Source organism: Semicossyphus pulcher, unplaced genomic scaffold (assembly GCF_022749685.1).
Source record: "Semicossyphus pulcher isolate SPU_LCO1_2020_fin unplaced genomic scaffold, fSemPul1.0.p SCAF_19, whole genome shotgun sequence".
Classification (NCBI taxonomy): Eukaryota; Metazoa; Chordata; class Actinopteri; order Labriformes; family Labridae; genus Semicossyphus; species Semicossyphus pulcher.
In genome coordinates this window covers 16,260,151-16,313,613 of record NW_027211692.1, presented here as the reverse complement: position 1 = coordinate 16,313,613, position 53,463 = coordinate 16,260,151, and the positions used below count along the sequence as shown (strand labels likewise).

Genomic DNA, 53,463 nt, shown 5'->3' with positions numbered 1-53,463 from the left:
AACTTCCGATCAGTTCTGAATATGGAATGTGTTTCTACTGTACTGAACTGTACTGTGTGTGTGTGTGTGTGTGTGTGTGTGTGTGTGTCTGTGAAGCTTGCGTGGGTGTATGTCTGTATACACAATGTACTACAAGTGGCCCTTTTTTCCGTCTCCCTGTTGGATCCACACGGCTGAGCCTCAGTGGACACAGCTTTTTCCCTGGCTTTCATCCCATTGTCTTCAAGGAGGGGGCTTGTTGCACATCCTCAACCAGCTGGGTGTCTCCAAAGTGTGTTGACAGCATGGGAGTAACAAGAAGGGTGGGGGGCATGGGGCTCGTGACAGTGTATTACTCACTGGTGGAGTGAATCTGTGAATGAATGAGCGTGAACTGGTGGTTGGCCAGTAGTGCAGGATGGGAAGTCTGGGTGAGGGCAGGGCACCAGATCCAGACTGAAACCAACACAACATAAACAAATACTGTCCCAATCACTCTTCCTCTACTCATCAGTCACTCCATCTTTTGCTCATCTCACCTTTCTCTCCTTGATAAACTGGGCATGCATCCACCCTGTCCTCAAACCCAGTTTTTGTTAGGCACATATTACCCAAAACATCTTCTACAGTGTTGTGTCGAAAGTGATGTGCTGGCTACCATATCAAGAGTTTAGTTAAAAAAGAAACAAACATTTTTAGACAACGTTCCTGCTTTAAGAGGAGGTTCGTTATTTCACTCCGGGTCCTCCTCTTTTTCCCCTGAAGTCTCTGATTCCGGAAGGATTTCCTCTTCCTCTATAGCCGGCACCTCTTCCCTTTCATCAAGGCCGTCGGGCGACTCCTCCTCTTTGCTAGCTTGGTCCTCCTCTTCCTCGTGGATGGCTGTGATTGGATCAGTGGTGATGCTGATGCAGTTCGGGTTCTCCTCTTTCTGGGCCTCCTCCTGGGTTTCTGCAGTAATGACTCTTTTCCACATCTCGTGGTTCTCCAGAAGATGCTGCGTGATCTGGCAAAACATTTTTCTCCTGCTCACCTTTTTGGTTTCTTGCCGCTCTATAAGAGACACAGCCAACAGTTAGACAAGCCCCTCACTAAGTTAGACCTCACCTTCTGTTCATGCTAATAGCTAAATGTAAGGATTGATACAACTCTGTGCATTAAATATAAAGCTGCAATCAGGACAAAAACATAATTGACTAATATAGTTTTTTGATCAGAAATAAACTCCTGGGAATTCTCTCCAGCTCACAAACAAGTTAGATGTATACTAAGCAGCTGGAAAATAAAGCCAACATGGAAGTGCCAAAAACTGCAGTTCCTTTAGTGGCCACTTGAGGCTGGCTCCCAAAGTGAGTCAATTCCCATGAGAGCCTATGTAAAAACGACAATTAAACATGTTTACAGCTGGTACAAAATAACAGTTTCAGTCTCTAAAGACAAATGTACTGGGGTGTTAATTGGTATATAAATTATCTGTTCAAAAATATATAGAGGCTAATGTTACGTTTATTTAGGGGCAGCAGGTACATGCTGCTAGCTACCTGCTAGTTGTCACCTCAGCTAATTCTAGTCGGTAAACCTGACGCCACAGCCATGTTTGTGTTGCTGGTGCCTTTTAGATATTTTTTTCATTGAAATATCTTACAAATGACTAGCTCTAATTATACTATCAGGCTGTCATTGAAGTCTGTGACTAAGCTTTTTTTGATGGATGAAAATCTAGTATTTTAAGTTAGCGCTAATTAGGAGGTTTTGTACCAAAATCAGTCTTGGCTTGGCTTGTGACTTGCTGAATAACCAGACTAAAAGTGTTTGTATTGTTTAAATAAATTAGATAAATGTGTATCAATAAGCTAAAGAGGTGCTGTTGGGCAATTTATATTAAAGCAATATCACATGAGAGGGAGGGATGTACTGAATATTATCAGGGCTCTGATTCGGTCGCAGATAATCACAGCCGTGAGATCAGATCGGCTACTTTCTATGATGTCTGAAGGTTTTAATTTAACATCAACCAGTGAAATAAGAGTCTGCTGTGTGATTCAGAGGTACCAGCTTGAGTAATGTAAACATACGCGGTCTGCTGTAACGTTAATTAACAGTATTCAGAACACCTGGCTGAGGCGGAGTGATACACTGAGTAAAAAGTCCCAGTGATGTTGTAATTTATGTCACCATTCATGGCATGCCTTTTATCCAATCAGATTACTTGGTTGCAACTAACTGTCCCAGAAAGAGACGACAACTTATATAGTATCAAGACAAAGACAACGCCATATCAGTGAAATATTTTCTGCAACTGCAACATAACAAGAGGTTGACGTACGTGAGGTTTCAGAACTTGTTGATGCGTCCTCATCTGCCATATCCTCCTCCTCTTCCTCGATATCTTGTACTTCCTTCACCTCCTCTGGCTCCGTCTCCCCCTCAGGTGGGTCGACCCAGCGTCCCGGCATTAGAGCAGCAGAGTCGTAGGACGAGCACAGAGGTCCTACAATGTGAGTGATGAACGACTCCTGTAGTTTAGCGAGCTGCGGAGCGGACCGGTCCATGAAGGGGCTGATGGGGAGGCCCAGGCTTGCTTCTTCGTCACCCTAAGGGTACAAACATGGGAAGTAATGTCAGATGCACAGAATTGATTAAAAAAAGTTAATGGTGGGATTTCATTGCTTCATATTTTTATAGCTGCAGGACAAGAGATGTTACTGGCCAAAAAATCATCCTGTAGCCTCTTCAATCTAACATCTGTTCTTTAGAAGTGAAAAAATATTTTAATTCAAACAGTCCTTAAAGGAGGTGTATTATGCTAATGTCACTCTCTGATACCCGTGTAGTAGCTTAGCACAATTTACAGTTAAAAAAACTCTTAATTTTTGTCACACTGGTGCTCTGTGCAGGCCCTCATACAGCCTCTGCCTGAAACGACTCAGTCAGCTCTGTCTCTTTAAGAAACCCCGCCCCTACAAGCCTGCTTTCTTCTGATTGGCCAGCTCTCTGAAGCCTGCTGAGGCTGCACTTTGTGACGTCACCAAGAGCAGTGTGTAGAAATAACAGTGTGAAACCTGGCGTTCACAGCAGCCTGATCTGAGAAGCCTGGGGATAACTCCAACATACTTTTACCTACAGATTTGAAACTTCACCCACATTTAGTCTGGACATCCAACATTGTAACATTATATATATATGTCTTAAAATGTGAAACAGCACAATACCCCCTCTTTAAAATTGTAAAAAACAGAAAGAGGGATTTTTTTGGCTTCTGTTTCTGTCCCTGTCAACAACCAAGATCATACATTGCCACAATTTTATCCTTGTTATTATTTAGATTTCAATTATATCATGATATTTAAGACTTTTCATGTATATGTAGTAGGGGATAAATGATAGAAAACAGGAGATTTACCACTTGCAAACTAGATAATGCATTAAGAAAACAGTACAAAAGATAGGTCAGTCCTCTGTTTGCTTTGACTGCATATTCAATGTACTATTTTACAAAACATAAGGCACAATTACCTGGCAAAATGCATAAAACATAATGGCACAGTAAGTCCAAGATACCCTACCTCTGTGTACAACGTCCTGAAAGTGGGTCAGTTGGACTACAAATGAAAAAAACATCAATACAATCGGGCTGATCCGTAGGTATCAATCATATAAATGAGACTGTGAGCGGAGATTTGTCTCAGTAATGGTGACTATAATTTGGGTATTTGTTACACACAAGGTCAACACTAACGTCAAATTACACAGAAAACGTATAGACAACCAAGTCTGAGTGCCCAGAATATATTAGGTGTTTGTGATTTATTTGTTGAAGGTGCCATTTGTATACCAATCATCTACTGTAAATGGAGCCAAACAGGACCCGAGCTGCTCTTCCTTTGGATATTTGTCATTGAATGCAGCGACAGCTATGATAAACACGTTTCTTCGAAAGCCAAGATGATTGTCATCTTTGGATTTATCCTGCTTAGATGGTGTAAAGAGGAATCAGCTCTGAATGAACTGCAGGAAAAGAGACTAGGTGAATGGAACCAGATCGTCCTGTAGGGTCGATGTCAGCTTTTCTAAGTTGCAGTGGTCTGTTAACAGATTCAGCCGGTGGTTTATTGAAGTTCTGTCTTTCCAGTTGAGTAAAATACTTTCTTAGCCACCGTTAATGCTATCAGGATGAAAGTTTGTAGATGTTGTGGGATTGTGAGTGAGGAAAGATCGCCATAAGAGAGAGATTGAGGGGGAGAGGGGGATGCTGAGGCTGAGGATCTCGGACAGCTCTCCCGTGACCTCCGACCAAAACCTGTTAACTGGTGAGCAGAGCCAGAATGCATGGAATGCATATTGTTTAGGTGTTGCTGTCTGTGAGGCCCACATAGTGCATTTTGTGAGCGGTGATGTGTACTCTGTGAAGGACAGTTTTGAGTTGTATGACATGGAGAATGTATTGTTGCATATGGTTTGCCAATTGATGTCTGTGTCATCTATATTCAGATCGGATGACCATTTGTGTGTTAATATTGAGATAGTACTGTCATGGTTAGAGAAGAGTTTGTATATTTGTGATAGTAATTTTTTGGGTTTGAATGAACATAGTTTTATTAGTAATGGAAGAGTGGAAATTATGGATATCAATTTTCTTTTTTATTGCCGCTTTCAACTGTATGTAGTGGTACTGACAGTGTGGAGGTAAGTTACATGTTTCTTTGAGAAGGTCGAAGGAAATGAGAGAGTGTTGAGTTGATGGGTTCCTTATTGATTCTGAACATGTGGTTATGCTATGGATTTATGCTGCTGATTGCTTTCCTGGTGTCATCTTTCATTTTCACACATGCTAAGGTGATAATGACTGTAAACTTCTCTTCACAGCCTGTACAAGAAAAACACACATTTCCTGGTAGAAGGTGGTAGAGAAATGTAATTAAGAAACCTTTTTATTTGCACTATTTTTCATTATTTGTTGATAATAAAGGTGGCTTTCGTTAGCTTTGTATGTCTGCAGTCCGATGAGACAAAGCTTGTCTCGTACTTTCACATACTGTGACAGAAACATATTGTGCTTTTCTGTTTGTTTTCCAATCTCAGGTCTTTAAAATCAATTCAGTAGGAGGACAAAGGTGGCAAGGGCTCCCATTTCTATGGCAACCAGGAACCTGGATGGCGTCAGAGCACTGCATTAGTGGCTTGTGCGAGAGGTATGTGTGTGTGTATCGAGTGTGTATAGTGACAGCATGAGAGGGCAGGGAGAATTAGTTGCATATCTGTGTGCGCGTCTGGACCGACTCTGCTGCCGCTGAGAGCCTCGCTGTCATCCCTGTGATCCTCCTCTGAGTGACAGTGAGTGAGGCTGTCAAGGATGACCCATTTAGGTCACCCATCTCCCCCTCTGAGTGGAAAAACATACACACAATCGCTGTTTTTCTCTCCAAACCAGCTCTTAAAGGTGTCAGGAGAATTGAGGAGAAGGTTTTAGTGGAATAGCAGAAGCATCAAGTTTCTTCACATCGTTCTTTTATCTTGGTACGCAGGTTTATTGAATTTAAAATAAACAAAATAAATGCTGCTACTGAGTTTCTTGAAAAAAAGCTCCAATTATGCCTTTGAAGTCTCAAATTACTGCTGTAACTCTAACAACAGGTCATTGCTAGGCATAAGTAATCATATCTCTCTGGCTAATCAGGTTTCATCTTCATGCTCGGCACCGACCGAGCCGACCAATGAGAAGCCTTGTTTATAAGAACAGGATTTGTTGCCAGGCATCAGTGTAGAGTTATCTTTAATAAATTCATGAGCTAGTAGATAAAAGGTTTTGATAAAACCCGGTGGAAGGGTCCTTAAGCAGGAAACTAAACCGCTATCATCTGCAGAGGTGCTGTTACACAGTCGACCCTGACATGACCTCAAAGAGGAGGAAGAAGTTAACTCTTTGTGGTACGTTACACTTTCACCCGTAATAACTGCTTTAAAGAGGGGCTATTATTCTGTTTCACATTTTAAGACATATATATAATTACATATAGTTACAGTGTTGGATGTCCAGACTAAACGTGGATGAAGTTTCAAATCTGTAGGTAAAAGTATGTTGGAGTAATCCCCAGGCTTCTAAGCTGAGAATGCCAGGTTTTGTGATGTCACAAAGTGCAGCCACGGCAGGCTTTGGAGAGCTGGCCAATCAGAAGAAAGTGGGCTTGTGTGGGTGGGGTTTCTTAAAGGGACAGACCTGACTGAGTCGTTTCAGGCAGAGGCTGTATGAGGAAAAATGACAAAATGACTTTTAACTGTAACTTATGCTAAGCTACTCCACAGGTATCACAGAGTGAAATATGAAGCTTGAAATTAGCCCAACACCCCCCATTTAAGTGACTGCTGCTCAACAAGAGTTCATAAGACTTTTTATTTCTAGAGACCAGCCAAAGACCTTCTGCCCCTGTATGAGTGCAGAGATTTGTAAGCGTACTTGTTCGTAGAACTCGTTGACGATCCCCTCGGTCCACTGCAGGTGCAGCTCTTTACTCTTCAGCGGTCCATTGACATCAGCCAGCTTGATGCACATTTGACACACCAGCATTCGATCGTTTTCGTTGCTCCAATCAATACCTGACATTCCTTCATCACCCACCTGGGGAAATGTGCACAGGAAGAAAAAAAGGAGTTATGGATTGTAAAGAACTCCCTTCTGATTCTTGTCAGCTTCAGTTTGGGGTAAATCTGGAAGAAAGGGCGATTTCTATTACACAAACAGGACAAATATAAACGAGAGCTGTGAGGAGATGACCGTTGTTTACCTTTGCATTAAACTCTGCGAGGAAGTCAAAGTGCTTTTTGAGGTCGGTGGCCAGGATGGCTTCGATGACGAGGAAGCGGAAGCGCTTGAACTCCACGTGCTCAAGGTTAACCAGGAAGTTGTACTCAGGCCGAGACATGAAGAGGTTCCACGCTGAAGCTGCATGATGGTTCTCCAAGACTGATCGATCATTGTATAGGAGAGCCTAGAAGTATATGAGCAAGAGCAGAAATCAATATTTAATTTTGTTGTTCAATGTGATACATTTAGGGGCTTAAAAGGCCTTATTTGTTAGGATTGTGATGTGGGCGTAAAGGATAACTTAAGTATTTTTAAACCTGGGCCCTATTTTTACAAATTTGGGGGTTGAAATGACTCATAGGAACAAACACATTTGGAATTGGTCCAGTAGATGGCCTCTGCCAGCAGCTGGTTCACCCTCCTCTGCCTGTTGCCCCCCTCTCTCTCCTCACTCTTCGTCCGTATACTCTGGCTCAAATAAATAGGGACGGCCATTGACTTCAAATGCCTCATCTTCATCATCGAAATCATACAAATATTCAGCCATGGCTTTTGAAATATATTCTTGCTGGCAGTCCTCTACGTAAACAAATCCTCTATCCAACTAAAACTCACGCGGGATTTCAGCACGAGACTTCTCCTTGAGCGAGATTTCTGCTTCTGGTTACACTAAAAGGATCTTACTCTTTAACAAAAGGACGATCTTTGTAGGGATCATTTCCGTAATGTTGTTGGACAGCTGGAGTAACAATCTGTCAGTGGAAAAAACAAGCACTTTAAGTGGACGTACTTTGATTAAGCGCAATGGACTGATTCCAAAAGTCATTTCGACCCCCAAATTTGTAAAAAAAAAAATAGGGTCAAGGTTTAAAAATAGCGGAGTTATCCTTTAAGATGTTAGAAAATATAATTAAGATGAAAATTTTAGGTCGCTCCTGCACGTGTGAATATGGGGGATTTCATTCTGTGCAGTGTTTTAGAATAACATTTTCATAGTCGTCGACCTTATTCGTCACTTGGTTGTCGGTTGCAAAATGCAGTGTGACAGCTGTGGTGAAATATGAATATGATGTTTTGTGGCGTGTTTCCCCTTTAGTTTATTGTATTGTGTTGAAGCATGCCAATTAACGCACTTCATATTCCATCTTAACATGACTATTGTGTTGCACTGTGATATATTTGCATTTTGACTTTACTGTAATATTGCCTTCATGGCAGTCAGGTTTTTTAACACACATACAATAGGTGTCACATTTACATTCAACGCTGCATAATTAATCCTCTATAGTTATGGAACGTTCCCACAGAGCAGGTGATTCATGAATACATAGATTTGGAGTTGTCTGCATTAGCATAGCATTAGCAGTAAAAGGTTCAATCAGCTAAATGGATAAAAAATACTTCATTACAAGAAGCTGGGTGGGGTCTGCTCCCTTGTTATAATGAAATCAACAGTAATGGCCTACACTTACTTACCTGTGGTGCACTGGTAGCTACAAGAAAGGCGTTGGTTCTTCCTGGATGGTCATAGTCGTGCATGGCAGCAGCTACATACAGGGCCATGAGCTCCAGGCCGGGGATGAGGCCGGCCAGGGAGCCATAGCCTTCTGTCAGCACGGAGTTCATCTTGGACACCAGAAAGCCTGTGGCACCAGGCGTGATGCCGTTCTCTGAGTCTACAGGCAAAGAAAGCACAGCATGTGCCCGAGTTACTGATGGTGGTCTCTGCTTAGACGCTGCAACTTAATAATCTTTGGTAAAGCTGCTTTGTTGTCTTGAAATGAGTCTTAAGTGACAAAAAATATCAGTTAACAACTTGAGATGCAACTGAATGAATACAGTATGAACATATGGGAGTGGGAGTATAATTAGATGTGTGATGTATGCTATCACACTAAATTTGAGACATTGTAAGTGAACATAAACAACAGTGAAGAAAGAAGAAGTATTCACTGATGCTGCTGGCAAATTGAGAAAACAACATGCAACCCTACGACGGAGAATAAGGGCCACATTGAGAGAAAAAAAATTTGCTAAGATTTCGAGAATTAAGTCATAATTTTAGGCTATGGTTAGCCTGTATCTTATTTTGAAAGGTATTATCAGTAGAGAAGCCAGTCGCCTAAAATGACCAATAAAATCACTTTTCAGAGTCCTGATGACCAAGTGGTGCTGATGTTCCAAAAGAGTAAGTATTTTGTATTTGTGAAACCTATACTAATGTGTTGATATATAGCAGTTTAGTGTGCTTGTGCATTACTAGGCAGGAGATCTCACATGTTCTCACGTGGTACATGTATGCTATGCTTCCATGCTATCGGATGTGTTCAATTAATACAGCTCCGGCTCAAGTTGTGTTAGGCCTCCTGTGCAATCATTTACAAGCATGTTCACTGTGAAGTTATACTGCAAACGCTCCTCATTTAAGTGCAGGCGGCTGGCTGCTCTTCTGATATTTATCATATTTAGGCTAACAATTAGACTTTATTCTAATAAATAACGACTTTATTTTTGTAACATAACTGTATTCTCGTAAAATTCTCGTAAACTTTTTTTCTCGTCGTTTTTCTCTTAATCACTTTTTTATTTTCTTTAATGTGGCCTTAATACTCCGTCGTACAACCCTGATCTATTCTTCTGATAGTGAAATCAAGTTTGTCGTTATTATACGTAACACCATTTAAAAATGTACACAAAAATAATCTATATAGTGATTAGGAAATTAGTTGGCCGAAGAAAAATCAGATGTCGTGATGTATTATGATATGATTGTCTAGCAAAATATCAATTATCGCAGAATCGCGATATTATCGGTATCGTGGGGCACGTATTGCGTATCCTAACATGAGTAATCCTGCGATTCCCACCCATAGTACTTACTGATGCTAATGAAAATGCCTTTTTTGTTGGAAACTCTCTCATTTCTGCCTTACTCACAATTTTTATTGCGTGCTTACTTTTCCTGTTTGTGTATGAACTCCTACCTGTTTGTCTGTGTGTTAACATGAATTCTTGCCATTCACAATGCTGCTACTAGAAACTCGGACTGGAAATTTAAAAAGTACTCCTGCATGTATTTAAAGTTATCACCAGTGTGTATCCCATTCTCAGTCAGCAGGGTGGGCAGGTCGGGCACAGGCTGGGTGGTGAGGTACCAAACAGCATGTAGCACATCAGTGGCATGGATCCGGTTGTGATCTGAGGAGAGGGAAATCACATGGTAACTGGAAACAGTGGGGGGGGGGGCAGCAAGAGTGCTGCGATGAAATCCAAGCTGGAGCTGTTTGAAACATGTTAGCACTTTTAAACTGGAAAAATAAACACTAAAGCCACTTTCAGACAAATATCTGTACAATGGCTGAGGTAATGCAGTTCTACCTTTTAATATAGGTCTTTTTTATGTGAAAGCTCCATGCTGGCCCATGTTTAAATGTGATAGAAGGTAGTAATTTTACTTTTACTTATGTTTTAAATGAAGTAAAGTAATTTGCTACATTTTCATCTACTTTTTTTTATTTTTTTTATTGCATTGAAAACAGGCCAATCAGTTTAAAGTGTCATGCATCGCGTCAAACAGAGGTGCCGGTGTTTTTTTTTTTAACCAGAAACAGCTGTTAGATCGCTTCCTTTCAAACCCACCAGACTCCATTAACAAAATCAGTAATTTTACCTCGCAGAACTCGGGGCTAGTCTACCGCTGCCTGGTTACACGTCATAACACATGTTGTTCAGAACAGAATTAACCCTTATTAACATACTAATATATAAATAATATAATATATATATTATAAACAAACTAACCGATCAAGGCAGCGGTAGACCATCAGCAACTCCCTTGTTCTGTGAGGTAAAATTACTGTTTTTGTCAATGGAGTCTGGTGGCTATGAAGAGAGCTATATAACTGCTGTTTCTGGTTAAACAATAAGCGTTCATAACCTCAAACTCAAACACCTGTTACTTTAACTAGGCTACATACATTGTCTCAACTGTGCAACCATTTCCTCTCTTCCTTTTCAGTTCGTTGCATAGAATGCATGTTTAAGGTCACCTCAGATACATTAGTTTATTAGAACTTCTACTTTTACTTGAGTACAATTTCAGTCAAGTAACAGTACTTTACTTGAGTAGAATATTCCAGTACTCTTTACAAGTCTGGATAGATCACAAAATAGATAAAGACAATGCTCCAATACTATTGGACATGTAACACTGTGCTAGGCAGAGTAAAGAGCAGAGGTCATGTAAAGGCTGTTCTGACTGAGGGAGGGCACTCTGGCTTCAAACTAATGTCAAGACATATTTTACAACAGTAAAGTCTCCATCGGCAAATCACCTGAAGGTGCCACAGCGCCAGCTCTCAGGGATTTTCCAAGATGTAGAAGATTAAATAGAATTTTTAGTACGCTTTAATTTAGGTATGCTGACTGTGCCTTAGGCTCATATTTTTTTTCAAGGGCACACTAAAAAAGGGTGCTATTTGTTTTACTGAGAACATGCACATAAAAATGATGTGCTTAAGTTAGAGTGCTGTCTTAAAAATCTTAGTTTATCAGATGTCCTTTTCCAAAACAAGATATTTCTGCAAACTGTGAACAAAATGAGAAAGCAAACAACTGCAAGCCTGTTAGTGCTGCTTTTTTTTCCTCTGACAACACAATACCCCCTTCTTGTGGCAGATAGAGGTACTGCTGGACATCAATAATTCACTCAGACAAATTGATAAACAGGGACATCTACTCACAAGGGATGACCCTGTACCCGTTCTCCAAAGCCTGGAAGTAGTTCATGAACTCTTGCACGGGGATTCTGAAGGTCTCGAACAGACCCGTGTCCTCAAAGAGCCGATAGGAAACCTGGGACACAAGAGGAAAACATACTGTTAATGGCATCTCTTATAGAACATATCTGTAGAACAATGCAAACTTGATATTACCCCTTTTTTTTGCAAGCTTAAGATGCAAATGTTCCCTTCCCTGTTAATATCACTCCTACAAGCAGCTGCTAGTTAGAACAAATCCATCAATATGACTCATATTTCCGTCACTATGAGCTCCTTTTGAATCAGTATTGATATCATATAAATAAATTTGCTCATTAATTACTGTTTACCTGACTGAGGATGCATCCCGTCTTGCCGTGTGTTTTCTCCACCAGACTGAAAATGGGAAAGTTCCAACTGTTGATCTGACTCATGAGCGGCTCCAGACCCGGCATCACCAGAGGCTCCAGGGCCAGGATCGGCTTGTCCTGTCAGGCAAAAGGTCAGGGATCAGAGGAGAGGATCAGACAGACACAGAAAAGAAAACTTGCAGGTATTTGCTCTTATTGTGAAAGAAATAATCAATTTCTTGGTGTCCTTTAAGGGATTTGACACCTGAGACTCTCGACTTGTTACCAAATCCAGCCTGTGTGATTGCCTACCTCTGGTGACGGCAGGAGTGGGTGAAGAACGATCCCCTCTGCAAGATACTCCCTGCATCCTTCCCTCGCTTCAGGCGGCTTCTTGCCTCCTTCTCCCTCCTCGTCATTCTGTGCAAAGTCGCTGCTGTCACTGTGGTTGGTCTCGTAAGTGCTGTCGTAGGTGCTGTCATAGTCTGAGGAAGCTACAGCACGCTCATCTGGGGAGACAGTACACACGGTAGACATTTAGAGTTACAGAGAGGGCAGTTGTGGAGACAGTCAGTATGAATGGATCAAATTATCAAGCTAGGATATTAGGAGGAATTGTCTATTTTTCTGAATGACATTAAAGCATTGAAAGTTTTTCATTTATTTAGAGTCACAGATCATTCTTTCACACCAGAAACCTCTACTCAGTGATTCCCAAAGTATGGGGCATGGCCTACTGGTGGGCCTCCTTGGTAGGCCGTATTCTTAAGTTTGGGAATGGCTGCTCTACTTTATTTCTAATGGAAATACTGTTTATGAATAGGGCTGTGACGGTAGTGACTTTTTCTAACTGTAGTGAAACACTACACCTTGCGGTCCAGCGGTTAACCGCTGCCCCAGCTTGCTGTTGCATCGCGTGCTGTGGTTCCACGCACATCTATTAGTGCTGATCTTTAACCTTCCTCCTCCCGCCACTTACTCAGACATCGGTTTACTTTTTCTCTTGGCGTCAACGGAGAAGTGTCTCACTGCTACATCTCCTGATTTTTGTTCTGCAAACTTTAAACCTGGCAGAATTCAGGTCCTACTGTGCCGCTGCAGCGTTCTGGCATTTGAGTGGAAGAAAAAAAACGATACTTCAATGCTAATATAAGACCTTTTATTTTTAATTTTTAAAATTTATTTCAGTTTCAGTTAATGGAATTAACCTGGGAACTTAAGTAGGCAAGCCGTGATGACGGTCACAGGATCCACCACCGCGGTTGGCGTCACATAAAAGCGGTATTGCGGATATGTGGTAACTGTCACAGCCCAATATATGAACAAATCTCTCTGAACAATACTTTTTTTACTCAACTTTTCCCTGTTAAATCATCATGTTCCCAGCTCACTTTGATAGATACAATATGTTTAATGTCAACTGCTTGCAGGGTGGTTACCTGGATGGGGTATTCTGTCTCCTTTGTCCCCAGGTTCTACCCCGTGGTTCAGTCGATTGTTGAACGGCCTGCCGCAGCTGAGAGAAGGAAAGCAGAGACACCAACACAGTCAAAGGACACATTTTAGACTCTCCCTAATTTTTACACTAATTAACTCTCATACACACAGTAGCACATTTCCAATACTCAGCAGTATATGAATCTGTTGTTGTTACCTGCCGCAGAGTGATGGAGGCCGCCAGTGTGGGGTGGTGGAGCTGGGGGCGCTCTGGCTGTGAGTTAAGGCTCTGTGGTGGCTTTTAGGGGCCACAGGGCCAGGGGTCCGCTCTGTGAGGGGCCCAGCGGGCTCAGGAAGCTGCACTGAACATGTCTTTGCGGTCGGGCTGGAGACCGGAGTGCCCGGGACGGGAGGAGACGGGCACGGAGAGCCCAGAGGTGACACGTTGGAGGGGGGGAAACCTGGAAAAAAAGGACAATACTGACTGTAATGTTTTCAGTTTACTCTTCTTATTGTGTTCAGTAGATGTTTGTACACACGCTCATACCTGGTCTTCCCAGTGGTTTGCTGTAGATGTGGTTGGAGGTGACGGAGGCAGCATAGGAGGCAGACATGGAGCGGCTTTTTGAGATGGTCATCATCACTGAGTTGTTCCACGAGTCGCTGATTTAATGTAAGAAACCATCAGATAAATATATTACTGTCACTTTAAATCGTTCCTATTGTGTTCCTCTTGAGTGAGACTCACCTGTCTGTGGTGTGTTTGATGCTGGCTGAGCGGTCTCTGCGTACAGGCCCGGGCTCGATGGTAGGCAGACCTGTAGCTGAGGTGGTCGTGGTCCAGGTTGATGATATTCTCCGAAGCAATCCCGGGGGCAGACTCCGTCTTAGACGCTGTAATGCAGATTTAAAAACACGCGTTAGCACACTCACTGAAGCCTCACAGCGGTGGATGAGGCAAGTAGGAGAGCATTAGTTTACTTAGGCACCGGACAGAATCTCAAAATTGACAGGACTTCAGTGAAAAGGGACTAATAATCTTGGACACAGATTTGTGATCTGTGTAATTGTGATAAATGTGTTTCCAGACCTTCAAGTTTAACTGAAATCTTTAAATGTCGACATTTTTAAACAGATCAACATCTGTGTGACGTCTGGAGCCTGGGATATGATGAGAGATGGTGATTACATTTCTCACTTCTGCTCCGGTTCCTTCGTATACGCAGATATTTTGCAATCACTCGTTCTACTAGGAAGTTTTGCAGCTGTTTGTTTGTGTCCTAAAGTTTCATAGTATTTATATTCATTCAGAAAAAATGGTTAATGTGATCATGTCTTTTCAAACATCACCTCCAGTGTTGGATTTACCTGCTGCCGCAATGGCATCATTTACCAACTTTGTTTACAAGATAATAAAAGTCTTGTATCGTGGCACAAACTCTCTCACTCTCTCACAACTGTAGGAAAAAGCTTTGGTCACATTAATGACATTTAAAAAAAAGTCACACATACTTCACTAGACAAATAAAAAAAACATACTGAGAGGAAGGCAGGTACAGTACCATAGTTACTTTGTGGACAAATAAAGCTACAATTAGTGGTTAACGTGATGTTTCAGCCTAAAAGCACATATTTTAACTACAGAGCTGAATCTTCTTTCAGAGTAACAGTTGTTGTTTTTTTCCCTCCATCATAAAGGTAAAGACATCGAACTACAAGGATGCCATTTTTGTTCTTCTCGCCCATTCCTGTTTAAAGCATAATGGAGACAGAGCGGTGAGTAGGAAGGAGTCACGCTTGTTTCTGTCGGTGGAGTCAATCTTTCAAAAGATGTACATTTCGTTGTTAAGCCACGAGCTGAACTCAGTTATTTGTCAGATTGTATTTTTGTAAATCTAGTATTTTGTATATCTCTCTCTCTCTCACTCTCTCTCTGTCTTCCCCACTCCCTGTATCGAACACACACACACACACACACACACACACACGCACACGCACACGCACACACACACAAGCATATAGAGGGCAGCAGAGGATCAAATTTCACATAGACCAGAGTAAAATCATCCATCCCTCTTTGTCTGTTTGATTCTTTGGCAGATAACCACACACTCATACCAGGAAGTATCAACAGCATCCATCACACACACACACACACACACACACAGATACAGCTCTGTATACCTCTGATCACAGTTGAGTTATTACAGTGAAAATCATGTGCTTTTGCTATAGTGAGTATTTTATTATGTGCTAATGCAGTTTTGCCTGAAGCATCTGTGCTGTATTGTTATGCAACAATAATGTAGCTGACGAAATGTGCGAAGACATAATGTGATGAAAAGTGATGGATTGCTGCATGACATTTGTATGATTACAGTTAGTCTTCCGGACTTTGTGATTAGAGCCGCATCCCTAGCAACGGTCTGTTCTTCATAGCAACGGTCTGCTATCAAGAAGAACAGACCTCGGAAAGCCGGAATGAACCAATCAGAAACAAGTATTTCACACAGCTTTATAATAACAACTTTTTTAATTAAGTTACTTTATGTCCATGCTACGGAAGCCCTAAGCGGACATGCATCCATACATTTCATGTACTACATTTTCCCACGATAACAAGAAATTTCCGGTTGCTTATTTATCCCGTTATCTCGAGATGACAACGCTGGTTTTCCCGTGATAATAAGTTGGTCTGGCATGTACTGGTCTGTAATATCACAGTGAGCAGTCTGTTGTTTTCTTTTCTAGATCGTCAGAAAATTATCCCATATCACATAAAACAAGCTTGGTTATTTTGAGATAATGAAATAAATTAATCCATTATAATGGAAAAACCAGCGTTGCTATCCCGTGATAATGAGAAAAATAAGTCCAGATATTAAGAAAACAACTAAAATTAACTTGTTAACAGGAAAACCAGCTTTGTTATCTCGAGATAACGAGATAAATAAGTAGAGCTCTCGAGAAAACATGTCAATAGATTTCCACTTAGGGCTTCCGTACCATGCTGAAGTGAAATGGATATAAAAAATAAAAATGGCCGCTGTAATGTTGTAACACTAGGGTGTGCTTTGGAAAATGTGTGTCTATAATATGAAGTATCATAGAAAGAAATCTATGCAGCAAAATGTGGTTCAAACTTGACAAATAGCCTTAATTACAAGTATTTTTCCTGTCTTGTTTACCTGGGTTACAAGCTGAATCACTAACTTTAACCCTTTGCCACACACAGATGAACCAACCCCCACTGAGCCAATATGAGGCAGCATCTCACTGTCTTCCCCTCCATCAGCCGAGCATGTGAGTGCACTCAGGCGGCGGTAAAGCTGCTTGTCACTTTCCTGGTTTTGCTGTCCTGCATTGCATCACACGCTTTATTTAGTTTCCTTGCCGCCTAAAGTGCCTGCATTCATTTTGAAGCGCCGGCCTTGTAAAACATTAAAAAGCCCTCTGGAAACCTGTGCGTCATTGTTTGCGACATTAAAGCCCCATGCTGTGCCAGCAGCGAGGGAGGAAACAAAGGTGGTGTATGCGAGGGGAGGTACACTTGGGTGTATGTGCAGGAGTGTGTGTGTGCTGCAGCATACAACTTCACTTTGATGCAGCTGATTCTGTTTCACTTGCTTACACTTAATTTCACTAGTTCATAGATAGTTCCCTTTACTGATTATGACATTTTCCTCCTTATGGGGCTTACTTTAGCACAAGTCTGTTTACAGGTCATTGGGAGGACTGTTGCATGCTGTGAGAAGTCTGAAACATGGCATTAGTTGGACCTGAAGATTGCAAGTCTTAATATGAAAAGTGTTGGGGTCTGTGGAGTCAGAGAGAAGTAAGCTTAGTCTGGCAATTATTATATTATTTATTCATTTTTATTTAACCCATATTTTACCAAGTAAGTCCCATTGAGATCAATCTCATTTTCATGGGATCAACAACAGTGAAACATATTAGGGATGCATGATATTGGATTTTTTGCCGAAATCCAATATTCCGATATTTTCCAACCCTTTCTGCCGATTTCGATATATTAGGCACATGTTTTTTCCACCTAATTGCAGAGAACAACAAGTCTCCCATGTAGTCAAATTGATATCGTGCTTTCTCTTATTGTAGCAGATGCAGCAATAACATAATACAGTGCTTTTTAAAATGTACACATTCACTGGGCAACATAAGAAAAGTACTAAAACTGTGTAGTTTAGTTTTAAGGTTATGTACAAAATGCCATATTTACTTGTATATAACATTTTCTTTCAAATAAAACTGTAATATTCATCAAGCTTTTTTAGGGAATCATCGAGCATGTAGGCATAATTAAAGTGTTGCTTTATCGGCGGAAATGTGACATATCTGCCGATGCCGATATGTCGTTTTCATTATCTGCAAATACCGATAACGTGTCGATAATATAGCGATAATGCATCCCTTTAAGATATATATTCATGTGTCTAAACACTACAAGATTAAAATGCCTACGCACAATTACAAGAACCAAACTAGTCATTCACCATTGTACTTTTACAATGGTTTAATCTGTGAAGTGCTCACCCCACACGTTATGGTGTAAGTGTTAAAATGAGTAGGAAACAAAAGTTCTTCTTACTCCTCAGTTTGTGTAATGTGAATAAGCATAGGAAGGGGAAAGTATGGGAAGAGATGTTCTGGTACTATTGGTGTTTATTATCGGTGGAAAAGCACTCATTATTGTCTTTTATTGTGTTGGTTTTATTTTAAGATCATTTTTTTGGCTTTTTTGCCTTAATAGTAGGACAGCTGAAAATTGACAGGAAGCATGGGGAAGAGAGAGTGGGGATAGACATGTGCAGTTGATGCATCGAGGACTTTGCCTCTGTAGATGGGGAGGAGAGAGGAGGAGGAGAAAACATACACATCCACATTAAATAAAGGTGAACCATCTATTTGAACCATCTATCGATAAGTGAGAGATGTACATAGAGTACATATTTATCAATAATATAATTATTATTGCATTTTATTAAGGTCAGTATTTTGTCCTTGCATATTTTATCTATCACTTGTTTTACACGTGTCCTTTCCTTTGAGCTGTTGTAACAAGTACATTTCCCTGAATGGGGGTTAATACTTTCACTGAGCTAAACCGGCGCCCCAGAAAAGCACTGATTGTGACAATTTGAGAGATTTGACAAACATTACATCTACGCTTTTTTTTCTGTTATTGCACATGATAATTTAACTAAAATCAAACAAATGACGGTGTCAGATCTGTGTCATGACTGGCGTAATACCTTATACTCGACAACACATTTTAGGCTGTATCAGAGGCCGAATCGAGCAACTAAAATGTTTGTTGCTTTTTTTGAAAACAAGCATGAAATGAAAGGAAATTCTGGATGGCCCAGTCCTAATATAAATCTTTAATTTAAATGATGGTTCAGCCTCCGGATATTATCTAAAATACCAAAACCAAAGAATGGAAACATATTTACCTTTGGGATGGCCAGTCTCTCTGCTTTTTCAGGCCCCTCCTCGGAGTCAGAGCAGGTGTGTGTGTCTGCGGGGAGGCGGGGCCGGTGCAGCGGCTGGAGGCTGATCTGGGTGCTGAGGAGGTTGCTGACGGCCTTCAGAGATGTGCAGGTGTTCGGGGGCAGCGACGGGTCAGCCAGCAGGTCTGAGATCAAACCGTGGGCCTCACCCATCACCGCGATGTCCACGATGACGCTGGTGCCCGAAGACTGGAGGAGAGAAGGTAAGGAGAAAGAATGATTTTAACGTTATCGCTTTGATGTTATCAGTCATGACGCACGCCGCCGTTTTATCTCTATACCTGAGAGAGGAGGATGTGTTTGTCTCTGTGCTGGGGACAGTGTGTTTGCACCTGTCTTTATACTAAATTAAACATTTTACAGTCCCAACAGGAACCAACTAAGACACTCTGTTCTTGCACTGTACTGTAGCCTGCTCTGGACATGTGACAGTCTAAAAATGTGACTTATTATAGAGCTATTAGCATGTCGGCTAATTGGGTTGAGCATGTAAAGGTTAGTAAGGATTAATGACAGCTTTAATAGACATCCGACAATCTTCTTATAAAAGACTACACACCCCACTCCCACGGCACCCCGTCCGGCCTAAATTTAGCCGCCATCGATCAGCATATTGACGGATAAGCCGAAAGTCTCATCTATGTCAAAGGTCAAAGCATGTGTGCTTCAGTAATGGATTCCACCGTTAATGTCAACATGTGCTAATCAGCTCTTCTTTAGCTTATAATCAATATACTGACACTCCCAAACACATGCACTGAATTATACACACAGACACAAACATGTACGTGTACAATATATCTAAGTGTGTGCTATAATGTGTCAGATGTCTGGTCTTAATAATATTAAGCTTCGACTCCAGATGGAGACTGGATACAGCAGAGTGCACCCTGACGATTGTGTGTGCCTGTACAGAAACAAAAATGAACTTAAAATCAATAACTTGCTTCACACTTTTCTACTGCAGCTTCTGTATAAACTGTAAGAAAAAGACCAAGTTTGGATAAACAGGAGAGACCGACGGATCAATGACTGGACACTGCAGAGAGAGTTAAAAGTAAGTGAGTGCTGAGCTGTGGCTCTCCACTGAACCCTGCGTGAACTGTGTTGGTAGAGCTCTAAATTTCTGTGTTATCTTATGTTAAGTATCACAATCATCTCAATAAAGACGGAACATTTCAATACTTCAACATTGCACAGGTCTTAAACCTACTGTGAGAGCTTTAACTGCTGATGAAACACTCTAATTTAACACTGATGCTTGGTGTACCTCAGGCACACCCACACAGGTGGTGCGGGTCCAACAATACTATGTGGTTAAAAATTTGTTTATTATTTTTTATTGGTTTAAATTACAGCAATTACAATTACAAGGAAACGCCCTTCAGTTTAAACCTGCACTAGTTCTTCCTCTGACTGAAAGGTCATGGTTGCATATATGCTCACATTTAGCCATCCATCCATTATCTACACTGCTTATCCTGTTCAGGGCTGGAGCCAGTCTCAGCTGTCACTGGGCAAGAGGCGGGGTACACCCTGGACTGATCGCCAGTCAATCACAGGGCTGACACACAGAGACAGACAACCTTTAACGCTCACACTCACACCTACGGGCAATTTAGAGACACAAAAGCCGCTTTCCCACTGGTCAAAAAACCCGCTAACACACTCGGCATTCAGACCGGGTCAAATGACTCTGCAGTAGACCCGGGTAATTTTCGCCTCGGCTCTGATCGGCTTTGATGGGAACACAAAACCTGTGTCGACACACTTATCTCCTACCCTGCTCCGGCGTGATGCCATGCTCCGTCAATAACTTCTGTGACTCCTTGTCACCTCATCTACAAATTCAACCCGTCTCCATTCAAGCAGCGCTCTAACATCGTTCCAAATTTATCAGCGCCGAGTTTGATGAATAGACTGAATGAGTAAATCAGAATGTTTGCTAACCCTGCTTTGTGCGCGTCTGTGACGTTAGACGGTGACATAGCAGAAAAGAGACAGAAAGGAGGATACTTCACTGGCAATGGGAACAGAGACATTTATAAGTGGGTCTTCCCAGGTCTGAAAAGCCTGTGTCAACACGCTAAATTTAGGTGGGAAAGGGGTAAAATACGAGCATGTCTTTGGACTCTGGGAGGAAGCCGGAGCACCCGGAGGGAACCCACACGTGCACAGGGAGAACACACAAACACCCCACTATGTCCAACCCGGGATTCAAACCAGGAACCTTTTAGCGGTGAAGCAACACCACTGCACCACTGTGCAGCCAGGCAGCATGAGACACATAGTCATAATGACATCAATTAAATATTCGATGAAAATGGGCGGGGAGCTAAGCCGGTTTAAAATCTATTTCTATAACAACTGGATAAAGCACAGCATCAAATGTAAAGATCCAATAGGTCTCCCTCTGAAGCCATTTATTGAGACAATAGGGTTTGGACCTGTAGCTGATCTATTCACAAAGAATTGCGGCCACCAATAACTGGATACAATTCTGAGTGGAGCTGACGATATCAATATTTCCTATAACATTCCTGCCTCTGCTCTTGTCTTCTTGAGGAGGGAAGAAAAATGTAATACTGTTGTGTAAAATCTAAAACTGCAAAATTAAAAAAAGGTATGAAGAAGGTTAAAGGTAAGAAGGGTTAAACCCAGACATCCAAACTGGTCTGTTACCAAACATACTCTGGTCTTCTGCTTCTGCATCCATCTCCCCCCCACTGTGCAAACACGTCAAGCGAATGAACTCACGTGATCACTCCATCCCTTAGCCTTCACTCCCATCTGCCTGCCCCCCTCGAGGCTACCCAGTTCAGAAACTGGCAGCAAACTCCGCTCTTGCAACTCGTTTTTTTTTTATCTGTGCCAGTTTCTCACTTGGGCTGTGATTTCATGCAGCGGTTTTTCATGAATGTGAGCCCGGGAGTTGTCAGATTTTACACGTTTTACATGTTCTACTTCATCCTGGTCCTCGATTAATTCAAGCTATCACTTTTTATCTAGCCGGTAGAGCTTAATCTTAAAAGAGTACAGGGAGAAACATAGACGGTATGAACAGCAGAACCAGCCAGCTGAATCTAAACAGAGTGACAGATGATGCTCATAATCTGTTTCCTTAGACAGATTGTATTAGCTCTTCAAATATGTCAGAGCTCAGGTGATGTGATGAGTAAATGCATCAAGCACATGGGAAGATAGTTTCCTGGAAGGGTGCCTGTGTGTACGTGCGTGTGTGAGAGTGCGTGTGTCACCTCAACCTGAACAAAACCCATTAGACCACTCCAGAGCTTTATGACATCCTGCTATTGTGACATTCAGCCATTACCTGGCAGTAATGGACTCTGGTCAGCTAATGTCAGGGAGATAAAGGGAGCTCCGATGTGGGTGTGTGCGTGTGTGTGATGCAGCTGTTTTTACGGCATGTTTCCCTGTAAGAATTTAGCATTTTTTAAACTGTATTTTTATGCATCTGCAGGTTCATTCAGTTCAACGTGTATAACCATTCAAGCTGATGGAGAGCTACAGAGCGCTGTGGTGGAGACACGGCGGAGAGGCGAGGGAGAAGGTTATTGACTCCTCCCAGCATAAAGGCCCACAGGAGACAGCAGGGGGAGCGGTGGTCAATGAGTAAATCAACAGTGAACACACACACACACACACATGGGCATGCATGTACTAGAATTACCCCTTAGGATCAGTCTGTCAGGCTTTCATGGTTATACAAATGGGGCATAATCAACCTCAACAAATGCAGTGTAGTGTAACAGAAGACAATATGAAATGATGTGAACGAGAAGTCAAATGAGATATAAATCAAGCTCCTAAGAATAGAAGTATTGATTAGGATCACTAGTCACATAACATCATCAACGCTCAAAGTAAACCAATATGCAGTCAGAGGAGAGCTGGGCACTAAAGAGGATGCATGGTCACGCATTTAAATTGTATATATAACACAAAATGACAATTATATTGAGTGAGTTTGTAGGAGCATCAGTAGGGATGGTGCTCCTATCGGTATTTAACGTTGTTTTATTTAAATAGTTTCATTCTAACGTAGCTGGCATCCGTCCTCTAGTGATGATGAAGCCGCCGGTGTCAGGCAACGACGTTGCATTGTTGTGGTCTCATGCTTGCGAGAGTCTAGTAGGTCAGTGCAGCGTGTTTGCTATAGTAAAGCGGCTAATGCTAATGCCGTTGCTAGCATTACTGCTAGTACCGCAAAACTCATTGTAAAAGACGCAACTTTAATACAATCTACAAAGTGGGCTGCGTCCTATATAATGGTGCAACCAATATACCAGTATAAAATGCAGAGAGAGGTGTGTTATTGTGTTACGGTATTTTACCCAGGAGATGGCGCTTTAAGCTAGCTAAAGCTTCGTCCTGTACATTCGCTGTCACGGACGTGGGGCGTCATGACCGCCAGTGCAGCTGCTACCCTCACAACCATTAACGTTAACGTAGCTAACGTAGGTTATCTGCTAGCTACAGCACCCGATTGCAAACCCGATACGGTGAAAACAGATGGTCGACTGTAATTTGTGTGTGTTTTGAAAGTGTTTAAAACCAAAATAAATTGAAATACTGTTGAAATAACACGTTTTTATTAATAATTATCCCTCTGGGTATCCCCCTTATTTTCCCGATTTTGCAGTACGTCCTCAGAGCAGCCTACGAGTCCCGGTGGCTCCGCTAGCAATGCTGCAGATGGAATTAGCCAAACTTAAAACCCCAGTTACAACCCCCCTGTCAGAGGCAAATTATCAGACATGTCTTTATTTTTTGCACCAAATAATGGAGTAGTAACGATAAGAGTATCCATATGAATCGGTATCGATAAGCCCTATCAGAATAAAATCCTAATGATAGCCATCCCTAAGCATCAATGTACGAAAATCCTTCACGGACCAAAACCATCTTAAAAAAATCAGGGTGCAAAATACTCAAATAAGGTCCAATGCAAAAAAACCTGAAACCTGACTGATACCTCGTTGATTGAATTTATCATGCCTGAACCACACACACTGTGGGACTATTTACTTCAAGTGTACATCTATGTCTATGTGATTAGAATGGTAATGTAACACCAAACCCCAAGTTTGAAGCTACCTTGCCACACAAATGTTCCATGCTCACACTGGCTCTGAAAATGAATGTCTCTCCTGCTTCCTATTTCTTCCTTTCATATCTTCTACGTCCCTTATTTGTCCCTCTCCTGAGAGCCAGTTGGAGGATCTGTAGGCAGATCAGGCATAAAGGCAGATGGTGAGCGCAGATAAAGAGAGAGATAAAGAGTGACGGAGAGGCAGAGCGAGAGAATGATAGGAGATGAGTCCACAGGCAGACCATGGTCAGTCAAGTGAAAAAGAGAGCGCATCACTCGAGCAAGGCCAGCTGAGCTCCTGCACAACCTAACCTACAACGACTGTAAATACAGCACTACAGTTACAGCACATCGCTTCTCAGAGATAGCCTTCAATTTGTCCAAGTTTTAGGTATTCATGCTGGAGCAGAGGAAGCCAACAAAGGAGGCCAGAGGCCAAGTTTATGTTGGAGGAGGAGGATCGCAGAAGCACCTCAAAATTGCAAGGCTATTAATGCTTAACACATTTATATGTTGATTTTGTAATAATGTCTAATCAGGTAGATGTTTTGCAAGAAGCCTAGATGTGTTTTCTGAATTTGACAATGTGCAAAACTGACACAAGATCAATAAATATCGACGCCTTTGTTTTTAAAAATTGACCTGTGGAAAATGAAACTGTACAAACCATTGTGTTTGAATGAGATAAGACGCATTTTAAACACAAAGATAACACAAACTCACTGACTGGATGTGCTGCTCAACAAATAATACCCATCTTAGAACAATAGTGACACAACAGTGGCTTCACTCTCCGTCATCAGCCTCTCACAGGCGTAATTGACCTAAAAACTAGGCTGTATCAGGAAGCTTAATTTAGACATTGCTTCAAGTTGTCCTATTTAAATCATCTCATCATTACTAACTAAATGGATCTCCTTCTTCTGTGCCCAAACGGACACACTTGCACATGCACATACAAGCGCATACACCCAGACTGAAGGACCCCAGTTAAACCAACCTGCTTAGGAGGGTGTGTGTGGTCCTGATGGCGCCCCATGATGCTCGCTGAGTGTCTCCTCTGCATCATTCAGCTTGAACACAACCCAATCCTGCTCTATAGATTCCTGTAGATGTGATGCTTTTTTCTATTTCCTTTAGTCCTGGTTCATAAATCAGTCGGAGGAGTCTCAATCCAAAGCAACTGGCATCTCAATAATGTAGCTGTGCAACTCCTCTCCTCTGCTCTCCTCCTCTCCCTCCCTCCGTCCTCTCACCCGCCCCTGACTCTGCATCTGCCAATTGCAAATGTTCCCCAGTGGCACACAGCACACAGAAAATCAGTTCTATTGAAAATACCTGGTTGCTGGGAGACATCGGGACAAAGATCAAAGCGAGTCGCCTGTGAACCATAAAATAGTTGTTGGGGGCTCAGTTGGCAGAAGCGATACTACGCCCACAACTTGTCAAGTGTTTCCTGTGATAGCAGGTGATGCATGACAACCGAGCAGCGAGTAATGTGTGTTATCAGAGCGGGGCTGTCTACGTCAGGAAACGGATGGACTTATTGATTCATTAAAGGTCTATTAAGAGTGTAAGTTAGTTATTGGGTGAAGCTGCAGCTGCACGTCCACTATGGAGAACATTATGGAGGATTTTAATATCAAATCCACCAATTTAATACATTAATGTTGAGTGTAACATAAAAACAATGTAAAATTGTCTGTAAAAAAGATGAGGCAGACTAATGTTTATGCCCTTTGCATGGCATGCTTATAACAATTGATATAATTTATCTTTCAAAATCAGCAGCGAGGAGGATGTGTGGCCTGACCGAAAGGCAGCATCTTTGGTCTCAGCACAGTAAAAACAACACCTGTTATTGGAATTTAAAAGACTTAATTTATAATCCTAGTAAAAAGAAGACACCAAGCAAACCATCTGGCAATAAAAAGAGGTTATAAAAGCCATGAGAGGTGAAAGGCCCACCTGCTGCCAATCCTTTCAGATGCAAAACGTGCCGTGTGAAACGGACTTGGCAGGAAATTCGGACCAAACATAAAAACATGATCCAGTCATTCGATGCTGTTTCCTCATAGTTCTTTTACTGTATGAATGATCTGCTGATTTTTAAAGTGATAATTTACCTGAAGCAAACAGGCAAAAACAAGAAAAGGGAGACTGGAGGGTCATATTACATTCATCGCTAACTGAATGCATAGGCTCTGTGAGGCGATGCATACAGTGTATGGTACTGTAACTGCACGGCTTAGTTCTGTGGCTGTACATGTGCAACGTTAGGTTCAGTTAAGCATTTATTCTGTCCGAAGAGAACGTTGTCAGGTCATTATTACTGAAAGGGCGGCGCTTTACTGACGATTTAAAGACATAACCTGGTTCTGACCAGGTTGTGTTCAGAGTAAGTTACCATGGTGATCGAGTCAGGTTAAAAGAAAGCCAGCTTCGTGACACAGAAAACTCAACAGCTCAACAGACCCGGCTAACTCATTAATCTCACTTTGTAGTACACTCCTTTGGCCTGTCTCTATTCCTCTATGGTTTGTTAGACAAATATGAATCTGATGTATATTCACTTGTATTGTTGTGACTCATATATGAATGTATGTAAGAGAATAAACATTAAAGAAAAGGGTGATGACGGTCACTGGGTCCACCCCATGGTATATCTTAACATGCTTGCTAGCCTGCTAGTGTGAAATCACCCAAGTTTTTCCCCCTACCTGTATTGGCTTTGCAACCCTAACAGGGTTTCACCTCACAGTTTGAGAACCCATTAGCTCAGATAATTTGATAAATAAAGTCACAGGTTGATATCCAATCTAATGGCACCCAGTGCAAGTGCAGTTAGTCCTGCTTATTCCACTGAAAATCAACACCTGGTCGTGCAGGCTTCAGCATCCTTTAGGTCATTATTTTCGTCATCTGAAAGAGAGAAAGCCGAAACCACAATGCTACTTTTTTGTATAGAATATTGGACAGCTACCAGTTACACATGCAATTACACACAAAAAGGCATAGTGACTAAATAGAATTACAATTATAAAATGATAAGCTACAAGAAATTGTGCACTTTTGTGAGTTTGTTGTGATGTTTTTCTGCCCTGAAAATGACATAAAGCAGTTTCGATTAAGGACCAGAAACCTTCCAATGTTATATGAAGTTTAATGATATATATATTATTAAAGAAGACTACAACCTACAAACCTAGTATGTGGCTGACCGCATCAGGTCAATTTGCGCTTTTGTGGGCAATGTGTTACAAGGACTGTCCTTATGAGGTTGATGACAACGTATTTGAAAGCAGGTGCGCGCTGCGGATGTAGATGAGGACAGCGGAGGAGCAGCGGAGGAGCAGCGGAGGAGCAGCCCCGCCTTCTCCACTGAACAAAGTATCCAGAGCCGTATAGACCGAGAGTCACGTCAGTGGAGGTCCAATATGCTCCATGATCCATCATTGCAATGCCGCAACTCTCTCTCTCTACGGCTCTGAAAGTACCGTCACTCAGTTAGTCAGTCACTCAGTTAGTCAGTCATATACAGGCCCATGTGTAGGGATTACTCCGGCGGTCAGCCAAAAATTAGCCATATCCGTAAGCACTCAACTCCGTTTTACAGAACAAGTTTTAGATAGTGATTTGACTGTCAACTAAAAAGCTTAAAGGTGTCACGTTACCACAGAAAATCTACAGTTATTCAGACATTTAGCCAAGCAATCCTCAAATAGAAACACATCTATGAACTCCTAACGAAGATTTGTTGTCTGTAAATATCCCACAGTAACGAGCCAAATGCTGCTCTACTCATTTGATGATAATGATGTCAAACACACACACACTCACACATCCCTCCTACCCCCATTTCCCCTGTCCTGCACTGACCTGGGATCTGCTCAGAGCTCTCTTGTAGTCCCATTCTGGCTGGCACATCATCTGGAGATGGAAGCACACAAACAGAAGCTACTGTCAGAGTCCCGTCCGCTTTGTGGCACTATACAATAATATTTCAGCACAGAATGTCTTCTCTCTTCTATGCTGTCCCTCCTCCCATCATGCCTTTCTCTGTCAGTCTGTCTAAAAATAAAAGAGGAGCAGACGCTGCGAATGAAGAAAAAGAATACATCACCCTTAATGCTAGAGGCCTGATCTACATACAGCTCTGCTACATCATCCGTCCCCTCCCACCTATATTACATCTTCTTTCAAAGACGGAAAACTGTAATTCAATTTCACAGTTACATGATGAGTTTCCAAGAGGCTTTCCTTAAATTCGTCCACTTTGAAGTTTATGAGATACACATGTAACAGAAAGGTTAAACAACAACACACTACATCCCAGACCCATATCTGCACCGAACAAATGTGTAACCGAATCACAACTGTTAAGCAAGCTGTGAAGGGAATTTCCCCAATTAAAAGAAAGGTTATCTATTATGGAATGTGATATGAATAACTTGGGCTCTGACCTACATTTCATGTTAATAACAGCTGGCTGAGCAGGGGAACAAGAACCAAAAAAAGAAGCCCAACAAATTTGATGAAGACCTAAAAACTAGTGCCCGACTGATACTGGCCTCAGCATCAGTACTGATATAGGCCTCGGTATTGGTACTGATATCGGCCTCTGTATCAGTATCAATGTCGGCCTAGGTATCGGTACTGATATTGGCCTCAGCATCAGTACTGATATCGGCCTAGGTATCGGTACTGATATTGGCCTCGGCATCAGTACTGATATCGGCCTAGGTATCGATACTGACATTGGCCTCGGTATTGGTACTGATATTGGCCTCAGCATTAGTACTGATATCGGCATCGGTACTGATATCAGCCTCTGTGTCTGTAATAATATCGGCCTCGGTATTGGTAAGTTTTTCAATACGCACTGATTAAAAAAAAAGTTTTTTTGCTTAAAATGTTTTTTTGTGTGTCAAAATTTTTTTTTGTCTTTTTCAGAATGTATACTGCAAAAAATGGGGTCGATTTTATAGACATGTCACTCTGTGGTTTGTCCAGCAAAGCATCCTTTGCCTTACGGTGAATTTATCGGGGAATTTTTTCCCTCTAAAATCAGTATCACTATTCCAAAAAACCCTTATCAGTTCTACTAAAAATAGCTGCACGTGAGAGAGTTGAGCATTTTGCACTTTAGTTCTTATGACTTCTTACATGTTCAAAGAGAGGGGTACACCCTCATAATCCTACCTGACAGCAGAAGTTAATTTGGAAGCTATGGGATCTCAAATTAGGTTGACAAGATGCTCTTCCCTGTTGCATCCCCTCTGTGTGATGCAGGCAGAGAAAGTGAGTTTATTTTTGCATTTCAAAAAAAAGTCTGCCATTGCAGGGCTGCGTTAAAAAAAAGAGGTACATAAATTATTTTAGTTCCTTGCCTCACAGGGCCTGTCAACATGGCTAAAAAGGAAGGTTGATACGATAAACACCGGCACTTGACCTCGTTAAGGTTCTGTTGCTACATTTAAACTGAAGCTAAATGACAAAATATGCATGTGTGTTTGCATTGCAGCTAACAATAAATCAGTGTTTTTTTACAGTATACAACCCCAGTCAAAATAAACAATCTGCCATAATAGGTATTTATAATGTTTAATAATTAGATCCCATTATGTATAAGTAGATTATGTTAATGTTATCAAAGGATCAATGTCGGCCTGACTGTCCCCACCAGCTGTCCCTGTGAGCTTTTAATCTTAGTAGCAGTTATAATCAATCTATTAATTATTATTTTCATAGCACCATATTACAACAAAAGTTATCTCATGACACTTTACATACAGAGCAGGTCGAGGCTGTACTCTCTGTAATCTTATTAACAAAGACCCAACTAAAAGCCATCTGCCGTGACCGGCTCAGAATGAGATCATGCGTTAAGCAAATCTGATCAAAGTTATCAATAATCATCTATATTCTTTATTTTCTTTAAGCAGAAAACATGATCAAAGTATCAACTGACATTCACATTATGCTAAAGAGCATCATGTATAATGATAATGGACTTTCTGTAACTAGGTTTTTTTTTACATGTGGCCTTCAAACATGGTGCAAGTTTTTTTACTTCTTTCTATCACTGCCAATCCAACTGTCAATTTAATTGCCATTACTACTGTTCAAGTATATTAGTGATATATTAAATATTGAAAATAATTATGGCAACATTAAAGCAATGATCTCGAAGATTTTCATTTTAATAAATGTCTGTTAAAGCTCCTGTGAGGAACTTTTGGTTTGTGTTGATTTTGGCACCCCCTGTGGACAAAGCCGTACCTCTGATTTTGTCCTGTTCATGCTGGTGTGGTGGTTTTTTTTTAACAATAAATCTCATCTTGCTTTCTTTAACAGTCATATGTATCACTCACTCTAAATTTTTGGCCTGGAAAATGTAAACAAAGGCAGCGTGCAGTTAATCACTTTGTCTGACACCTACCCCCTGCCAAAGGTTTCAGGCATTTAATATAACTATAGAGAAATAATCACTCTTGTCGCTGATGTTCTGGTTTGCTTTTGTAGGTCATATAGAGGAATCAGAATTAATATCAGTCTGTTTCATAACCAGCGAAAAACTCCTCACAGGAGCTTTTATCACCGAATGAGGTAACACAATGGTGATTGAGCCTATGGCCCACTGATGAAAGCCTTTGCATTTGCAGTATTATGGACTGGGTGTCTAGTGCGACTTAAGTGGAAAAAAATCACAAGCGGCGCCCAGTTAGTGAAGCATTTTCCATCACCCAGAAGTGGTTGGTTTGCCAGAGAGGGTAGACGGAGCTAAGCGGCTGTTTTTTCCGGTCTCTGCAAGTGTTGCGAGTAAACAGTAATCTACTATGGCTGAACAAACAAAGAAAAGATTGATGACGCTCAGACGAAGGCAAACAGTCTGACAAGGCAACTGGATATCTGGGAAGTGTGCTCCTGCAATTAGAGAACAAAAACTGAAATCTTCAACATTACATCTTTAAGAAGGGGTTATGAAAAAAAGACAAATGTCCAGCCACGTTTGAGGCGCCTTGTCTTACAACCAGACTGCTACCTAGCCAGCTGCTAACCCTCAGCTCAGATATGTTTTACTCCTCACCCTTTTTGGAACAAACAAAAGACACAGTCCTCCCTATATTTCTGTAATATAAAAATTATACTGTATACTCGCAAATAATTGACTGCATAAGGTCAATGTGTTGAATGTTCATTATGCAAAAAGGAATGTGAGCGTTTGCTTCTTCTATGGACTGCTCTAGCTGTCATACTGTGTAGGCTGATGTATGAAATGGCATAAAATGAGCTGACCTGACAGTGCAACTGTCATCCGCTGGAGATGACTTTGCATCTTGAATGGCAGATGAGATAATCTGCCTAATACAGCGGATTCATGTTTTATGTGAGCCCCTCAGGATGAGACGGAGGTTGTTTGGAAGAATAAAAGAGCTGTAATGCTGAATCACACACATCCTTGATCATGTAAAGTATGCATACTTGATCTTGAAATACTGTGTGCATCATCCTTTTTTGTTGATACTGCATGTTTAAGAGTCAGTTAACTAGCAGCTATATAAAAGTAATAATGCAATGATACAACCTAAACACAAATTTCAGCTTCTATCATTTACCCCAGTCCTTAAATCCTCCTCCGTGCTCTGCTGTCCCTTGACGGCCTCCATTACAGCTCAAATACACTCCTCATGTCAAGTCTATAAGAGGCAGTGAAATCACAGAGGCCTAATGCACCTCTGAGACACACAATCTTTGACAGCTCCATCATTCACTCTTAACCAGAGTGCTGCTAAATTCACTCATGTATGTAGAAACTTCATAGTGCGCAAAAATCAAGGTTTTGCGCAAGTAAGGATGAGACATCTTTACATCTTTTGTTATAGTGCCTGGATGGCCCCGATGCATGATGCATGAACACAGTGCACACTGCAGAGGGAGCTCTTTTTGTTGACACTGAGCACTGCTAGTCTGTGTGGTGTTTTTGTGGTGTGCAGAACTGAGGGACACGCTTCCTAATGTGTTAAATTCATACATTGAACAAGAACATAAAACTTGAATCAGAATGGTTTAAAAAATACAAATACAAAAAATATTTTTTATATTAACTTTGCATAAAATATGTCAGATTCAAAGGAGGCTGAATCCCAGCATGCACTGGACAGAGAACAAGACTCCAACCTGGACAGCTAAATGAGGGGTCCATCCTAGTGCTATTAAATACACCAAAAAACAGACATCAGAACGCAAACACACTATTACAATTAACCTTTGTCCAAGGGAAAAGTCACTGATGTAAGAGGTAATACATGAAATATTTTATATATACTTTGAAGGAATATTTAAAAAAATGTCTATTACTAAGTTCAAGTCTAGTGCTGCATGCCCTCGTTCAGTGTCATTATCATAACAGGATAAATCCAGAACCAAATGTTCAAATGTTATGACCCACTTCTCATAAAAGAAAACAAAAGCCTGAAAGCTAAAAATAATACATTTCTTCAGCAGCCCTCCAGGCTTTAGGAAAACAACATTGTTTTTTCTCACTGAAAAAATTACTACTATAATCCGGCCGCGTACGACATGGAAATACAGTGTATCTGTGTGTGTAACTGTGCATGTTATAATGTACTATGGCAAAGCCATGTAAGGGCTAAAAGGATACAATTTCTGCCTCACACACACACGCCCACACGGTCACACACACTGGGCTAAACACGCGTGTATCAACACACACACGTTTACACACAGGCTCTCTGTTTGTCACGACTCAGACACTCCAGTCCTGAAAAACCCAGCAAGCCTGACCAAAACCCCCACCGCCCAGCAAATGTTCTCACTAGAGCCCAGCTGAGGCGGGAAAACAGGAGAAAGAGAGAGATGTACACAAATCATGATTTAGAGAACAAGAATGGACAGTAGATCGAGAAACATGACTCTATTATTACAACACAATGATAAAGTGATTAACGTTTTTATAGCCAGCTGGTCTGGCCACATGGCCTTAATCTGTACTACGGTATAACTAAAAATAATTCATAGAGATCAAAAATATGACAAATACACCAAAACGTATTGCTGCCAGTAAAAAAACCAAAAAGGATAAGGATCACATTGATAATTTAGAAGTAAATTTTTTGTTCGAAATATAAACTTTTGACGGTTTTTCACATTATAACATATTTTCACATTATTTCGACAGCTTTTCGCATTATTTCGAGATATTTTCACATTATTTCAAGACCTTTTCACATTAATACAACATACAAATGTTTAATGTAATAACAAGAAAACGATTTCTCTTGTTATAAGGTAAAATGTGAAACATTTTACTTTATAAAAAGAAAAAATAGTATACAGAATATTTGAATGTCATAATAACATAAAAATATCTTGAAATTACTTGAAAATTAAACTTAACTAAATTTTAATGGCTACCATTTCATGTGTTTGTTTTTTGGCAGCAATAGACTTCCGAACAAATGACTTCTATTAAGAAAACATCAGTTTATGTTAAATGCAATAAGTTATGCAGCATGGGGCAAAGCTGTTTCATCCATGTTCATTATAACTTGCTTTGAAAATGTATCCAATGTAAATATAGACAATTATATTATGAACTGAAATTTAGTGATAGATGATTTATCTAATCTAAACCAAAGCATGCTCAAATAATTTGCCCCATTTTAGAATGTTAGTCTGACAAATGCTGATCATAGCACACATTTTGATTGTACTGTTTGTTGCTCATTTCCATTAATTTGTCACACCTGTCATAGTGCAGTTAAAGCAGATAGCTAGGATACAGCACATGTTTTCTATACAAACTGGCTCATAGTGACCCCAAGAATCACAGTTTACCCACTCAACTCAGCTAGCTTGGCAAGTGGATTTGGCAAAGCTGCCTGTGTGTGCGTGGTCTGCCTGTGTGTTTGTGTGTGAGAGAGAGAGAGAGAGAGAGAGAGAGAGGGAGGAAGAGAGAGAGATGGGACTCCTGGGCTGGACGCTGATGATGATGACTCACCCACACACACTCACACGTGAACTACACATGCACTCATCACCCTCATCACTCCAAACCACGTTAGTGCAGCTCACTGATGCTAATTGTTTCCAATCAGCGCATCAGGGCTCCTGTCGATGCACCATGAAACCAGACCACACCAGCGATTGCTTATTGATCTCATTACATGCTAACGTCACTCTGGCAAGCAAGTGTTTGTGTGTCTGTTTGCGCGTGTGTGAGGGATTGATGTACACAATCATTTGAGCTATACAACTGTGCCGACCACTAAAACTATTAAAAACCAAGAATGATCTGAGCTTGTAATAATCACAAATAAATTATCTTTAAACCACGCTAAAAGTTGTCACCAATGCTAGCAGCATTAAGGCGGTACTGAGGCACAGTTTTAGCTAACATGCTTTGTTTATGTTTTATGGAATTGCACAAAAGTAATACGGGAAGAACACCCGTCAATTCACTGAGCGTACATTTATAAGCCCCCACCAAAAAACAACAACTAGTGTCAGATAAATGATTAAATGAAGACGTGAAGATAACAAACAACAAAGGTGCTAGCAAAGAGTGTAATGGACGCTAAGTCAAAGCTAGCAAAATGTTGTGTATTGGAGGGGTACTCAGTGTCAGCCCTTACTCAAGTCTAGAATCAGTTTTGAGAAGAAAAATCGGATATCAAAACATCTTTGCCCTCAATCTAAGTTTAGCGTTAGCATGCTAACTTGTGCTAAATAGCACCAAACACAGTGCAAAGGAGGTTGATAGGAATTCTGTTTTGTTTTAAACTATAGAGTTTTGTTTTTTCAGGCCAGATAGGTGACACCTTTATAGTTGTCTCTTATACAATTATAGTAAACATTGGGCTAACACATCTGGATTGTAGGAAAAGATAGTATGGTTAAATCATCGAGACAAGAAAGTTAGCTTCGTCACATCGATGACCAGTGTAAGTTCCTCTACAATCACTGGATTTCAGTTCAATTCAGATGACTTGTTTAAAAAAGCAATGAATAAGTAAGACAAACTATAGAGGTGGGGGCAAGACCATTTTTAAAAGCCTTCTCTTACTGTGTGGTACACATGTGTGGTATGTGTGCAAACATAAATTAGTCAGTGCTGACTAAGAAGATGATGAAAACATATTTTCATCATTTTATTTGTTTGCCTACTGTATTTTGTCCCCTGTGAATGAATTGTGCTGATGAATTGTAGCCTCAGGAAACTTTGTGTGTTTGTGTGTTTCACAGTGTAGTTGCATGACTAAGCCTTTGCATGCACTGTCAAGTGAATGGATGCATGTCTCTGTCAGCAAGTTTCCATTTGTGTATCTCATCTTGGTAAAGTCCTTCTCATGTGTGACACATGAACAGATCCCAAAACAATGAATTTTTTATATAAATGCATCCTGGGTAAAAAAAACAACATGTGCTGCACTTCATGATGTATAAAGTGGGATTTCTTAAATTAACTCCATCAAATTGTACTTGACAAATTAAAGGGCTCTATTGCCAAAACAACAGAGACTCACCCTAAAGTGTAATAACATGAAAATAATCTGACATATCTTCTTATAACTTGAAAAAATTTTGAAGTAAAAAACGTGATATTAATCTGTTTAATTTATTTTCTTGATATGTTACTGTGCCAATTTAAAATCATATAAAGCATACCAGATTGTATCCATGTTACCCAACATATACAGTTAAATAAAAAACTACTCATTTTTAAAGAATGAAAAGATAACAAACACAACAAATAGCAATACTGAAGATTAATACCATAATAATAACAGTAAAAATAACTATAAAGAAAAACATACATAAACATACTTGAATTATACCATCAAAACAGTTTAAATGATAGCTGTGTGCATGCATTTTCTTGCACCATCTACTTGTCATCTTTACTTCACTGAATAAGCTGCATCACACGCAAATGTGTCCTCATGCATGCATAAAAAGTCATCTGAAGCACACACACCATTTCACCCCAGTCTTCCTCCTCCCTCCCTCCCTCCCTCCAAGGCTCCACGGCTAAGTGGAGTGTTTTTCCCTCTCGTTGTTGTACCCGTGTAAGGCCACTGACGCCAGCTTGTCATTCTCTACTCCTATTACTGCGAGAGGGGAGTGCGTCACGGCTCCCACAACCCACTCCTCTCTGTCAGCTTCCTGCTCTCGCTGATTGACACTGACGTTGCCGGCCGTTAGCATTTCAGGCTGAGCCTCATGGGAACAGCGTTAGCATCCGGACACTGGTCTTCCATTTGGAGCTGCATGCATAATGATTTACATCCCATTTTATGTCTGTGATTCTTCAAGTTTTGCTCGTTTGGTTGTGGGTTTCAAAGCAAAGTCCTGAAACTGAGTTCAATCAAATGCAGGAGCTCATTTCTGGAGGAGAAAGGATTGGATTTAGTCTGAATTAAGCTGTCTGATCAATAAAATTAAGGCTTAAATGCCTTCTTTAACTGTTGTGTCAATAGACTGTAATTTAAATTACACTTACTTGCAACTGAGTGTACTTAGCTTGAATCTGGATATATAAACAAATATATGCAAATAAGGATCACTGTGTGGTAAATTGCTTTAATTACTTAAAGGGCCAGCGCACCCACACAGGTGTTTTCAATTGCTCTGCCTGATTAGACATCTACACAGGTTCAAATGATGATGTCATAAAACTATGTGAACTATTAACCAAAACCTGTTTCAGGCAGGAATGTGGTGCCGTTACTCCACTTCGCCTTTCTGCATAAAATGTAGGAACATGAAATAAGGGAGCATTGTTGTATTAATGTTAAGCAGCTGTAAAGAGCCTATTCAATTATGACTGGCCTTCCTGACAGCAATATCTGTACAAATCTGTGTCCAACTTACAACTGCAACAAAGCTAACAGAGTAAAGGCGCTGTCAGTCAAGCACTGTCTCTACACTGCCACACTGTTCTTTAATATTATTATCTAAGACAAAAAAACAACAAACAAACATATTTTTAGATTTTAGGCCTATTGCCATTTGCAGAACCTGCAGGAAACAACAATTATATGGCTGTTTATCTGAGCAATTTGTGTTGGGATAAAATAAAAGAGACCCCCTTCAAGTAATAAAAAGTATACCCTTAATATAATGCGGATTAGATAATTATTCCTATATTGAGTCATGCTGTCTCTGTCACATCTAGTGATCCATGCCAGGCTATATATCCACACAAAAGCTATGAATTTTGTAGGTGTCTGTGTATCTTGTGTGTACACACAAAAGGTAAACACTATAATAGACAAAAACAAAGACACCGAGCGGGAAACTTGAATGAGAACAAGCAGATCTCCTGGGTAGACTTGTCTTCAGGCTAAATCACGGACACTCAGAATGTTTCACACCAGAGCAACTTCATCCAATAAGGACTTGCTTATTGAATTCCCTTCTGAATGAGATTGGACGGAGAGGTAGAAATAGACAAAAGTGAGAGGACAATAAATGGAAAGAAAAAAGCTGAATGAAAAAAGGGAACACATTGACATTAGCAGAAGCTGCATCAGGCCTTAAGGAACCATACCAGCCAAATGCACGTGTTTGTGTGTGTGTGTGTGTGTGTGTGTATGGGTGAGCAAGTGATTGAGACAGGGAGAGAGAGAGAGTTTGTGTGCCTGTGTGCGCACCATCCTGTGTACACATCACAGCCCAAGGCCAACTCCTTCGTCTGCTCCTCAGATGAGAACCGAGCGCTCACTTTGTGCTGCTTTACCGAGGCTCAGAGAAAACAGGGTGCCATTTATAGAATGAATCCAATTATTTCTAAATACTGAAACTTGACCTGAAATAAACTCTCTGCTCCCCCATACCTGGATGAACGGTTCTGAAAGATGATTCATAATCAAGCACAATATATTGGCATGGCCTTTGAGTTTTAATTTTATGATATAGTTGAAAGTGACATCTATCTAATTTCCCCTTATTTACCTTAGTATTCCAAATTAACAAGAAAAATCATTTGACCAACCACACTGCAATGTAAACATGTCAAAATGGGAAGGATGCCATGAAGTAGGCTATGTTAGGATCACTACTATACACTATACAAACATCGATAACTTAATGAAAACAATTGTATTTATTAACAAGCTGCATTAGTTGGAAACGAGCACCCAGCAATGAAGTGAGCGCGCCTATGTTCCGTCATCCAGTGTTCTATCAGTCCTATGTTCCCTCAGCCCTATGTTTCCTCAACCAAATGTTCCCTCAGCCCTATGTTTCTTCAACCAAATGTTCCCTCAGCCCTATGTTTCCTCAACCAAATGTTCCCTTAGTCCTATGTTTCCTCAACCAAATGTTCCCTTAGCTCTATGTTTCCTCAACCAAATCGTCCCTTAGCCCTGTTTCCTCAACCAAGTGTGCCCCAAAATGTTCCCTTAGCTCTACGTTTCCTCAACCAAATGTTCCCTCAGCCCAATGTTTCCCTACCCAGTGTTTCCTCAACCAAATGTTCCCTCAGCCCAATACTCCCCTACCCAGTGTTTCCTTAACCAAATGTTCCCTGAGCCCTATGTTTCCTTAACTAAATGTTCCCTGAGCCCTATGTTTCTTCAAATCCATGTTTCCTCAGCTCTATGTTCCCTCAACCCAATGTTTCCTCAGCCCTATGTTCCCTCAACCCAATGTTTCCTCAGCCCTATGTTTCCTCAAATCCATGTTTCCTCTGCCCTATGTTCCCTCAACCCAGTGTTTCCTCAACAAATGTTCCCTTAGCTGTATTTTTTCTCAACCAAATGTTCCTGCAGCTTTATGTTTCCTCAACCCTATGTTCCCTCAGCCCTATGTTCCCTAAACCCAATGTTCCCTCAGCCCTGTTTCCTCAACCAAATGATCCTCAGCCCTGTTTCCCTCACCCTGTGATCCCTCAGCTCTATGATCTCCCATTAATCCATCTTTCCTCAGCTTAGCGTTACCTACACCTAATCTTCCCTCAGCCTCAACTTGTCAGATTATCCTAGGTCCTGGCAGAAGACTTGCCTAGGGAGCGCTCTTTGGACTCCATATAAAAGACATAATAAAAAAAAACCTTCTATTGGATTTTCTTAAGTGAGCAAAGGACTGATGGAATACAGGGCAAAGGAAACATAGAGCTGACCCTGTTCCTGAAAACAGGAAGTTATTATTTGTTTGTCGCTTATCAACATGCTCAGTGAAGGCAAGTTAGATACTATAAAACTCTCAGCGGGCGATTGCAGCAATTTGTGTCAACAATGTTCCCCTTCTTTGAGTTAAAACAAGTCTGAACAAACAGACATGATACACATCGTAGATGTTTGACCTACATTTTCCAAGGGACAAAAACATCTATGTCCTTGGAAAGTAAAAGTCGACGAATCTGCTTATAAATCACAGATAATCATAGAACATATTTTGTCATAGAACATATTTTGTATGGTGCCAGTTTGCAACAATGCAATCAAATTTTAAATAAGGGACTCATGTTGCAGCCCGAAGCATAACTGATACAATACAGACCACAGAGCAGTTTGAATGCACCACTTTGTGCCTTTTCTGCATTATTTCATTAGGATTTACTCTTTTGTGTCTTTTATTTTGGAGGAGTCACTGTTCATTTTTGCATCTGCATCACTGCTGTATTTCTATATCTGCAGCTTATACCAGTAAGTATAGTGGATATGTAGTATAATATTATTTTACTGGACTTGCAACTAACCTGCACGTCACTCTAACCTGCCCAGGTGCACTCAGCATGAGTATAGAACAAGACACTGTGCTGCAGCTGATTGAGATGGAATAAATGACTGTGTCTTTATGATACAGATATATTTAGCGCCAATTGTTTTATTTGCAAATAATTACCAATGTCTTGACCTTTGTGACATAATAGCGAGCAAAGTCTTTTGTAAGGAAAACACACAGAAATAGACCCTGTATCTTCAAAATCACATCACTGCACACAGCAACAATTTCTGTTTACATCCAGGACTGTATTTCCAAAAGTTTTAACACTATGTCAACCAAATAGAAGTAGCACTAAGTATAAGAATGGAAGTGACAAAATGCATTCACATTCCGTGTTTATATCTTCACTAATTAACACACAAAGACACACAGACACACACTTTGGCAGCGTCTTACATAACACAGTGAGTGATGGCAGCTGAGGACACAAAAATACTGCTTTTGGCATTTGTCCTGTGAAAGTTGGGCAGAGAGGAAATCGGGTGAGTGGGAGAGAAAGCAGAGAGGGACAGGCAGACAAAAAAGCAACAGAAAGTGAGGGGGAGAGAGAGGAAGAGGAAGAAAAGAGGGAGGCAGAGAAAGGCTGAGGAGAGAATGAGAGTGAGATTCGTTGGTCCTTAGTTGGCCGTGGCCTAAGGGAAATGCCGCAAAAATTAGCTAAATTAAAGCAGTTTTCTTTTTTATCAAGAGACGTTAAAGCCGTTCCTTGGACTATGTACTGCCTTTATTTCATCATGCAAAGTTCACACTCAAACATACTGGATGCTGGATGAATACTGGATGTAGTGAGGTGTTTCTATTCCTCCTGACTGATATAGCTGCATCCCAGAGAAGATGCACTTTAGGTTGTGTTGCAACCTATCGTGCAAGAAAATGTCTGCCCCTCAATGTGCAACAGTTAATAACAGTGAAGTAAGTCAGCATCCTTTGAGGTGGGACTGTGAAGTCTGAGTTTGGACAGCAGTGATCAAAGAGCATGGGAACAAACAAGAGTTTTACAGACAGCAGTTACATTTTCATGTCCAGATGAGACCATGAGGGAACTTATTGCCTCTCAAAACAGACAACCTCTGGCAATTAGCTGCTGTATGTACGTCATCAATGTGTGTCTGCAGCGCGTGTGTGTGTGTGACCATTATGAGAGATAATGGAAGGGAAAAACACTCCCAGATGCATGTGATGTAATTATACCCCTGATTATCTGATTGGGTAATCTACAAGGCGGCTGGAGGCGTCCAAGACAAACACACTGTCGGCAGACTGTTGACCTAGCATAAACCGCTAGGAATCACACACACACACACACACACACACACACTACACCTGTGTTTGAGCATGAGCTCAATGATGCATAGATGTAGTGATTGCAAGCAGAAAGGCTGTAATGAAAGCAGCAATTTGCAATCATGAAAAAAAGTATTTGTCTGTATTCTGTACACACAGCGCAATATATTGTCTGTGTGTGTGTTTGTGTGTGTGTTCCTCCTGTAGCTGTGTATTGTGGAGGCAACAGAGGAATCTGAGCTGAGGATAGTAGCGCAACATATGCAGCTAATAGCTGATGGCCCGTCTTGTGTTTGTAAGTGTGTGAAGACCAAGAAAGAGAGAGATCACTTGGCTGGGTCAGTGACGTAACCCGCAATGACACTTAAACTCAATCTGAGTGGAGGTCCTGCTTTACGAGGACACGCCACATCTGGGATCTTCACTGACGCCAGGCTCTGTGTGTGTGTGTACAGTTTGTATCCGCACGTGTCTTTATAATGTTTATTATACACACATCATTAGCTGTGCAGAACACACAAGAAGGATCTAGTGAAGGGAGAGAGGTTTAACTTTAATTTGCCAAGAGCAGGCCAAACTGGAAATCTATAAGACAGAGTAAGTCACTCCACAGATGTAAGTAACTCTTAGCGGCCTGCTGCCGCTGAAAATGGTGTCATGGGGTTAAACACTTTGTAGTAGAATCAAAACAATGTGCTTAAAGACACTAAAATGGTCCTTAGAGCTGTGGTGAACTGTAGCGTTAAGAGCAACACCTTCACAGTTATTTAAGTGTTACTCATCAAAATATAGACTGCAGCTTTGGATAATGATAATTAGTGTCGTCTCAGCTAATTACTTTAGAGACAGTTTAAACAGCTTCTGAAATTCTAAAAGGTATTGGGAACCCCATTTACCATCTTTAACTGGCTTCAGTCATACAGGGTTTTACGACAAAATGACACCCAGGTTGAACTCACTACGAGCCCAAAGCTTGGTGGAACTCTGATCATGCTTCTTTAATTTCCCAGATAGGTGCAAGTAGAAGTATTCTGAAGAAATACCTTTACTTATCCATGTGGAGAAGCAGAGGTTTGGAGAATTTTCCGTGATGAGATCACTCTCTAAGTAATGCCCTCCCCTCCAGGATCAACTAATTTTGCTTTGAAACGATGAACAAAGCAAACATTACATTGTTCTATGTTTTCATCATGAAATTGCAAAAACAAATAATTTCCGTAAATTAAAAGAAATACAAAATGAATTGTGAACGTGCAACTTTGCAGCTTCAGTATGTATGTGTTTGGTGTGCTGACGTGCTGCCCACTCTCAGAGATGTTGCTCATTGTTTACAGTCGGGGTGAGAAACGCAGGTACATGATACGCTATGTCTGGCCCACGATAAAATCACGATACAGCAATTCTGCGATAACTGATATATTGCAAGAGAATCATATAATGATGCATCACGTTATCTGATTAACTGAAGAATACAAAATGCCCCAGATTTTGACACAAATTGAGACAAACAATGATGCAGAAACTTAAATTGGCAGAGAGATCTGTTTTCTTTTGAATTAAAATAGCGATATTTGGCTCCAGCGATACGATGATTGTACCAGTCAGGATGTCGATATATTACGATATTGATATTTTGTCCAACCCCCAGTTCAGCTATTTTATTTCCCTACTTATCAGCTTATTTGTTAAGAAATCTACAACGTCTGCTCAGTGTGATGAGTTGCACAGCACCAAAGAAGAAGAAGAATGTTTTTGTGGACCCATAGTGCCACATTAGCCACAACATTATGCCATCTGAGTTCATACTGAAGCAGCTGTGAAGAACTTTCATTTCGTGCCGACTTTAGCCGCCCCCCGGGGGCTTAAGTTGTGTTGTAAAGATTTGGGATAGACAATGCCCTTGTAAGAGGCGCCTTCTTTAAGTAATAGTTTTCATTTTTAAACAGCTGAGTGCAGGATAAATAGAGACATGGTCCTGTATCTGTTTGAGCCTATGTAAGATTGAAAAGTGATGACGACTGTGCAAACTTTGTAGACTTTGTTTTAGTAACTAAAAGACTCAGCTACAGAGGTGCAGACAGAAAATATACACAATATATACAATAGAAGCATCAGTATTAAAGTTTAAATGTAGTTAAAACACTTCACAGTATGTTTAAGGAGGTCTAATGTCACCCAACACACAGGGACAGATGCAAACTTTTAACTTTAAAATCTTGCTCCTTGTATCCTTAATGCGTGCAGGGTTCCCAAACTGCCTGAGCTCTGTGTCCACAGTGAAGGAATTTGTAAACAAATAAATAAAAAAACACAGGGAATCCCTTCTTCAAATGTGTGAAATGCACCCTGCACTTCAGATTTCCTCAGAGCTCCATAAGGTGAGACTCTCGCACAGAGCAGCCCGAGCAAACTTTTTATAACTCTCACCTGCTGCCTGTCTGCTACACGAGTGTTTACGAAAAGCAGACAGACGTACACACAGACGTATGGGAAACATCTACATTCTGCTCGTTGATTTCTCCCCCCCCAGCCCGGCCCGACAACCCTCCCCCCTCTCACCTCTCACCGAGCATATTTTGGAGCTAAAACACACCATTGAATCGAGTAACAAGGCAATCCTTGTCCAAGGCCACCAAACCTCATTTGGAGAGCCAGCAGGGAAGCCACTGCATGTGTTTGTGTGTGTGTGTGTGTGTGTGTGTGTGTGTGTGTGTGTGAGCACGTGTATACAGTAGTGGCCAGGCTAGGTTAAAATTATTTGCTGCTGCCTCTCAGCAGCGAGCTGCGGAGGCCACTCTCTCCTCCCCCCGGCCCTCTCCTCGCTCTGCGGGAGCATATGGCACAGAGCCATACTCACATTACGTTGAGACTAACACACAAAAACACACAAGATATCTGTCACACAAACCATATGTGATGGACACAAAGATGTCTCTGCAGTGTGTGAGTGTGTGATGGTGTGTTTAGAGGTTGAACACTGGGACCAGACACATAGTTGTCCTCTTACCATCAACACTTCTGCTGTGCTTGGCAGGAGTCCTCCTCCTCTCACTCCCCTCTCCTCCTCACCCACCCCAGCAAATCTTTCAACACACTCTCTCCCCCCCTCCTCTCTCACACAGTCGCTCCTGCATTAGCTCCCCTCAAGCTGGTCTGCCTCCCCTCCTCTCTCTCTCTCTCGCACTCACATTGGATGCTTGACGGCTGCTTGGGGCTGGATGCAGACTCTGCTAATGCCAGAGTGATCTTTTCTTCAATTAAATTTCTAACCCATCTTTAGTTTCATTTCTTGTAGCTTAGTTTTTCTCTTCCACTATCTTGAGCATCTGATTTTCTCAGTGTGTTTTTTTTTTTCAATGAAGTGATCCATTCAGAAGGGCTACGGCTGCACTACTACCATCACAGACCTGGTTACTAAATTCTAACCATTTCTTTCTTTTACCTTGCCTTATTTCTGCACATCGCACATCCTCCTACTTCCCCCCATTTTTTCTGCTCAACACTCTTTAAAGGCTTATCACTCTAAACTGTACGAGTTGATATTTAATGTGCATTCATGTCTTCTTTGCGTTTAAATGTATATGTATCTACAAACTATTTTGTCGTATTTTGCTAAAAGTATCATCCTTCTTCCTGTTTCACATTGAGCGAGAGATTGATACAAATTCCACCCCAACAACAAAGAGGTGTATACATGAAACGGATGAATTGAGTTGCATACATAAAAATTGTAAATATATGTCCCTCTCTTCTTCTCTCTCACTCTTTATGCCCCTCATCTTAGCTATGTGAATTCTTCATACAGACGAGTATTACATGTTATGACCATAGACTGTATAAAAAATGGACATAGCCTTCGTGACGTCACCCACTGACTACGTAAAGAAGCCTCGAGTTCGGAATATGGCCGCCGCCATGTTGGTCTTCTGGAGCCAGAAGTGACCATATTTGGATGAGAGGGTGGTGCTGGAGAGGAGCGAATGGGTTGGCAAACGGCAAGTTATCAAAGGTAAACAGTCTACACCCGTGGCTGATTCATTAGCAGCTGAATGAGCTAGTTTTACTTTATTTCAGCTGTAAAAAATTCCTAATTTTCACATCTGTCATAATGTTATTTCTTGGTTTCTGGGGCATCAAGTGGACAGTCGAGGAACTGCAGTTTTTTGCACTCCACATTGGCAATTTTAAACACTGGAGTAGAGCCCTGCTGTTTTCTTAATCCCGCTCCCATTGGATTTCTGACCTCTCCCGCAAAGATTCTGACCATTCCCTCCCGCACAAAAGAGTTCCCTTGATTTTGTGTCTTCTCCTGTCCCGCAGGGAATAAACGTTATTTTATTGTTTAGTATTATATGAAGAGAATCGCAATGCGTATACTCTGGTGATGCCAGAAGACGAGGAAAAGCTCACCGCTCCCTCACCACACGCCTGCTTCACCTCCGGGAGATTCCTGCTCGAGCCGCACACGGTGTGTGAGCGAGCTCTCTATAATACACACAGAAACAGACACACACTCACACACAGGGAACTGAACCTCCAACATAACAACCTGTGGCACCGACAATCGTGCCCACAGATATTAAAACACTGTCCAGCATTACGCAGAGAATACAGCCGTGTGATCCAGCAGCAACAATAAGTAAATAAACATTTACAGCCAACCTGTCCGTCTGGAGATTTAAATAATTAATTAAGTGACGCTGCTGTGCCTCGTGCATAACCGTACACAGCATCTCTCTTGTTTATGCGAGGCAGTGGGATTGCTTCAGTGGTTCTAACATCAATAAATCTAGTGCATTAAAACGCAAGGAGTGAGAGAATCAGAGGGCTTTCATCGAATCCTGTACAGTCATGTAGGCAAAGAGGACTTGTGAACAATCTGTTCACCTGGTGTTTATTCTTAAGAAACAATTTTATTTGAAGACAGTGTAATCATTTACATACATAAAGGGACGGATTTCGGCCATTTAGCTTTTGACCGCCTGCTCCTGCCGCAGCAAAGTTTAAACCGCCCTCTCCCGTGACATCTGCGTTGGGTCCCAATCCCATTGGTCGCACAATCTGAGTTGTAGATTCTGATGTAAAAGTTCATTTTCACATGTAATAAAACCTATAACTTGTGATCAGGTCATGATTGGTTTCTAGAAGTTCCCATTGCTGTTAATAGAAAACATTTGACCACTTGTTATGAGGTGCTTACTGTTGCTCTTTGCTCTTTTAAGAGACCTAAATTGTTAGATAGCGTGACCAAATATCTATAAATGATCTGTTGGTATATATTGGCAACAGAACTTTAACTGAAAAGCAAAACATGCTACAACCAGAATCACAGACCTGCTGTCTAACTTTACCACAGTGTAATTGTCCTAATCGCTGGGGCTGGCAAGGATGTCACGATACTTTGCTGTATCGATATTTTTGCACAGCTCAACCAATCAGTGTTTCTTCAACTATAACCCTACCAAAGGTGTGATTTACAGATGTTCTGGAAAAAAAGACCTGGTTTAGTGAAATCACACAATATCAGTGTTCCCTCAGGTGAAAGGGGTTAATAACACCTCCCTGTGTTATGAGAAATAGAAACAATATTCTCCATTATCTCCATGAAGGTGTTATAAGCCTTGATGCCACACAGAGTCAGATAGCTCGGGCCGCCGGCACAGGTTGTGTGTCTCTCTGGAAATGTATTTGCGTCAGTGAGAGAATGTGGGCCTTCCTTCAAATAGATCTCCGAGCACTTTTACATCCCTCTCACTCCTCTCGCATGCAGACACTGTACATGATGCTGAGTTCCAGGTTTGAATGAAAATAACTTGTTCCACGCTGCTGAGACATTTTGTAACAGAAAACAGCACGTAGAAACACTGAAGGACAAATATTGATGCTTTTTTTAGACTTTCTATTTATAGCTATGGTTATCTTGTACAGAGCGACTGTTTTTCAATTGCATGTGACCCAAAAACAACCAGCAGAGGCCTTTCCCCTGAAATCCCCATCCCGCCGAGACCCCGGCTCAAACACAAACAACTTCTGTCAAAACACAAAGCCTCTGTGTGGAGCCACGTCACAATCTTTAAATACTCAGACTCAACACTGCATGGCATCGGATCCTCTCATTACATTAAGGGTAATTAGTGCTTCGGAGCAGTACAACAGTAAAACAATTCACCTTGAGAAGAAGGCAAAAACAGCACTAAAGCCACGGAGCCGATGCTTTCTTCCAGCTTCCAGCTCAGCAGAGTGCCTGTGTTGCCGCTGGCTCGGCAGGCTGCACCAGCCTGCTTCATAAATACTGCACGAGCAGCGTTTGAAGAAAAGCCCCGCTTCTCTCAGGTACAACTGCACTCTGGAGAGCTTCATTATCTACAGTATGGATTAACTGGACCTAAAAACTGTGTGTCTGTGTGTTTCTGTCAGAGAGCGGGAGACTTTTAGGAAGGAAGGAAGGTTAGAGAGGATGAAAGAAAGAAATTTGACCAATTTGATGAATTCTTTAAAAGTCTGTTCTGTACTAAAAACAGCAGAATTAAAGCTCCTCCTCCTCCATGACTCTGTCACTTCAGCTAGACAACATGCAGCACTATTCAAAGACAGAGGATCGGAGGATAAAATGTCATGTTGAAATACTCAGAACACAGATATCAGACTCAATCAATCAGTTTCTAAATGAAGTGCTAACACATAAAAAAAGCTACCTCAGGAAACAAAAATATTATATTATATAAAAGACCCAACATTACTCCACAATGAGCGAGCACTTCACAACAGTGTGAAAACGTCCTTTTAACAGGCAGAAACCTCGAGCAGAACCAGATATATGAGAGCAGAATAAGTGGAGTTTTCTGCTTTTTGGTTTCTGTCTATAAGTATAAACCAATCAAATTTGAGCAGGATTTGTTGTATGAGTGAAATCAGGTGCACAATAATTTGCATGTTCGGCCGCAATCCAATCTCAGAACCCATAGTGCATTATCTAAAGGGGAATTATCTTATACTTAATCTTTATCTGCGTGTGACTGTGGAAATAGTTTCTCAGCTCAAACTCCATTCTTGACCTCCAACTGAAGTTATAGTGGAATTGAAAACTCTGACCAGTGCATGCCTTGACTCGGACTTTCAGTAATCCCATTACATGCGGACCAAAAAGATTTGTTTTTCAGGCCGAGAAGCTGAATCTTGGGTTACAAAATTGAGCAAAAATACGTGTAATCTTATTTAAAGCTCCTGTGAGGAACTTTCGGTTTGTGTTGATTTTGGCGCCCCCTGTGGACAAAGCCGTACCTCTTATCTCTTTGCCGATTTTGTCCTGTACATGCTTAAGGGGTGGTTTTTAACAAAAAATCTCATCCTGCTCTCATCCACTCACTTTAAATTTTCACCCTGGAAAATGTAAACAAAGACAGCGAGCAGTTCATCGCTTCTTCTGACACCTACCCCCCCCCCCGCCAGCAGTTTCTGGCATTAAAAATAGCTATATAGAAATAATCAGTTTTGTCACTGATGCTCTGGTTTGCTTTTGTAGCTCATACAGAGTAATCCGAATTAATTTCAGTCTGTTTTATGATCAGCTAAAAACTATGCAAAGGGATAGAATTTTGGTAGGAGAAGAAGTCTGTTTGTAGTAGTATGCATGTAGTATTGACCAATCATGTATCAGCAGGCTTCAGTTGCATGCAGAAAAAAAACTGTCCGTGTGGAGAGCAAAGGGTGCAGAATGCAATCTGCCGTAATGGCTCCCATCAGCGGTCCTCTGATGACTCTTTAGCTTCTTATTAATCTCTTTAAACAGTTATCAACATGGAAGTGCAGCTAACAATCCGTTCTTAGATGTCATATCTCAAGTCCAACTCCAATCTCACTTCTCAAGTTGCTAGCCTAACCATATACAAGGCAGCGCACGGAAAAGAAAGTCTTGGTCATAAGTCCTTTATCTTTAACTGCTAGTTACTCCCTGAAAAGAGGCTGTGGCTCCCAGAGGCTCCCATCATCGTCAGATGACAGCCCATGGGTTCAGAGATGATTTAGACAGCATGGGTCATAGAATATTTCTACAACCATATATGTTCAAACTTAGATTAAAATGTGTCTCACTGGAAGGTGTTTTTTTGTTTTGTTTTTTTATCAGGATACCCCAAAATAAAGTGTAACCACCATCCTCAATCAGTGAGCAGTATTTGTCCATTTAAACAGAGTTCAAAGGATATGTAACAACAAAATGTATTCCAAAACTTAGCTGCAATAGATCAAATTCTACTAGTTTCTTTTACTACCCTAAAACCAAAAGTGCAATCCCTTTGTTTGTGTCCCTCTCTCTGTTCCCTCCATTAATCTCCATGTTCCTCTGGCTGCTCCCACAGATTACAGCGTGAGGACAGGCCACAGGAGGACACGCCGTCCTCAACATCTGGTCAATTGTGAGGTTTTAAAGTTCACTTTGTCATCAGTCCTGTTCCAGACATCACGAGGTACGACGGGTAATGGAACTGTTCTAATAGTACCGATAGTCCACTAAGTCAGCGTTCCCTGGATACCACTTATCAAGAACAACTGAGCATCAGGAGGCAGACGGCTGATGTGGGATCAGCTCTGCAGCTTTAAAATGAGATTGTGAAATGTTTGATTACTGACAGAGTTACTCGTCTTCCTGGTGAGGTGTACAGACCTCTGAGCATTTAACATGTCAACTCAAATCAGGCCACAAATCAAAATAATAGCACCTAGTAATCTTTTATTTCTCAGTCACATGACCTTCCTCTTTCAGGTCTCAGAATCCACAAATGCGATGAGGGTACAGTTTGCCAATGGAGGAAGGAGCAACGTAATCAGTGGAGGATTACGCTGCTCCTACAGCTAAGCCATACTTTGGTGAGTATGACACCAGCTCACCCCCTCGGGAGGATCACTGTGGATCCCCACACTGTACTAGGGATGTGCAGGGATCATCATCTCTATTTCCATGAGGCAATATTCCCACTTATTCCCCCCCATTACTCCTGGTGTATATCTCAGGTTTTCACGACTGGGGGCAGAAAATGCAGGGGAATATGTTTCAGTGTAGGAGGCCTTCATGGGTATGACAGGAGGATCAGTGGAAGCATTAAGCTAGAGGTCAACACCCTGTCTGTTAATAACATCTTCAAATACAATCACATTGATATTTTATTTAATGTAAAAGTAGTAAGCGAGCGACTGACGAGACACGAGCGTCACATACACACACATGGCGCTGTTCCGTCCTGCTGCCTCTGCCGTTTACACTGACGCCGTTTCTCCTCTGTTACTACCTCGGGTGCTGGCTCAGAGAACAACTACTACCACCATTCTGCCTCCGTGCGTTTTACATAGAAGACGAGGCGCAACAGAGGCGTAATAATCCCGCCTTGTTTTTCATCTCTAATCTGATATCACCTTAGTGCAGGTCTTTACAAGAGCACAGAGTGAACTGACCGCTGTGCATGCAGCGTCTGCGTGTCACCTGCCTGTAAACTGTAAACATGCACACGGCGCTGCTGCCGTCATGCTGTCGGTGGAATGATCGAGTCGGGCCTTTTAGCTTTTCAGTGCGTGTATTGCCGTTATCAGCGGCACCTCATCCCGGTGCTTGTAATCGCTGTGGCTACATACGGGCCGTTAACACAACGGACGTGCCGCGGAGTGTTTACTTTTAGCGGCTACTTCTGCAGCGCACACACGGTGTGAGGTTGTTGTTGTCGACAGGAGGCAGGATAATTTTAGCTTGCTGTCACCAAGCTGATCACGCTGATAAAACATGAACTCTGTTAGAAATGGTAGATGACATACCATATCAATAACACAACACTGCAGCCCACGAGTCTGTTTGTATTTATTGTATATAGAAACGTGTCGCTCCAACTGAACTCTCTCTTAAGGATAAAAGTAGGAGGGGGGTTTGTTTTGTTAGGAGATATTTTTCCAATATCGTGCAGCCCTAGATATGATGAAGTGTATATCTTATCCTGAAGGGCATGCCCCGTCTGAAGAGTGATTTAGATTCATTCATTCATTCAGGTCATAATCTGACACTAAAAGTTATACTGAGTTAAAGAAAGCAGTCCAGAGACACACGGTAGAGGCTCAGAACTGAAAAAGCTAAATCAAGCTTAACATTGTGGATATAACATGACAAGAAACAGAGCAAAAATAGACATAGCAGGGAGAGTAGCAGCATTCATAGAAGCACAGTGAGCACAATTATCCCCTGTAGCACAAAGGTAGATAAGTTGTGGTATGCCGGTCCTCCAGCAGGAGTAAATCATTTTTTCAATGGAAAACAATCCAACCGAATGTAAGAAAGTACGTTCAGTCCAGAGGCTGATATCAGAGCTATTTTTGGGGATGTGAGTGTTCCAAGTTGGATAACACACACAGAGATATGCTTAAAGCCTCAAGTTAGCTCATTGAACTAGTATTCAGGGCAGAGCACATTCACCTCATTCATGGAGTTTGGGTCACATCCAGCATCCAGCTAACCCTCATGGTCACATTGTATGCATCCCTCTATAGGCTATCACTGCACCTTCTCTGCAAAAACACTTAACCCAGAAAGGCTTCCAAACCTCTCCAACATCCAAGGTTACATGTTTCTTCTTAAATGAACACAAAACAGTCAGAAAAAAAGTGTCATATCTATGACTATTCACGTTGCCCTCTTTACACTGACAGACCTGCTATAACCATAACAGGCAGCACAAGAGGGGGGTTCTTGTGAGGACACCGTTGTATCAAATTTGGCTCCATCATGTGTAGAGTCTGGGAGCACGTGCACCACATCACTGGTCAGCACCCACGATAAACAGACGCTTTCAAAATATTTAGATTTGACCTCACACCTATGCATGCGCACACAGGCACACACACACACACACACACACTCACAGGCACAGAGTAGCTTGGTATGCTAAGTGCACCATCCATTTGCTTATCAGCAGCACAAACAGTGCGAGCACAATGATGATGACCACATTAACAGCAGTGTCAGAGCGAAGGTGAACACAGTGTTTGCACGGTGCAGAGGATGCTGCTATTCAAAGCACCACAGCAGACGTGTTCACAAACATAATTACCGTTAATGTGTCTGAGCAGCTGTACAGGTCAATGCAGACAAATCATTAGTAGGCTATCATCATAATAACGCTTGTTATTACAATCTATGGTGTCCCGGTTGGCCCGTTATCATGATAGAGCCGCGCGTAAAGCTGTCACACATGCCGCCAGCGACACAGAGAGGATAGCAATAAACGCTAGAGGTCTGTAGTTGTAGAAAGGTCAAAGCATGTATTCGGATCTGATTCAGAGGTCTAAACTTGGACTTGTCTTACCTGGTCCCGCGGAATGCACGGCAGCGAAGTCCTGCGGTGGGACTTGCTGTTGCTCTGACTGTGAGCCATCATTTCCGAGGCCGCTATGGAGCTGGACCTCCGTCTCCTTTTGAAGACAGGGATGTCCTCCTCCTTCGCCCCGGTCACAGAGCCACAGCACCCCGTCCCGCTGGTCCCTGAGGCCGGCAGGAGCCGGTCAGCATACCTCGCAAGCAAAACCCCCAGCAGCCCCAGCAGGTAGGCCAGGTAGGGTCTCCAGCTGGCCCGGACCCTGCTCAGAGAGATGAGGGAGACGGCCCTGATGACGCTGATGAAGACAAGGATGGACACTCCCTGGCGCAGGCGGACGACCAGCAGAGCCCCGCTGCCCAGGCAGCCGAGGACTACCAGGGTCGCGGGGAGGGACAGCAGCTGCTCCTCGGCGCCGCGCAGGAGCGACTGCGCCGCGGCTTCGCCCAAGTGGCACACCGCTAAGAGAAAAAGCGCGGTACGGATGAGCACTCCGCAGCGAATCAGATACAGTCCGACCCAGAAGAAGGCACATATGAGTGTAAAAACGGGGGAGACACAGTAACACGCAGCCAAAAGCAGCTCCACAGCACAATGAAGACGAGGACCGGAGCTATTTCCGCTGCTGCTGCTGCCTGCATCCCAGTCGACCAATCTGAGCAGCAGAGCGAGAATAACGGAGACGGAGGCAACGCAGACAGCAGACGACACTCCTCGGCAAGTCCATGTCACGGCGAGTCTCAGCCACGACTGGCTCCCTGCGTCCTGCTGCAACGGGGTGACACATGTCTTCACGTAGCCGTTGCGCTCCAACGCTGCCCGGGGATATTTTTCATGAGCGCTTCTTGATGAACCTCTGTCGCTGTCCGCCTCCAAGGCCATCGCTGTCAGTCAGTCAGGCGGAATGTTGCGCTGACCGTCCGGGAAAACACTAGATTTAGTCCCTACATGTTTCTCCCTTTAATTCTCATCATGCATGTTGCCTGTGCACCGAAATATTGCTCAGTGCTTTCCTCCAAAATAAAAGTTCAACAACTCTGCTTATGACGTAAAAACAGCCAAATTATAGTCTCAAGGTTCACAACTTTTCTTCCAGTTTTGTG

The 53,463-nt window shown here is 41.7% G+C and overlaps 1 protein-coding gene across 1 annotated transcript; it reads right to left on the bottom strand.

The window, feature by feature from the left end:
• Positions 1–354: 354 nt before the first annotated feature.
• Positions 355–53,242, bottom strand: LOC138597039 (cGMP-inhibited 3',5'-cyclic phosphodiesterase 3A-like). The gene is made up of 15 exons (XM_069668550.1): positions 52,352–53,242; positions 18,803–19,048; positions 14,077–14,222; positions 13,876–13,991; positions 13,546–13,789; positions 13,331–13,407; positions 12,204–12,400; positions 11,892–12,029; positions 11,524–11,635; positions 9,872–9,979; positions 8,258–8,457; positions 6,762–6,965; positions 6,434–6,595; positions 2,306–2,573; positions 355–1,032 (listed from the first exon to the last, which is right to left on the bottom strand). Exons 1-15 carry the CDS (start codon positions 53,240–53,242, stop codon positions 713–715), a joined length of 3,429 nt encoding a protein of 1,142 aa, XP_069524651.1. The 3' UTR covers positions 355–712.
• Between the last annotated feature and the right edge of the window lie 221 nt (positions 53,243–53,463).

Bases quoted from the DNA above. Each gene is read 5' to 3' on its own strand.
- LOC138597039 (XM_069668550.1), bottom strand. From the start codon at position 53,242: ATGGCCTTGGAGGCGGACAGCGACAGAGGTTCATCAAGAAGCGCTCAT. The intron at 14,223-18,802 runs GTAAATATGTTT...TCTGCATTACAG, and splicing joins AGAGACTGGCCATCCCAAAG to CGTCTAAGACGGAGTCTGCC. The intron at 2,574-6,433 runs GTACGCTTACAA...TTGTACCCTTAG, and splicing joins TCAACGAGTTCTACGAACAA to GGTGACGAAGAAGCAAGCCT.